Genomic DNA, 72,089 nt, shown 5'->3' with positions numbered 1-72,089 from the left:
CAAAATATACTCCCATTCTGATTGTATGTAACTTCATCAGACAACTAAAACAACTTAAAAACACATTCTATCAAATTTTTATGGTAGGTACTATATGAACAACTTCTCTTCTGATTTGATTTGCTTTAAGGCTTTTAACAGCGCTTGTAACACTTTTAGAGAAGCTGATGGGTTTATCAGTGTATCTATCTACCCTTTCAAACATCAAAGAAAAATTAATAAGACAAAGGTAAAGTCCCAAGAACACGAGTAAATCTGAAGAGCAATGCATCATTGTGTTTTGTCAGACAAAAGCAATGTCGCCAGCTAAAGGGATACACAAATTATTATAAATCAGCAAATGGATTACAGTGCACTAGACACTTTTAGATCATTTCAGTACCAGGGTAAAAGAAGCTGATGGGTTTATTGGTTTATCTACCCTTTCAAACATCAAAGAAAAATTAATAAGACAAAGGTAAAGACCTAAGAACGCGAGTAAATCCGAAGAGAAATGCATCATTGTGTTTTGTCAGACAAAGGCAATGTCGCCACCTAAAGGGATACACAAATTATTATAAATCAGCAAATGGATTACAGTGCACTAGAGATGATTCAATTTACAAGATGGAGGAAAAAAACATTATTTCCAGGATATAATGCATACATCCAACTTCAGAAAAATGACAGACAGTCACGTGGAAGAGACAAAAAAATATAAGACGATAGCAATAGCAGAGATAGTGAGAGTGAAAAAGCCTGGCTTGGCCCCTTGGATATCCTGTTTCTGTTTTATGGTACTTGAAACACATTGAGGCCATTTTAGTGCCAATAAAAAAGAATAAAACGAGTCAGTGAAGAAATTCTAGAATTACAAGTAAAGGTGCCCAAGAAAAAGTAAGATAAAGGGGACTGGTTCAAATAGGGAACAGATTCCAAGAGCACACTATCAGTGTACCTAGATTGCGATCACTTAAAAGTCTTATCCAGACACAAGCACAGGATCCCACTAAGAGGAATACACTCAAATGTTTATAGAATATATCCAAAACAGGAAACATGACTAACAATACATAACAGAGAGATGATTTACAAGGGGGGGAAAAAATCATCTCCCAAAGCTAAAACTAAACATTTGGCTGTTCCCCTCTCAGCTAAGGACTCTGCAAGGCCAGGATAAAACGAAATTATTCCATTCCCGGAGAAAGACAGAAAGCAACTCGGAAAAAAAGATATAAGAAGATAGCAGGCACAGCAAGTGACCTCCTGCCCACCATAGGAGGTCAAAGGACCCCTATCTTGTTTCTGAATGCTTAAATTTCTCAAAAGTTTTCAATAAATCATGGCATGGAACAGAAAGCACATGGTGGTTGGTACCATATTTTTAAAAAATTTAAACTTGTTTTAACGCTCTTGGTTGTAAGCCAAAGATAAAATGACAAAAATATTCTGTAATCAAAAGTAAAAGTGAACATATCTGATCATTGACCAAAAGTTGGACAAATGCAATCAAACCAAACAAGAAAAGAAAAAAAAATGCTATAAATGAGAAGAAATTAATTATCAAAGTATATTTAGTAAGCATTTTTTAAAATCAGCATTATCTAGAGTTAAACAAAGTAAATAATAATTTTTAAAATTCACAATGCTGAAAGAGGAATTTCAAAAGTAAAGTGGTTGAGCACAAAGCAATACTGAAAGACTCCCTCCAATTAGAAAGAATGTCACCTTTACTGCATCCACTTATTCAATTTTCAGCATTTATTATTATAGACATGGCTAAGAATTATGTACACAAGCGTGGGAAATAAATACTATAAGACTCGATATTGGTAAAAGTTTGAGAGCATCCAGCTGAAGTTCCAGTTGAGAATAACGGACAGGACAAATATCAGGATCACACCAGTCACTGGAAACAAAAATGTCCTTGTGTTCTTCAAGAATGGCAAGGCTGTTGAAAAAAATAAAACAAAAACAAAGAAAAGTGAGGATACATATTCAAACAAAATCATTCATATAATCAAAATACAGAGCGATAACATAAGCATTTTTAACAAAACAAAGTTAAAATTTTCAAAATTAAAGATGATTGTAGCGCTTTTCATTCTATTTTTTTTTAGCAGCAATCTCCTATCATTTTGACAAATACATCACCCTGAACACATGAATAGACCGTGATTTCTTGTCAATGCATTCCAATCTCAATTGGACTTGAGATAACGTTCCAAAGTTCAAACTCTTATTGGTGAGAACTTGGAAAAGACTTTTCAAACATAATTCCCCATCCAATCTGAGCAGCTACTTGGGTCACCCAAAACATCAAATGGTTAGGTCAGTCAGAAGAAATAAATATTCTAAGCTGCTAAGGATTTGGTAATGAAAACCATAGGCACAATAAAATTGCATTACCCTTCATATTTTCCAAAGATTAAAGGATATAACACTTACCACTGTAGCCTAGAAACGTGATATATATGTAGTAGCAAATAGCGAGGAGCCAAAATGTGTTGCCAAATAGTCTGGAGAAGAACATGTCCCTGTTGATGACATCTGGAGATAAATAAAAATTATATATTTACCAACTCCATATCATGCACTGAGGCATCTACAGTTTGTTGATGCATATTCATAAAACGGCTAAAAAGTTAACAAAATTACAACCACGGGTATTCTGATGGGAGGTGAAAGGTAGCACTGACTACTTTAAGCGAATATAAACCCAATGACAAGAAATAAGGGACATAGAGAAGAAAAAGAAAGATAGATGTAAGAAATAAGAAAATTAGCAGTGAGGTTTGACAAGTTAACATTCATTGGATACTCACGGTGCAAAAATGGTAGTTGAAAGAAGTGTAGAATCATAAGGAGTGGGTAGAAAGCATTTAGGTGAACATCGAATGCATAGCCCCATTCAACATCTTGACCCCGAGGTGGATTTATTATCATGTATCGATTGGCTATAAACCTGCAATGAAAAACAATAATATTCAGAAATACTTGCATATATAAAGAGATAAGATTAAAATGGCAGTCTCTTTAGGGAGTAAAATATGAAAAACAAAATTATTTTTTTTAAAACTAATAAAAAGCATTTAAAAGTGAAAAACTACATTACGCATGGAAACATAAATTCATTACTAATAATTTGTTTTCAGTCTATTAAGTTCATACTTTGAACAAATATGTTCCAATTGTCCATTAATAAGGGGCTGCCCGGCACAGAAGTATAGTTAGTTTTTTTAAATACTCAAAAGTACCGAGTTTGACTCTCTGGTGCACAGTAAGGCCTAAAGCAAGTCACCTCACCCTAGCTGACTTTGTGGCACTGCATTGTGGCTGATGCCTGGGTTATTCCAGCTTCCCTTGGAATAGACCCAAAAGACAAATTCCCTTTGGGAAAGAATAAAGGGAATCATACTCTATTTTTTAAAATTCAGTATTAATTACTATCAAAAGAAGTTGTGATGAGAATATGGCATTAGACCGGCACATAAAATATCTTTCTCAATGCCTAAATTTCCAACTGAAAAGAATTGGTAAAATTAGAAACTACATAAATACAGATGTGACAAAAACCTTGATTACATCATTGGTTCTTTCAAAATTTCTATTGTAACTCTCTCTTTTTGAACCTCACCAGCGAGAGAATACTCAGGCTGCAAAGAATTCAAAACAATGCTGCAAGATTAGTCCTTAAGCGCAGCAAGAAACATCATGCATCACCTCCCCTAAAAGAGCTTCATTGGCTTCCTGTTAAGGAGCGAATATTGTACAAAGTTCTGATATTGTGTATTAAATGCCTTAACACATATTAACCAACTTATTATTTTGATAAATTGGAGTTATATAAACCAACCCTTCACTTGTCATCCGATGGAAAATTGCTCGTCACTCAAGGAAAGAACTCTCAAGAGTCATGTGAAGGACGATACTTTTCTAGAAACATTCCAACCTTCCGGAACAAACTTACAAAAGAAATACGACATTCTTCATCGGAAGACATGTTTAAAAAGCATCTTAAGACCTCATTAATTTCCAAATTGAATTGTTGATGCCGCTGTAAAGCGCTCTGAGCACTTCCTCGTGATATGGGAGAGCGCTCAACAAATATAATATATCATCATCATTATTATTATTATCATTTTTGAGAAGGCTCACCAAAACAGAGTGGCAATGAGAAGGCCAACTCCAATACAATCCACAAATATGACCCAAAGTAAAAACTTGATAAAACCAACAAATCCGAGATTCAACACAAGAGCAAAACCAAGTGAAGAGGCTGAAAATGAAAAAAAAAAAGGAAAGAATATAAGTGTCATGTGCCGAAAAAAAAAGATACTGAGAATTTCAGATGACTGGTGTGTAGCACTCAAGGGTATATGATTGCGCAGCACATTGTCCCCTGGATAATTCTAGATATTTTGATTATCACAAGCTTTTATGAAAATTCTTAAAGCCCAGGCTGTTTTATTGTGCATGAATACAAAATTTGTTGATCATAACATTGAAGCCCTAAAATTACAAGCATTGGAGGACTGGAATTCTTTTATTTTTTTTTTTTTTCCTTTTATTTTGAAATTATGAAATTCTTATTACTAGTAATAGATTATTTCCCTAAAAGTTAAACATGCCACCAAAATGGGGAGGCTGAGGTAAGGAATTGGTAATATACGTTAATATTGAATGAGATTTCATGAGAAATATTGATCAATTTAAAGGCCCTATACAATACCACTGTTGGAAATCTTAGCAAAATGAAAACAAATAATACTCACCCAAAAGCCAAAATGTTAAAAGAACTAAAAAGGCAGGGTCATCTCGTGCCCATTGATCTTTGGTATCTGGATGAAGAAAAAGAGAAAATAAACGTTCACAACTTCTAAAATCATTTCAGGAAAAAGCAATGCAAATAGGACATGAAAAATATGTTCATTGTTAAAATGGCAAACAGAAATTACAAAGAAACATTTTTTTTTGGGTTTACTTACGTTTTCTGTACTGAAAATTTCTGTATCTGTAAATGGAAAAAAAAAATAAATTATGAAAACTAGATATATACATTATTTTCTCCTGGGAATCAAAACCAGAGAGACATCCCACTGCCCTATCTTTCATTTCACTTCATACCTTTTAACAATCGGCATTTTAGAGGAAGGACTATCTTTTTGTTTATCTACTGCTTTATATTAGTTTAGTCAAGGTTTAATGAAATAGTCATAACTTGATAGAAGAATTTATAAAATGTCTATCGAGAGTGAATCGACAAACTATAAATTTACATTAGCCATTTTTGTTTGTTTTATGTTGCTCAGATTCACAAGAACAACTCTACTTTTTCAAAAGCAGACATTTTTCCCATATATCCTCGGATTTATAATTTTGCAATTAACTTTTCCTTAACCTTACATTATTTAGAATGGCCATACATTTTCATCAGAGCTTCTTGGTCATTTGATTTTTAATGGTATAAAATGCTTTTTAAAAAAGTAATAGCTAATTGAGTGTCTATTGAACAAAATTGGGCTTATAAATTGTACACATAAGAATGACTCATGGATCATTCATTGGTCCTTGATATTCTAAAAATCAAGTGGGTTTGCTAGAATTGCTAGAATAATTATTAACCCTTACAACAGGCTGAAAAGAAAAAGAATTTTTAAAACATGGAAAATCTTGTCTGTTTTTATTGCATATCAAATTCATTTTTAATTAGGGAACTCATTTTTGTTTAACATGCTCCTGAACAAATAATATTTAAAAACTTTCAAACTAATTAAAACAAAAAGGAAATCAGGCCGAAACAATTGTCAGTAATAGTTAATACAATGCTCAGTACATTATATAAGAGTTATGTGAAACAATAAGTAAATCCTAACATAAACTAAATAATCGAATTTGCGTTCTATTTTGATATTGAACAATAACGTACACTTTTTGTGGTGATATGAATAGATAGATCATTTGCCAGAATGCATATTCAAAGTCCATCTGCCGAAATTTCAAAAGCCTCCTGAAGTACTTCTGTCTTTTGGCAGTAGCGGTCAGATGAGTGTCCCATTTTTGGCTATTTGATGAGCCATTACTGTTGGCAGAGTTCAAGAACGGTGAATAAGCTCCAGAACCACCAGGGGTAGGAGACACAGGAGGAGACATCTTTGTAAACTTTGACATGTAGATGAGATTTACACTGAAATGAAAATGCAAAAATTTGATCAAAAGGGCATTTAAAAGCAGAAGTACAAAAAGATTACATAACGTCTGATAAGCGCATCAGTATCACAACTAATTACTAAGCCTATTTCTCAATTGACCCCATCACTCAACTTTCACTATTTCACGACAACAGCTGTGGGTGAGCAAAGCAAGGTGGCAACAGCAATCATGGGTTCTGGTGTAAAAACCAGAGTTGTTTGGTCTGCTAGCCAATGTCCTCAGATAAGAATCTTACACAGGGAGTGCCGTTATACACGTAATTATGTGCACACCAAACACAATTTTTTAAATATATGCACTCAATCACTATGAAAGTCCATGAAGGCTACAGCCCTGGCAATTGAGCAGGATTGACCTGGCCCGGCAGTTTCATGCATTTTAAAAATGAAAAACTATGCATCAGGATTAAGTAAATCATATGCATGCAATACACAGCAAAATATTCAAATTACTAATTTTAAGATTGCAACAACAACAAAAAATCACACACAAATTCAACCAAAAGTTGAATGGTGGTGGTTGTAGTAGTGGTGGTAGGAATAATGATAATGATGTGGTGGTGGTATTTGTAGTAATGGTGGTAGGGATGATGATATTGTGGTGGTTGTAGTAGTAGTAGTTTTAGTAGTAGTGGTAGTAGTAGTTTTAGTAGTAGTGGTAGTAGTAGTAATAGTAGTAGTGGTAGTAGTAGTAGTAGTAGTAGTAGTAGTAGTAGTAGTAGTGGTAGTAGTAGTAGTAGTAGTAGTAGTAGTAGTAGTAGTAGTAGTAGTAGTAGTAGTAGTAGTAGTAGCAGCAGCAGCAGGAGTAGAAGTAGTAGTATTACTATTATTATCATTATTTTATTTTTATTATTATCATCCTCATCATAACCATCATTATCACCATCATCATCAGAGGTAGTAGTAGTAGTGGTAGTAGTAGTACAGTAGTAGAAGTAGTAGTAGTAGTAGTAGTAGTAGTAGTAGTAGTAGTAGTAGTAGTAGTAGTAGTAGTAGTAGTAGTAGTGGGAGGAATGATTGCGTGGTAATGGTGGCAGCTGTAGTAGAGGTGGAAGGGATGATACTGTGACAGTGGTGGTTGTGGTGGTGGCAGAAGGAATGATGATGTTGTGGCAGTCATATATTAGTGGCCGGAGCAATGATGTTATGGTCGTTGAATTTTAGCATTCATAGTTAATGTTAGGCTTTGGCTAATGTTTCTTCTCTTACGCATGCAGAAACACAAAAATGCAAAAATAGGTGATGGAGGGTAACATTTGGATGATCGTGTATTTCTATTTCTAGAGGGCTGGAGTGATCATCAAAATCAACCCCTTTGTAGAGAGAGAGAGAGAGAGAGAGAGAGAGAGAGAGAGAGAGAGAGAGAGAGTGAGAGAGAGGGAGAGAGTGAGAGAGAGTGGAGAGAGGGAGAGAGAGAGAGAGAGAGAGAGAGAGAGAGAGAGAGAGAGAGAGAGAGAGAGAGAGAGAAATAGCTGCCAACCGTTCCGTTAAAAACGGATTTGTTCCGTATTTGACTTCCTGAGTCCGTAAGTCCTTATTTTTAGTTCAAAATCCGTATTTTTTAATTTTTGACTAATTTGTGGTAAACAACCTAATGAATTATTATTATTGATCCATTATTATTACTATTACTACTACTATTATTGTTATTATTATTATTGTTATTATTATTATTATTGTTATTATTGATGTCCAATGAGAGAGGATGAGCAGGGTTTAAATCAGCACAGCATAATCTCCATTCCTGTGTAGCTCTTTAATTTGAATTATGCCTCTATCATAAATGATTTTCAACTATTAAAAAAATTCCAGTTGTTTATATGACGCCTGTTTTTTACTAAAACCTTTCATAATGTATTGGAGATTTGCATAGAATATGGATGTTAGCCTCGATATACTCTTAATATTCTAAAAAAGTATTGATACTTTTACTATTTGTTACAAATATTATTTTAATTAAAAATAAAATTAAATCCACATCTTTGATTGGAAGGTATTCAATCAGAAAATCAATTGCTTAAATAGATTAAACATGACAATGATTATTTCCCTTGAATGATTTACGAAATATAAATTTAATCCCTTTAAAAAGACATCTTCATTTGATTTTTACTTTTTATTTTTCAAGCAAGCTTTTGTAACGGTTTAGGTTCAAGAAAAATAAGTATACTCCATTTTTAGGTGTGTTTATCTTGTCAAAGTAAAGAAGCGGGAATTCTCCAATATTTAGAGGTGCATTTTACTATAAGTACTATTATTGTGTACTAATTAAAGACCATTATGTTGCATGAAAGAAAATCGCCTACTTTTTAGCCGAACTCACCTATTTTTTAAACCCAAAACGGTTGGCAGTTATGCATTTCTAACCATCCTAAGTTATTTCATTTATTTTACAACTGTGCTTCTTGTGTATTGGTTCTTATCAAAGTTGAGGCAGTTGAATTCTTTCTTTATATTGTCTGTTCTGAAATCTTGATCTCATTGTGGAAAGTGTCATTGTAACGATTCAAATGTGCTGGTACTAAACCCGATAATTTAGCAACATTTGGACTAGCCTCTGTATCTCAAACTTGTTAGTGTTAGTTATAGTAATTAAAAAGGCTGGCTTTTATATGTTGCGATTCGATGAAGGGGGGGGGGGGGCACACGTCGTCCCCTCATCCCCGGCCAAGTGAGCGTTCCTTATTTTATTTTTGAAAAGTTGGCAGCTATGGAGAGAGAGAGAGAGAGAGAGAGAGAGAGAGAGAGAGAGAGAGAGAGAGAGAAAGTAATCTGAAGTTCTGAAGGCAGAACATTATTATAAATCCGGTATATTTGAAACACTGATTTTGAACTGGAAGTTCAAGTTGTACACGCCGACGGGAGCAGCAGACTTGTCTCATTTTCCCTTCAACTTCAATGGTCTAGAGCAAAAAAAAAAATATTGAAGACAAATTGGTCACTCAATTCCTTACTTGTTACTTTCAAATGACAAATAAAAATGTTTATTAGTTTATACACTAGAACCGTATAGAAAGAAGCAGATGGGTGGTTTTTGATTTTGTTTGTTTTTTTTGCATAACTCACAATTGACTCAGCTACTGTCGTCACCGTCCAGCAGACGTTGAACAAAAAATTATCTAGACTATTATGGTCGGGACATTGATGCAAATAAACGTATCTGTTAGATGTGAATATTGACTTACCTTGTCTAAGCGGAAATATGTTTCACATATTATCAAACTCTATTTTCAATTAAAACAAGCAGTCTATTTTCAACATTGAAGTGATACAGTCACTGTGTTTGTAGTTTATGCCAACAAACTGAAACGGATATTGGGTGGCAATGTTTATTGCGATTGCGCATGCGGAAAATAGAAAGAGAGCAATAACTGTAATTTTGTTACCGCATACGAATTTTTCTTTGTTATCTCCCTTACCTCATACCTACCTGGATACCTCTGTATAGAGCTTATTAGACTTGTAGTCTCCTTCGCTCCTCCTCATCTATTAATGATTGGACCAATTTTTATAATTGAACTTGTTTCCTAGGGTGTTGCTTATCTCCAACTCTGCTTTGAATTTATTCAAATTTTTTGCTGATACTGTGGTTTCTTGCAGTTTATTCCAGTTATTTACAATTCTAGATGAAAAAAAGTTCCTTCTTTCATTTGTTTTAAAACGTTCTTTTTTCAGTTTCTTGCTGTTTCCTCGTGTCTGAATGTTCTTGTTTGGTTTAAGGAATCCTGCCTCTACCCTGTCTATTCCCTTTACTATTTTATATGTTTGGATCATATCTCCCCTTCTTCTCCTGTAATCTAAGGTCGGGAGATTTAATTCTTTCAATCTCTCACAGTAGGTTTTGTCTTTCAGGTGTGTGATAAGTTTTGTTGCTCTCCTTTGCACTCTTTCCAAACAGTCTTTGTCTCCCTCAAACTTCGGATACCATATGCAGTTAGCATATTCCAGCTTTGATCTAACCATAGTCTTGTAGATAGTAGTCATGTGTTTTGTTTTCAGATTCTTGAAATTTCTTTTCACTATTCCGAGTGTTTTACTAGCCTTCGATTGAACATCTTGAATTTGCTTCTTGAAGTTTAGCTTCCTATCAATAAATACTCCTAGGTCTTTTCCCCCATTGGATTTTTGCAGGGGTTTTTCTTTCATTATATAGTTTGCTTCTCTGTTGTTTTTTCCTAGGTGAAGAACTGCACATTTATCTACATTGAACTCCATCTGCCATATTTCGGACCACTCTTCAAGCTTTTTCAAATCTTGTTGTAAGGTGTTTCTTTCTTCTTCTGTATTAGCTACTCCATAGAGCTTAGTATCATCGGCAAAGATTTTACATTTAGATGATAGATTGTCTGGCAAGTCATTGATATAAATCAGGAAGAGAACTGGTCCCAGTACACTTCCTTGTGGAACTCCACTTGTTACCAGTCTTTCCGTTGATGCTGTTCCATTCACTATCACTTTTTGTCTTCTATCTTTGAGGAAATCTCGGACCCATTTGACTGTCTGATCATTAATTTGATACTGTTCCAATTTCCTGATTAGGCGCCAGTGTGGAACTTTGTCAAATGCCTTTCTGAAGTCGAGGTATATGACATCTAAATTGTTGCCTAATTCCAGGTCTCTCGTCCAGTCATCCATTGTTTCAAGTATGTTTGTTACTGTAGACCTTCCCGCCATGAAACCATGTTGATCTTTGCTGAATAGTTTGTTCTTGGTCATATGATCAACCATTTCTTCTCTAATCAGCTGCTCCATGAGCTTGCAGACGACAGATGTCAGGCTCACTGGTCTGTAGTTTTCTGGATTTTTTCTGTCTCCCTTCTTGAATATGGCTGTGACGTTAGCTTCTTTCCATTCCCTTGGTAGTCTTCCTTCTTTCATCGACTGGTTAAATATCTTGGTTAGGGGTTCTACTAGCTGCTCTGCTAAGTTTTTTAGGATGTAAGGATGAAGTTTGTCAGGTCCAGGTGATTTACTCTCCTTTAGGTTTTGTAGTCTCTTCATTACTCTCTCTTCAGTAATCGGCCATTGTGTAGTATCTATATTACTTCTTTTAGCAATATCTGGCAAGTTTTTCTGGTTCTCCACTGTAAAGACACTTGCAAAGAAGAGATTTAGCACCTCTGCCTTGTCTTCATCTTCAGATGCCCAAGTGCCATCTTCTTTTTTTATGTCACAGGTTCCCTGTCTTGTCTTCATTTTACTGTTTACATAACTCCAGAATACTTTAGGATTTTCTTTCGTTTCCTCTGCTATCTTGTTCTCATAGTTTTGATGCGCTTGTCGGACTATTTTAGTAGTTGCGTTTCTCACTCTTTTGTATTTGTCCCAATCCTCTTCCTTTTTGCTTCTAGAGTATCTTCTATTTACTGCCTTCTTCTTCCGTAATGCCTCTCTCACTTCCTGCGTCATCCAAGGTTGATTTCTTCTCCCAACCCGGTTCCCTCTGCTTTTCGGGATGATTTTCTCGAAGCATTGGTTAAGTACTCTGGTAAATCTACTCCAGTTGTTTCCTACGGTGTCCTCGATTAGTATTTCCTCCCATTTGATATGCCCCAGTTCCTCTTTCATACTCTCTAGATCAGCCTTCCTATATCTGAGTGTCAGTTTTTCATCTACAGTCTCTGATGTCGCCCTCAGTTTTAGGAATATGGTCGCATGGTCGCTTTTTCCCAGTGGGTGGCTCAGTCTTAGGTCGATTATGTCATTTTCTTCCTCCATCAATATCAAGTCCAATACGTTGGGCTTCTGGTTTTTTCTCTGTCTTGTGGGTTCTTTTATTATCTGTTGTAGGTAGCAATCTTCAATGGTTTCTATGAAACTTTCCTCCAGGCTTCCCTCTTTTGGTTCGTCCATCCCTTTCCACTCCAGTACCGGCATGTTGAAGTCTCCCATAATAATTATCTCTGAATGCTTTTTTTTTTTGTGATGCTCTCCTTATCATCTCCAACATTCTCTCATTATTTTCTCCTGTGCTATTTGGGCTCCGATAAATCACTCCTACTAGTATCTGACTTTGTCCAGTTACTCCAATCGAGCACCAAGCGCTCTCCCTAAAGTCGTGATCTGTGAGTTCCTCTATGGGGTTAACCTTGAGGTTCTCCCTCACCAATAAGTATACTCCTCTGCCGGAAGTTTCAAAATCTCTGCTAGCTATTATAGTGTATCCCTCAATACCTAACTCTGCTATGGTTGGGTGTGTTGTTGCATTCTTTGGCTTAGCTTCTGTTATTGCTATCACATCTGGATCTTCTTCTTCTGCCATAGCCTTTAGCTCCTCTCTCTTATTCATCACACTGTCTGCGTTCGTGTACATGAACTTCAGAGTATTTTTCATATTCACGTGCTGCCCCTCCTTATCATTTACTGGTACTTCTCTTTTTTGAATTTTCTTGTTGTCTTCGAGTCCTTGCTCAGAAACATTTTGGGCAATTGGACTGACACGTTTCCAATATAGTCATTCCTCATCCTCATAAAATTTTGAGAGAGAGAGAGAGAGAGAGAGAGAGAGAGAGAGAGAGAGAGAGAGAGAGAGAGAGAGGTTAGGGGTTTCGCGGCGCTTGTTACACTTATGAATGTTTTATTGATAAAGGGGGAACGCGAAAGGTCCACATTTGTCTTTTTGATTTAATTGAAGTCTGGAATAAACCAGGCGTCCGCCGCAGTGCAGCGCCTCAAAATGAAAGATTCTAAATCTAGATTCTTATCCTCAAGCACTCTAGAGAAGAAAAAAAAAACACAACAACAACAAATAATAAATAAAAACCCCACAGCGGGACTCGAACAAGTTACCTATATACTATACGATTCTTTCATCTCTTTGTATTTATTAAACGAGTTATTTTTATCGTGCCCAATAACACACCGAGCTTGCGAGTATATTGTTATTATTGCACGATAAAAATATAACGGATTTTATAAATACAAAGAAATGAAAAAATACGGTAGGCACTGGGTCAATTGTGTCTTCTATCCCCTTTATCTGTTTTCCCTTTCCATGTTACTCACTGACTTTGTTTCGGATTGAGGTTACTCGGGGTTTTTCCTGGTCCTAGAGGGTATCCTTAGTTTGGAGGGAGAAGTCAAGTCTATCTAGTACAAACGTGCACTTATTTGCAGGTCTGATAATCCAATTCCTTATTGGCTCATTGTTGTGATGGAAATCTAAAAAATAAAAATAAAAAATGACACAAAATATTGTCCATTACAACAATATTAAAGTAGGCCCATAATTGGGTTTGGTTGTCAGACCTGCATATATATGTACACGTCGTACATTTTATGAGATATTATTTTTTCCTCGTGTAAATCATCTCTCCGCCATTTATATATTATTATCATTGTCATCATCATTACTTTTATCATTGTTATTCTTTTCATCATTATTATTTATTATTATTATTATTATTATTATTATTATTATTATTATTATTATTATTATTATTATCATTATTATTATTATTATTATTATTATTATTATTATTATTATTATTATTATTATTATTATTATTATTATTATTATTATTAGTTTTTTTTTAAAAATGTATATTGTATATTGCACTTAGTAAATATTTTCGTGTATCCTTCATAGTGAGTTCCTTTGCTGTGCCTAGATGGGACTTTTAGGTGATATTAAAATATCATCATCATCATTACTTTTATTATTATCATTATTTTTATCATCATTATTATTATTATTATTATTATTATTGTTATTATTATTATCATTATTATTATTATTATTATTATGATGATGATGATGGTGATTATTATTATCATTAGTTGTTTTTTAAATGTATATTGTATATTGCACTTAGTAAACATTTTTGTGTAGTCTACATTGTGAGTTCCTTTGCTTGTGCCGAGATGGGACTTTTAGATGACATTAGAATAGGCCCGATGATGGATTGACCATGGAACCTTATGTTCTCTAGTCGAGAACCAATCCCCTTTGTTTTCCTTCTTCTTCGTTTATTTTAACTTTATATCTACCATTTTCCTCTATCATCTTTCTTTTTACTGACACTGAAATGACCTGATAGCGTCGCAAGCGCTGTAAAACCTCTATAAACAGACAAAAACAAAACCCACTTAAAACCATAACCCAGACCCAAACCAAGATTCCCACCAACAGTCTTACTATAACATCTAGTTATAAAAATAGGTTGATTTTTATAAGTCATATAGATAGAACGAAGTTGACGTCACTCGAGTCTTTGTTATTGTTTTGTTTTTTTTTTTGCCATCCACGTATATGAGTCATTCTCACTTAACTGTATTATCCAGACTATAAAAGTTCATGGTTACACAGAGTTTTGTGTGTTGGTCCGTTATCCTTCCTGATGCCAATGTTGTGAGCTTCTTGGCCAAGCGCATAGTATCTAATAGAAAGGAGAATTTATAGAAGAAAAAAAATTGATGTCACTCATCTCATTGTTATGATTTTAGACAGCCTGTCAGTGATTTAATCTCACTAAATTGATTACATCAATCAGACGACCAACGTTAAAGGTTACACACAGTTTTGTGTGTTAGTACTTATATCTGACTGGTGGATGTTGTGAGTATTTACATAAACGCACAACATCAATAGGATTAACAAAGTAGGCACAACAAAAAGGTGGACCGATTTTGCATCCATTGCCCAATGAGTCTGATGTTCCCTGTCACAAAGGGAAATACCACCCGTTGCGTAATTTGAAATTCAGGCTTGTCATGTGACTGTGAACGACATCAGCAGGTCTAAAGACAAATACAAATAATCTTTTTTTGTTTGTTTGTTGCTTTAGGTCTCTTCCAACACAATTGAGGTTATATGAGAGACCGCTGAAACAAAAAAACAAGCAATCTAACAAAAATAGTACAAATGTCAATCAAAATCATAACCTAAAGATATCATAAACTAAATTATAAATAACCAAGAACAAACAGGCAGAGGATTTACAGGAAAAAAAATATCCCCTGTCAAAAATACAATCACAAACCAAAGAAGCAGGATAGGCTAGTAAAGAGAAGAAGAAACGACATCACTATCGGATCGTACACCCATGCGAACATCATAGGTATATGATTCAAGGGTGATGCTCCCATCCAACCACCCGCACAAATAATCTCATTTTTATATGAGAAAACAAAGACACATAGAAAGTGTTTCTTTTTTTTTTTTTAAAAAAAAAAAAAAAAAAAAAAAAAAAAGGTTTTTTACGACGCTTGCTACACATCAAGGCCGTAAAAAAAGTTCTCGATTAAACAAAGAAAAAGGGAAATGGTTCAAATTGGAAACTGAAGTAGATTCAAAGAGCATACCATATTTTAGCACAGAATCCCACTAAGAGGAACATACTCAAATGTTTACAAGATATGTTCGAAACAAAAATATAACTAACAGCACACAACAGACAGATGATTTACGAGGGGAAAAAATATCACCTCCCAAAATTATTAACACTGTACATTTGAATGTTTCCCTCTCAGCCAAGGGCTCCGGCAAGGGCCAGGACAAAACCAAGTTAGCCCGTTTCAAGACAAAGACAGAAAGAAACTCTGAAAACAGATCAAGGGAGATAGAAGACACTGAAAGCGACCTCCTGACCAAAAGAGCCCACCCAGCCACACAGAGAAGGAAATGATGTAGAGAAAAAAAAAAAAAAAAGACAACAAATATGGAACGATAAAGCTGTTTTCTGCCATGAGAGGATAACCAACACCCTTCTTGTAATTTGAACTTCAGCCTTACCGTTAAAGGGTTTTGAAAAAAATATGTTAAACAAAAATATATAAATTAAAAATAAAATAAAGACATCAAACTTTTATTATTGTCATTCAGTTTTATTAACATTTGTCAAGTTAAAAACTCAACAATTTAATAAGGTCATAATGAATAAGAGGCATGATAAATTAAATGTCATGCCAGAACATAGTTAAAGTTAAAGACAATGATGAAATGAAAGCTTCAGTTGAATCAACAGAGACAAATCAATGATATGAACGTTTTGTATTTCCCATTAATCAACACTTTGGACAGGCGATGAATTAGACATATGAAATCTGGTGAGTGTGAGATGATCAAAATGGTTGTTACATCGATCTTTATAAACAATATATCATAAAATTGTATGTATAAATAATTGGTTGACAAAGGGAAATACACACATCAACATCATCAACTTTTTGTTGATTAAACTGAAACTTGCATTCAATTTCATCATTAACCAGTCTATTGCCGTATTCTGAAAAAAAAACTAGTATTTAAAAATTTTGGCCAGAAAACTCGTCCTTCAAATATCGATCAATTTAAATTTAAATGACCCTTTTTTTTTTTTTTTTTGTTTGTTTGTTTGTTTGTTGCTTTAGGTCTCTTCCAACACAATTGAGGTTATATGAGAGACCGCTGAAACAAAAAAACAAGCAATCTAACAAAGATAGTACAAATGTAAATCAAAATCATAACCTAAAGATATCATAAGCTAAATTATAAATAACCAAGAACAAACAGGCAGAAGATTTACAGAAAAAAAAAAATCCCCTGTCAAAAATACAATCACAAACCAAAGAAGCAGGATATGCTAGTAAAGAGAAGAAGAAACGACATCACTATCGGATCGTACACCCATGCGAACATCATAGGTATATGATTCAAGGGTGATGCTCCCATCCAACCACCCGCTTAAATGACCCTCATCCTGGCAAAAACTCTCAAACCTGGGACTTCACGAAGTACGGCAGTAAACTGGTTAAAAAGTAAAAAACTATTCCTTGTTTCAAGCAGAAACATTTTCATGCCAAAACACGAATAGCGAGCATTGAATTACTTTTGTTCTTCAAATCGCTCACCACACACATTTGGTCCTATGTCAGTTTCTCTTTCTTTAACATTCATTCTTCATTGGTTCCCATTACCATAAATAATAGAGGTGCTACTATTGTTTAAATAGACATAAATATACGCGTATTGATTTTGGACAATAAAATATCAGCCTAGAACACAAAGAATGATAAGCGAAAAGATGAAAAAGTAAATATAATATATATTTAAAATTAAAAAGGGGAAAAAAAAGAATCAATAATAATACAAACAGACAAAAACAAAACAAAAGAAACAAAAATTAGCTTTATAAAACAATTCTAGTGTAATTTCCATTTTTCTGAGTGCCAAAAGTTAATATGCTAAGAAGTTACAAAAGAAGAAGAAGAAGAAGTAGATAAATCGGTATTTGTTTTTGAATTAAAACTTTAGCGAGATATAATGAAACAGTAGGCGGCTTTAAATACATCTCAATGTCAATCTAAATTTGTTAAGTCTCTCTTTCTTCCTTTTTCTCCCCAATAAGTAATGAGCAAGTACTGATTAAAACATCAAATGTACACAAGATTTGACCTAACCAATTCATTTTTATTTTGATGGTTTTTATTTCCTGTGAGTTTGATAGTCATAACTAAATAAATGATGTCAAACGTAATGGCCTGGAAACAAGAAAAATGATTAAAACTAAAATCAAAACAGAATTTGTATTTTACTCATTTAAATCGATACTGGCACATCTAATCACAATGAGTATTATTGCCAAAGCATATTGGAGAATAAAGGGGGAAAAAAAAAAAAAAAATTTTTACAAATAGAAAAAAAAGTAAAGCATATAATTTGAGCTAAAACATCACAGCTTGACCCAGGCTAACGGTGAACAAGAAAAAGTAAATTAATAATTCATATTAATTAATTTCACGTCCATACATAACAAAATCAAAATATATAATCGTTGGACGTTTAAAAATAATCAAAATCACATAACATCCAAAAGGGAGAGAATAATCTCACAAAAAGCTGCATAGCAATACTGACATACACTGAAAAAATGCATTTATCCAATTTGGCCAGAAATCTTAAAATTCATAAATAACCATGAATAAAGATTATCCACAACTTGTCAAAATTTAAAAAAAGAATTATTCTAACAATATTTGACAAACTCATCACACAAATAAGGGTTATCTAGAGGTAATCCTAGTTTCTCGAACCAAGCTATAAAATAATAATCTGGAAAAAAAAAAAAAAAGAAAGGCCAAAAGTGCCTCCTCAGGTTGATCAAACGTTGAACTGAGACTAACAAAAGTCATGCAATCGTCAGAAGCCTGTCTGTACATACATATCTATGCATATGCATATCTCATAAAAAATTCTGCTTCATGTTAAAAGTGCTAGATATTTCCATCAATATAGAAACTTGTGGACGTGACAATAATTTTTGCTTCAGTGGTATATCAGAAACAAAGGAAAATAACATGTTATACTCTGATTAAAACACTAAACAAAATCATAAAATGGTGAATCTTTGTTACATTTTGGACCGCAAATAATCACAAAACAGTGAAAGAATTTAATGCCAGAAGACTTAAAATTTTTTTTTTTTTTTTTTTTTGCAGAATGTACAATAGCAGCAATTGTGATGTTTATTTTTTGTTTTGTTTTTAAGGGTTTTATGGCACTAGCAACACATTTAGGTCATTTCAGCGCCAGTAAAAAGGAGGAAAATGGGATATAAAAAAAATAATTTAGATTCACAATTAAAAGCACACAAGAAAAGTAAGACAAAGGTGAATGGTATAAATAGGGAAAAGATGTAGATTCCAAGAGCATACTATCATTGTGCATAGTTTGAGATCATCCAGAGACAAGCACAGGATCCCACTAAGAGGAACACTCTTAAATGCTCAAATAATATATTCAAAACAACATATACGTAACAGAGAGATAGTTTACAAGGAAAAAAATATCATCTCCCAAAACTCTAATTATACATTTGACTATTTCCCTCCCGGTCAAGGACTCCGATAAGGGAAAGGACAAAAACCAAGTAATCTCATTCCGAGACAAAGACAAAAAGCAAGTTGGAAAAAGATATAGGGGTATAGAAGACACAGTAAGCGACCTCCCTGCCCACAATGGGAGGTCAGAAACCCGAATTTTGATGTCAAAGAACATTCAAAAACAAAACAAACCAAAACTAAAGTAAAGAAAAAAAAAAAAAAAGGAAAAAGGAAAGAATTAAAGAAACTTCCAAATTATTTTTTCCCCGGTAAACAATCTACACAACTTATAAATCATTTCAATTCAAGTAAAATAATGTCAAAATGTACAGATAGACCTGAACTCACGACAAACAAGAAAAAAGTTTGATACAGTTTAAACAGGGAACAGAAACATTCATATGTAACTAAGAATGATTATATATTTACGAGAGATGATTTGCATGAAAATAATCATTTCTTACAGCTGGCTGTCATATTCTCGGTAAAAGTCCCATTAAAATCCTGGATAAATCCTTACAGTCTCATTCTATAAAAAGAAAAAAAAAGTTGGGGGGTCTCCAAATAGCTCAGTTGGTAGACCACTAGCTTCGCATGCAAAGGGACCGAGATCGATCCCAGGTGGAGTCGAAATCACAGCAGATCTCTACCCGCTGCTAGAAAGAAAAAAAATTGAAACTTTTTCAAAATGTATGAAGAAAACCGAGAGAAACATGGCCATTCATATCACTCCTAAAGTCAAAATTGTTTCTGTTTTAATAACAGATTGAAATTATTGAAATGATTCATTAAATATGTTTATTACGACCTTGTAAAAAAAAAAAAAAAGAACAGATATATTACTTCTATCTACCGTTTTTTTTTTATTAATGCAAAGAAAAGACGATCAAGATGAATACAATAAATCAAATATCAAATAATCATGCAATGAATTAAGAGACTCGCTCTCGACTTATAATATACAACAATATGGATGCAAACACCCATTTACACGTTAGATTCAAAATCTAATGCCCATTCTTACGGATGGCATTGTGACATATTATCATCATCCATCGCTTATCAAGTCATAAATATGCACCCAATCTCAATATCCTATGGCATTCATAATTACTCAATATTGGGTGAAAATTAGATTACATTATAACACATTAGTAAAATACACAATAGGCACATTCACATAGCAAATCTTAAATCATGCAACAACAAACAACCCCCCCCCCCCCTAAATAAAAAAAAAAAAAAATAGACTGACTAGCATCCCGCCTTACATAGTATTTAACATTTAAAACCCATGCTTATGCATCAGTACTAACATTTTTGGTAAGTGAGAGATTCTTGGTCTGTATTATCAAAAAAGAACTTAAAATATAATATCTATACAAATGATCTACATTTCATCACTAACCGTATACTTTTCTTTTTTAAAATTATGTTTAATAACAGAATTTAGAAGATAGGATTATATTTACTGTGAATCTCCAATAATAATACTAAATAACATTAACATAATTGAATGATGCTGGTGATATTTACAAGTCCAATCAGCTGCAGTGAAAAGAAGACGACTGGACAATTAATTTGTTGCTGGCACTGGGAATAATTTAGCTTTACAAGTTAAACAGCGCTTGCAACACTTCTAGGCCAGTTCATGTCAGGGCCTAAAGAACAATGAGATGAATTTAGAGTTCCTTGCCTGCGAGATTTGTGGGCTAAAAAAGCACCTTAGAAAAAAGAAAACAAAGGGAAATAGTGGAACCTAGTTATAATCTAACTCTAAACTCAACCACCTCTAAACCAAAAGAAACCCCGTCCAAAAGTAGACCTTGGAAGGTCTCTCATAGAGATGATTAAAATATATATATCATCTCTAAAATCCCCCCCCCCCCCCCCCCCCAAAAAAAAAAAAAATTATTAAAAAAAAAACATGTTTACATCTCCCCCATGGTATAAGGCTCCAAAAAAAAAACCCCCCATCTTATATCAGGATGAGAGAGAGAGAGAGAGCGAGAGAGAGAGAGAGAGAGAGAGAGAGAGAGAGAGAGAGAGAGAGAGACAGACAGAGAGACGAGAGAGTCAAAAGTCAAAGAGTAAGGAACAAAAGATAAGTTGTTTGTTTTTGTTTGTTTTTAAGGGTTTTACGGCGCTTGCAACACATTTAGGTTATATCAGCGCCAGTAAAAAGGAAGAAAATGGGACAGTAAAAAGTTCTAGAATTACAATTAAAGCACCCAAGAAAAAGTAAGACAAAGGGGAACTGGGAACAAATAGGGATCAGATGTAGATTCCAAGAGCATACCACCAATGTACTTAGTTTGAGATCACCAATAAGTATCATCCAGACACAAGCACAAAATCCAACAAAGAGGAATACACTCAAATGCCTACATTATACATTAAAATAACAATAATACATTACAGAGAGATGATTTACAAGGAAAAAAATATCATCTCCCAAAACAATAACTATGCATTTGACCGTTTCCCTCCCAGCCAGGACTCCGGCCAGGGCCAGGACAAAACCAAGTAATCCCATGCCAAGACAAAGACAGAAAGCAAGTTGGAAAAGAGATATAATGGGATAGAAGACACAGTATGTACCTCCCTGCCCGCTATGAGAGGTCAGGATCCCCACCCAGAAAGATAAGTTGGACAGAAGACTATACCAGTTGCCCCCGATAATATCCTGTGCACTGGGGATTAAACTTGTGAAGGCTTTTTGTTCAAGTCATCTTGCTCCAGTTTTTTTAGAGTGTCATTATTATTATTATTATTATTATTACTTGATATAGTGCCAGTAACCATAAATAGTGCTCAGAGGTGCTTTACAATAGTATTCATTCTGCCACAGGTGGATATATCTTGGTAAGCGTGAATTAATCTAAGACAAGGTATCACCAGTATAAAGGAAACTAGGGGAGAATAACACAGAATGATTCAAGAATTTAAAAAATCATATGAATAAATTAAAAATTGATAAAACATAATATGACAAATTTTTATAGACCCAACATGCGGAATGGTCAATGAAAGAAAGACAATAACAAATTAAACAATTGACTACAGTATACATATTACACAAAGTTAAAATGTAAATGCAATTATACTTTATTAGAGATAAATAGATAGGTAAGGTAGATAGATAGATTGAGAGAGAGAGAGAGAGAGAGAGAGAGAGAGAGAGAGAGAGAGAGAGAGAGAGAGAGAGAGAGAGAGTATGTAGGGAAGAGGAGCTAACAAACTTAGGTACATTATTTTACAATAGTAACAGCATTTCACAACTCGCTACATGTTTACACAGTTGTGAGAAGTGTTGTTAACTTATTTATTTTAAACAGAGACATATATTATGAACCAGAATCCTATGATCATGGGGAAATTGTCAATACTGTTTAGGGTCAAGAAAATTTCAACAGAACTCTTTTTAACAAGTTAAGCACAATTGCCAGTTGTCAGAACCTTAAATTACTAACTTAATTTTTACTTAATGCTTACATCTTCATGCTTAACACAGGAAACCTCAAGGCGGAGTATACACAATCTGCAGATACATACAAATCTAGCCGTCTGAAAACTTTCCAGTCAAACAAACAAAATCACAAGTGGAAATATAACGAAATTTACACGACACACTGTGCATTTCACAGGGCCAGATTCTAATTCATCAAACTGCATCACAATTCAGCTGCGTATAATAAAATACATATCACATCCGACGACCTTATATTTTTGGTTTCCATTCCATTCTAAAAAGAAAATACAAAACAAAAAAAAACATGTATTCATAACAATCAAAGCTTATTTACAAAATAGATAACATCTTTACTATTATTATCATCTTAGAGTATAGCACCAACATCAGCAGGTTTCAAAAACTTTATTTTCCAGAATAAGAACAACAACAATAAAAAATAAAAATAACATAATAAGACAAATAAATTCCTTGTATCACGACTTTATAAACAATTTAGTAATACAGCAAGAAAATAAATAGAAACACAAAGTGAGCAAAGATGCAAATGGACAACACAGACGAGTGTTTCTTCCAACGTCAATTCAAGTTTTAAAGAAGAAAAAAAAATGACGTTAGTGTCATGCTTGTAAATCATACTCTCTTCAAATTAAGAAGTAAATTTTATTTGAAAATAGAGGGAAAGAGAAATAAAGAGAGAAAAAGAGAGAGAGAGAGAGAGAGAGAGAGAGAAAGAGAGAGAGAGAGAGAGAGAGAGAGAGAAGAGAGAGAAAGAGAGATAAAACAACGTCAAGTGTAGAATTTGACTAGAAAACTCTGTTTCTTTTAAATTGATGAAGTTGTATGGCATTCGCAACGCTTTTACCTTTAGGCCAAATGATTGACTAGGAAAAAGAAGATGGTATTAGTGTGTACGACAATTAGATTTAGACTTCAGTACCTGCAACTCTTTTAGGTCACAAGTGGTTTGCCAATTGAAAATATTATCATACAAATAGATGGTTCAACCTGAAGCCACCCAAAGTCTCTAATATGTCCTAACATGGGATCTCCAAGAAATGAAAGATATCAAGTTAGTTTCCTATGCGCTAAGAGAGATAACTTACTAGAAATAATATCTGAAAGAGAAATATTTGACTGCCTATGCCGCAAAAAAGGACTCCAGGCAGGGTCCTGGAAGAAACCAATTCTTCTTATTCCAACAGAGATCCAAATGACAACAGATAAAAGAGATAGGAGACCCTATCAACTACCCACCGTTCAACAAAAGATGAAAAAATTTGCTTGATGGCAATGGTCAAGAAACAGCTTTGACACAACAGAACTTTAAAGTATTCACTTTGAATTAAATGAATGGCAGCTGAGAGTTGTTCCCTTAATAAGGTTTCAATGTATATCTTAGTGTGAATTTGTTCAGATAACAACAGTCAACATCATATAAAAGCCTCTTCTTGCTTATCCATAAACTCATGACATTCGCCAGCCGGGAAATACGTACCAGCCCACAAAACAATGTGTAACATTGAACGTTTATAGTCTGATTAACACAGTTCGGTGAGAACTACTCATAAAAATGCCTGGCTAAAAACAATAACAAAGATCTGAATGATGTCAACTTCATTCTATCTAAAATACTTCTTTTTCCTTTACAAAATCTTTCAGAATATACTATATTTTGATTGGTCAACTTTGTTCTATCAATAAATGCTTCTGGTTTCTCTGTTCATCTTTACAAAATCTTTCAGAATATACTATATTCTGATAGGTTGACAAAACCACAACAAGCAAAACTGTTTGAAATTAATTAATCTTTTAAGACCCACTCTTACAATCAGCATGCAAATATACCCCCCCCCCCCCCACATTAGATTGTGGTCAGGGCCGATGGAAGAAACGTCTTAAAGAGTTCTTATCAAATGATTCTTGGTCAGGAATATTACGACAACTGTCAACAGTGCAATAACTTCAATTTGGCACTATCAATACTATCATTGTGATGACTATGTATGATAGGATATGTTTTCTATTTAGGTGTTCTAAATGACATTAGTCCCCATTCTTCCCCCCCCCTCCCCCCAAACCTGCCATGAGATATATGAGAAATAATAAAAGACCCTTCCAATAAGCTAGTAAGGCAAAATGGTGGTGGTTTATAATGTAGTAAAACAGAGACTTGCAAGCAACTCTTTTAATTCATTCAATTATAGCCTTCAAAATTATTGTTAGTTCTTACAATTGTAAGCATTTTTTAACGAAAAAAAAACAAACACTCAAAATTACTTTAAACGATTCAGCGCACAAAATGTTCTATTCTAAAACGCATTAGAAATTTGAAAATTGTTCATTTTAAAGAAATTTAGTCTAGTAAATAAAAATGTACTTAAAAGTGCAGTTATAGTATCCTACTAAGCATCTGTTCGCCATTTTCAGATTAGCACAAATGAGTATGATCTATTTCTCATGGAAAATGTAGACATTTATTGCAAACACATTTTGTCTTTGAATGCAGATAGGTGATTTTAATAATCACTCAGTCATTGTTTGCATTAAACGCAGGTCACTACATATCAAAACATTTCAGGGCTAGGGTTAGGTGAGCTAACCAACCATACATGTCTCTTATACAAGTGAGCTGATTTGAGAGTCCAACACGAAATGTACATTTTTGACAAAGTGAATCACTGGAGATATCTATTGGGGCCTTTCAATCCCTTGACTGTGATATAAAATTCTTTCAGATCTGAAGTATTTGGCAGAGTGAGAATCAACAATGGAACAAGCTTCCTTTTAGGTTAAATATTGGTTTACCTTTGAACAAATTGGACTTAAGTTCAAATGTTTGTAAAGCACTTTGGCAAATAATTTTTGATACTAAAATGTGGTCTATGCAATTTGCCAAATGGTACGTACCTTTTGTACTGGACTGAGATAAAATAAATTAATAGAACTGCTTCATGCAACTCTTACTCAGCAAAAAATCTTTATATTGCACCCCAAAAATATCAGTTTCAAGAAAAAAAAAATCTGTATCAATAAAAATTAATTAAAAAAAAATTAAAAAAAAACCCCAACAACACACGATTTCCACCCCTATATTCATGAAAAGTCATTTTTAAATGTTTTAGATTAGGTGTTGTGTGGTTTAGTTTGGTCCCACATAAAAGTTCCATCCACTTTGTGAGCAGCAGAGTGGCAGTGGCTAAGCCTAAACCTATGAAGCTCTGCAGTGATATACCTGTGGTCACAATATGTACATGGTCAATGCTGTTCTAAAATGCAAGATGTGAAATACAATCCCTAAAATAAAGTTCGGGGGAGAAAGACGGAAACAGGGAATCTTGATGACGATAACCGGTGGGGAAGACTGGTCCATCCATTGGCAACAGCAGGTCCAGAAGAGACTGAAAGGCTTCATAAATGATGGATGTTGTTCATACCTAATCTCTTACATGGCAGCGTGATCGATTTGTACATAAAGCTGTCGTACACCAATCTGTAAAAGATTAATAATAATGATGATGACAATAATGATAAAAGTAAAAGTAATAATGATAATAGTAATAATAATAATAATAATAATAATAATAATAATAATAATAATAATAATGATAATAATCACTAAACACAGAAAAGGCTGATTCCAAATTTTTATGAATGTCTGGAATACAAATTTTAAAAACGGTGTACTCAACTACCAACATCTAAATGGGGAAACTGCTTGTCGATAATAATCATAATAATAATAATAATATTAATAATAATAATAATAATAATAATAATAATATAATAAGGATAACAATAATATCTATAAAAATGATAATATGCTGGTAATGATGATGATGATGATGATGATGGACATAATTATTTTTTAATGACAAAAATTGATAATCATTTTCATGCAAATATATGCATGTTTTTTTTTTCTTTGCCATTAATAAGCAATATTATTTTGAAACAAAAATTCAAATTTTGCTTCACCTGTGTAAATATATTATGGGTTTGACTCTGGATGTAACGAGTATCAGCATTTTTGCCCACTTCAAGCTTGATGGTTCCCACATATACATCAGTACACAAAGTCCAGAAATGAGGTTCATGGACACTGTATACACCCTCTAGTTGACTAACCTGAGAAAACATTTAAAAACTTATATGAATATTGTACGAATGGTCAATATCAATTGCCTTTAATCTTATGTACAAATAAATATTGATAACTGGTGCTGAAATGACTGAAGAGCTGTAAGTGCCAAAACACTTCTAAATAATGAAACAATTATTATTGATAACAAAAGAAAATCTTAATATTTTCAAAGCTCGACACTTTTGACACAATTTATTCAATTTATAGTGCGATAATAAAATAATCTATTCTCACATGTTCCGTTACAAAGAAAAGAGAACATTTGTGCAGAATTGTTAGGTGTAATTTTTAGTTATACTTAAACATTGCTAGGAAAAAATGAAAGGATCCTCGGATGGTGAAAATACACATCCTTCAAGAATATTTTTAATATCTAATATATAAATTTAAAAAATACATTATATGAATACTTCCTGTAAAGTTTTATTATTTGATACCAAAAAAAAAAAAAAAAAAAAAAGCACTGAAGACATATTCGATCTAACCCTTAAATGATTAAATTTTCTTCTCCTTAAAAACAAACCGACTCAATCAGACTCCATACATCATTATAAATCACAGGATCAAAGATCTAATACATAGTCATGGATCCTTCTGCTCAGCAACCATTTCTGGACTGTATGCAAGTATCATCATCTACATCAAAACTATGTAAATAATGAAATAGTTTACCCTCTGGTAACATCCAGGCAACTGGTGATCAAGGGCAGGTGGTGTACGTTGCATCAAAACACCTAATGAATCTCTTAACAGGGGTAGCACACTGGAGGAAAGAATTAACATAGGATATAAAAGCGAATAAATATATTTTAAAAAAAATATATATATAAATAAAATAATATTAAGCAGAATAAATTAACAACATCAAATATGAAAATATTTTAACACAGGGTTGCCAATCCAGGAGGCAAATATTTACTGAACTTTTACACAAAACACATTGACCAAGCTCTTTCCAGGCGCTGAACTCCAGTAAAAAGATATATAAAAAGGGTTTATAACATACTGAATTCCGCAAATATACGGATAATTGCCAACCTTGTTTATAACACAATTGTGCAGATATGTGATCTTGTGGTATGACACTCCTTTTTGGATCGGAAGGTCCTGGGTTCGAGTCTCGCTCGGTGCATAGTTGAGTCCTTGGAAAAGACTCGTTACTCACATTCTCTCACCGTACTCGGGTGTAAAATGAGTACCTGGTCGTTAACAATTGCCTAACAGGGGTCGTGTCTCGTTCTATATGTTAAGTTTGCTGTTGTCTACGGACCCCTTGTAAAAGTGCTTTGAACACATTTGGTGGATATTGGGCCATATTACGTAAATCTCAAGTTATCATTAGTTATTATTATTACAAGTCTACAGTTCCAACACGTTAAATGTGCTTCACAATGCATCATCTATTCCTATAGCTGGCCATGTCTCATCCTTCAGGGCCATTAGTCCCATGGAACCTTAGTTTATCCCAGTTCCAGTTTTTACAGCATGAAATGGACAACAGCAACCATTTGCTGTCCTATTCTATCGTAAAGTACTTTCTGCCAGATCTAACAGACCCAGCTACTCAATCACTGCGGAGTGGACAGGGCGGTTAGAAAAATATCTTGACTGCACCCATATTACGCTTTCTGCCATGGCATCATCAGATACCATTGCCAAGGCATTCCATGAAGGAATGTAGAAAATCCATCAAACAAGATGCCTGATGTCAACAGAAATCACCTATGTTGTCCAAAGCGAGCAAAATGGGGTTGATAATCTTGCCCAAGCAAAAAAAAAAAAAAAAATAAAAATAAAAACAACCCAAAAATGCCTGAAGCAAGGCTCAAACCTGGGACCATCCCGGTCACAGTGCAATGCCTTAACCACTCAGCCACTTTGTCTTCCACAAGATAAAAGAAACTCAATATAATCAAAATCAGTAGGGGGGGGGGGGGGGGGGGGGTGAGAACATTACCTGATTGCAATCAGTGTGGCAATGAACATTGAGCACACCGGGTCGGCTATCATCCAACCAAAGTAGTAAATGAGAATTGATGAAATGATCACACCTACACTTCCTAAAGTGTCAGCAAGGATATGAAGAAACACACCTAAGAAAAAAAAAGAAGAAAAAAGGGGAAAATGTAAACAAGGAGAGGAATCAACAAATTTTTATCATATTTTAAAATTACTAAAGATAGTTTGGTTACACCTCATATGAAATGCAATCTACGTTATGAAATGAAATGATAATTTATTAGAACTTCTGATAAAGATAAAAACAGTACATCGGATATAGATGTTGAGAAATGGAAATGCATATTAATCTTCATAAAAAGGTTATTTGCAAGTGTTTTTTAAAGGGACACTTTTTACTGTTAAAAGAAGCATATACTGCATTATAAGACTGCTTCATATTGACAACTAATTCGATAAACACTCCATTCTGATAAAGAACAGACACAGATCTGACCTTGAAGGAAGGAAAAACAAAAAACAAAAAAAACAAAAAAACTCTGAAAACAGCCATACTTATAATAGTAAGTAATAATAGTAAAAGCAATACATCAAAAATATGCATAGAATTTAACTGAGTCGGTCAATTTGTATGAAGTAAAGAATTAAACTGTAAACTAAGATTCACAATTCAAAAAGAAAATTTTCTCACCCTGCATAATTTTAGCTTGAGCTACTTTATTAGTGTTTTTGGCTTTCTCTTCACCACCATGAGAATGACCTTGACCCCCACCATGCGAGTGGCCATGACCTCCTCCATGTGAGTGGCCATGACCCGCATCATGTGAATGCCCATGGTTATCTTGACCTCCATGAGAATGGCCGTGGTCATCATGACCACCATGACTGTGACCGTGTCCACTGTCCGATTCTTCTAATCCCAAACCTGCAAATAAGAAATGATATCAGGATATTATGATTATTTGTCTTTTTGTCTCTTCTTCTCTTTCTCAGCCAACAATATAATTCTGCATTTTGATAAATTATATCATTTTTCAAAAGCTGTTCCACTGCTGGTGCCAAAAATATTTAATTTGGCAAAGCATTCCAATTCCTTATCGTTTTGGGAAAGAAACATTTTGTCTGTGTTTTGTGTGTGATTGTCCAATGTCTTAGACAGAAGCATGACCTATGCGATTGCATTGTCCGATTGATTTTTTAAGGTTGTGACTTCGAGTGGCTTAGTATTTTACCAGGCTTGCAGTCTGATGAATTCATACTGCTTACTAACATATCCAGCAGATCAAATAATTACTTTCTACAGTTTAACCTCATTCAGTGAGATAGTGACACAGCTGAGTTGACAAAGTACAATGTCTAACACCTGGATACAAAAGGTTCAAGCCCAATGTAGAAACAAAGCAAAAAGCATTTTTTAAAAGTCAGCATATATTATACCAAAAAAGGTCTAAATTTCCATAAATCAAATCAGTCCAAAATATATGATTTCAACAGTTATTTATGTGCACTGTCATTTAACAAAGTTTTAAACCAAATGAAGTCTAGTCCAATGCAAACACACATCCATTTCCGAGTAAATTAACAATATTTTCCCCAACTTTGGACAAGTTCTAACCCTAAAAAATAAAAATAATTTTAATATAAAAGTTTATACATAATCAACATATTCCCCCTAACGATGTATTTCGTTTTTTACTTTTTAAAGTCTACAGCTTCTAGCAGCTTAGTACCACCATGCTGAAGTAACAGCATCTCATCGTGATGGAATGTGGAAGGGAGACACTTTAAATTCTTATTCAGATCTAAGGGTGAAATAGTAGAGTGGGTATGGATTTAAGGTCATTAAGCCTTTCATATTTTCAGTGGGCAAAATTGTTTACTTGACTTCTTGATACACGCTTAACGATCAATGAGCTGTCTTAACTTTGATTGTAACAAACTGCTCAGAAATACTCCTACTTCCCCAATCAACTTACCTACATGACTGTGTCCCCCACCAAATCCATGAGAATGTCCATGATCTGAAAAGTAATAAATAGAACAATAAATTTCAATTAGAGTTATAAAAAAAAAAAGCCAATAAAACTAAAAATATGATGAATGTAACTTCGTAAAATTATACAATGGCTTCTCTTTGTTGATGACCTTTGCTAATAAAAAGAGGTTTAAAGTAGTGGATTTAAAAATATTCCACAGAAAGTTAACCAAGATTCCTTGTTCAACTTTAATCTTTGGTGGCCAATAAAATGTAATTAATTTAAAAAATCAACATTCTACCTTGGTAAAAAATTAAAGAAGGACTAAGTGCCAACCAATGGCTCTATCTAACTATTCAGAAGTTACTATTACTGTGATTAAAATTCTCAAATATAATTTATGTTGTCTTGCTATAAATATTCAAGTTGAATGAGTTCAAATCCTGTCACAGTTAATTGTATCACAGTGTTTAAATTTAATGACTGATTCTTATAAACACGGACATCATTCCTTCCTTCTGAAACATTTTTCTTTTTTTGATTACTCATGCAACAAATAATTTATGCAGGGCTATACAATGTATATTGTATCTATGTATTTGATTTAGAGAAAGATTTACTCTTATGAATCAAAATAAGAATTATAAAACTATTCCATGTGAAACAAAGTAGTAAGTTCAATAAAGAAGATACATAAAAAAAAATTCATGCCAACCTCCTCCGCCATGTGAGTGTCCATGTTGGAAAGCAAAGATACCGACTAAATTCACAAGGAAACCCAAAACGGACACAACAAACAGACGTTCGTGTTTGACCTCTGGAGGTTCTACAGCTCTCTGGAGATTGGGAAAATCAGAGAAAAACGTTCATTGCATTTCAGCAAACAAAACCTGAAGAACAAAATGACATGTTTCTACTTCAACATCATATTAATATTTAAATAAAGAGAAAAGTTTCCTAGTGTTGTGAAAGAAAATCAATATGAATTGTAATGTTTTGTAATCTCAGTGTAAAAGTAATCCTTCAGAGCCATAAGGCCCAAGGAGCCGGGATTTATCCCTGTTTCTATAGCGTAAAACAGGCAATTGCTTCCTACCCTGTGGATAGTACTTTCCACCAAATTAGTATGGCAGATGAGCTTGTATAAGAAGTCACATCGAAGGCACATCAGAGATTTCTATGCAAATAAATTTTTTTTTTTTAAAAGGGTTGGGGAAACAAGAGGTGATGACTTACCTCAACAGCCTCAGAGAAGATGAAGAATGCGATAAATAAAAGGAAAAGTCCATTCACAAATCCTGCCAAGATTTCAGCGCGGACATATCTGATGAAAAATAAAATAATGACCATAAATAACCTTTGTAAATATAATTTACATTGCTCTCATTGAGAAAATTTGACCATCAATAAAAAATGGTAGATAATTTGATGATGATTCGATTTGATGACATGTTGGATAAGTAAGCAAAATAACAATAGTATCTATTTATTCCTCTGGTTTTTATGTCTTTAGTCGGAATTGGAAAATGATAGCAATGTGGACCATAGACATTAAATATATTATAAGAACAATAATCTGACAAAACATGTGGGATGTCACACATAATTTTTTGAGATATAAGCCAGAAAAAACCTGTAACTTTGTCTCTAATCGGAATATTTTGGAAACTTTAACCTATATTTTACTCAAGAAGGATTTCTCTGTATATTTGCACTAACCTCAGGGATAAGATTTTTTTTTTTCACCTTGCGGCACATATTTTTTTCAGGCCACCACACATATATCTAAAATTTCAAACACACACACATATATTCAACCATACCCGTATGAGAAAGATTCAGTGGCCCTCCATCTGGAAATCACTGAGGCGACCAGTCCAGCAAGCAGAGCGGTGCAATCAAAGAACATATGGAAGGAGTCTGAAATGAGACCCAAGCTATTTGTCCACACGCCATACAGCAACTCCACAAAGGCAAATGATAAGTTCAACACAAGAAAGCCTAACAGTCGACGCGACGTTGTCTCAGCAAATATCAGTCTGAAAAAAAAAAAAAAAGGAATAAAAAGTATTGAAAGATGATATTGTTGCAATGTCACAATTTACATCACTTGCATTTGATGAACTTACCAACAACTCAGCCACTTCACCCAAAGGGCAATATAACAATAAAATAAAATAATGGTAATAATAATAAGGATGATGATGATGATGATGATGATGATGATGATGATGATGAAAATAATAAAAATAATAATGTATTTTTGTATAGTTTTTCAGACTCCTCAAATATAAGACTCAGAACTTAAAATATGATGACTTATAATTTACACATTCATAAAAATAAAAATCTCCCCTCCCATAGTCTATATTGAATTTCCCTGACAATTATCATGACGGACGGAAGAAAAAAAAAAATCCAATTATCTCTGATTGAATTAATAAGCCTTGTCATTATCATTACATTTACAATTCACCTCAATCATTTTAAAGGAAAACAAGAGTTGAAACACAATATTTCCAGGTCTTTATCAACAATAATCAGAAGCTTATTTTTTAAAAATATTCCCTATCCATCACAATTGTGGATGAGACCCATTGAAGACAAAATTGAAATGAGAGATTTAATACTTATAAGTATTTCAAACATCATTATTGGTCAGTAGTCCAAGTTACCATTTCATCTATCTCAATGCACTTCAGTTCTGCAATATGGTCCTGAGGTATGACACCCGCTTTCGAATTGTAAGTTCCTGGGTTCGAGCCTTGCTCAGTGCATAGTTGAGTCCTTGGAAAAGACTCTTTACTCACATTCTCTCACTATACTCAGGTGTAAAATGAGTACCTGGTCGTTAAAAGCGTTGTCTCTGTCGAAAAAATTTGTAATATCGCCTAACAGGCATCATGACTCGTTCTACACGTTACATGTTGTTGTTGGTTAGGGACACTTTGTAAAGTGCTTTGAGCATGTTTAGTGGATATTGCGCTATACAAAACCATAAGTTTTAAAAGAGTTTGAGCACTGAACACAATGCTGGAAAAAAATTTGAATTTTCAGTGTCTTTAAAAACAATTTAAATAATTTTAGCGTAGCCAGTACTTTTCTTTTCTCCCTTTTTTCCATTGATAGACGAAGCACATTGGGATGGGGGTTGGGTGTGTATGTGTGTAGGGGGGTGATTGTGGTGACACGCAAAGTGACGTAGCCCACAGGCCTCACTTAGCTGCTTCATTTAGCAAGACGGGAATGGAATGTGAAATCGCCATTTCAATATCATGCCAAACATGAACACACATAGGCTAGGGCCTAAAGCTCCTACTACTAGGACTTCAATATTTCCTGCAATCTTGACTACTACAAGACGACCAAATCCAAAGAACATCAGTGACCTCCTTTAGCTACCTAAAGCTTGATGAAAATGAAGTAAAACAATGAAATCCGATCATGTGACTACCAAAAAAAAAATCTCCCAGTCTTGGTCTTGTAGGCTAGCCAACAAAAGAAAACATCATTTGGGAACATTCCAATTTTCTACTATTCACAACACAGGTTGGGAATGGGTAAATTCTACTGTTCCCAACACCGGTTGGGAATAGACACTGTACTACTGTTCTATGTAGTTTGGGACCCCTGACTGTCTAATCTTCTGTATTCTGTATAACTGCTCTAATTGATTGATATTGGTTTTAAAAAATATGTACTCCATCAAATCATGCAAGACAAAATTGACAAAAAGTTAGAAAGTATTATTACTAGAAATAGAATAAAGCCTCCGGTCCAGTCAGTAACTCTGCTGCTGCTGTGTATCCCATGAATGAATGCAACGTATTATTTATTTCAGGAAGTTTGCAAAACACTGGCCCACTGAACAATAACATTAAGTAATTTTCAGCCATCAGTATATATACTAGTTATCGGTTTACACATGATTACATGGCCAACTTTCGTTTCGCACGAAATTGATGCATTTCATGTCATGCAAATTGAATGCAAATGCAATTGCAATACAAACAAGCCGGTCTCATGACCCGTTTTCTTAGTTGCTATTTTTGTAGCAGAAGACGAACGCTTACCTGAACCAACCGAATAGCTTCTCTTTGATCTTCGAAGTCCTGTGATATTTATCATCTTTGTGAAGAGGTAACATTTTATAAGTCTCAAAAGAATATAGAAGCAAGCATGCCACAGCTGGGTAAAACGTATTTTATGAATTGACACGATAAATAACTTCTACCACAGCTGTCGTATTGTCGTGGCTAAATCATTCAAAGCTAGGCATGAAAAGATGTTGTCAGTTGCTTTCGAAGCTATGGAATATCGAATTTTACATATTCATTCACATTGATACTGACATCAGATATAAAAATTATCTTTCGCTCAACTTGATCAACTACATATTGTGTTGTAAAAATATTATTAATTTCGTAACTAAACTTAGCCTAACACCCCACACAAACTTCCTGTTTTCAATCAAGATGGCTGCCCTCATAGAAAACAAAAGTAGAATTAACTGAGACTTCTAATTCCAGACTATGTGATCCCTTTCATAAATATCAGATTTAGGTCGAAACATATTTTAAATATGAGAAGTCCATTATTGCTTAGGGCTGTTGTTAATTCAAATACTAACAGGGATACGTTAAGCAGAAATGGCTCTATGTTTGCAGCCAACACAATATTTGCGGGTAACAAAGTCAAAGCTGGGAGTTCCATCAGGGAATTGAACAATCCATTGAAATTTGGACAAATAAGATGCAGGTGTAGTTATATACAGGATGTTGGAAGAGTTAAAAGTAATGGGAAAGGATTGAGTCAAGGGGAAAATGAGAAACATCCAGTTTTTCAACCTAGAAGAGCAGCTATTCTTACCAAAATGACCCGTTACGAATACGAACGTCGGTTATGTGAACGAATGTCTGATCTTGATTTCAGAAACTATGTGAGTATTAGAAGTACACACAATAAAACATAGGTAGAAATCTCTGAGACGGGTTGGGGGAGCGAGTTACCACTAATCACTAAGGCATTTCATGATTTTGTTCATCTGACATGTCATACTCATACTTGGTCTGAAATAATGAAATTGAGTTTGAGGGTGACATTTCCTTTATTATTATTATGTAGCGTCAATTGCCAAGGACCTTGACAATAGTCAAATCGTCAATTGCCAAGGCCAAGGACCGTGTCAGCTCATCAACTACGCTACATGTGTACTTTTAACCGCCACGGAGTGCCTTTAGTGTCACGGAGTGATGTATTGCCAAAGAGTGATTAGGCAGTTTAGTGAGCAGCAGCAGTGGCAGTCAAATTTTGACCCAACTCGCCCATAGGAAAGTTGTGACTGGAAATTGCCGTTCGCGTTTTGGGGGGTTCAATTAAAGATGCAGAACTTCGTTATAAAGAGGAATATCGCAGATATTTTGGTATCATTATTTTCGTCTTTCAATTTCCTTTTAAATGGTGCCAATTAAGGAAAAATCCATTAATTATTCCAGAAGTTATATGAAGTTAAAATTTGTCAATTTTCAAATGCATTTATATTTTTATTTACCGCGTGTGTTTTTAAAATTTAAACGCTTGTTTTTAGAATAACATCTAAACTGTATTCATGCCAAATTTCAGGGCTCTATATCAATGCGCAGACACCTTTTAACTCTGCGCCGAAATGCCTTGTTTACATTATCTTCTCATCATGGCTGCCGGGCGATATCGATATTCATATCGATATTTTAAATTTAGTTATGTATTATGTTAAATTTAGTCCATAATATTTTCAGTACTATTATTTACTATGTTTTTATTTTGAATACATACTTTCCAACTTTATTTATAGGCATTTTATAGTTTTTGTTTTAAAAGTTTGTATAGAGCAGTATAATTAGGTGCCCCAAACATAAACAATAACAAGTTGCTAGTGATTTTCGTTAGGGGCCGGAAAAATTTACGCACAATATAGGTCTCCCAATTTTGTAGTTTGAGTTGTAGGCAATACACTTTCAGTATTGAAAATATGTTTACATAAAATCTAACAGTTGCAGAAATAATAATATAAGACTAAATTATTCTGAAAATCAGGCTCCGAATAATTCTCGTTTTGTTCACACCAGCGCAATAATTTGCTCTGGTCTAAAAATAGATAGACTGTAACTTTTGATAAATTTTACCTTTTGTTCCATAAAATATCCATATCTAGACATTATTTGATGCATGATCGAGTATTTATGGATATGTGTTTCTTTTGCCACCTAACAGCCAAATTTTAAAGGTTATTTTTTTCTATAATTTACATTGGAACTTGAGCTGTCAAGACAGGAACATGTGGTTTGCCATGTGCTTCTAGACCTTTGTTTACGTTTGGGGCACCTAATTATACTGCTCTATATTTCTTCTCTTTGTGAAATCCGATATTAATAATATCGATATTTTAAAAATACCAATTGCTTTAATTTAATTTTATTTTACTTTGCCATCAAGTTTCTTTCCCATAGATATGTTTATCATTTGTATCCATATTCTAAAGGCCTTAGCCTTAATAATTATTATGGTAAGAAGTTCTATTAGTTTTGACACCCCCATACATTGAGAGAGAAGGGGGGGGGGGGGGATAAAATTATATTAATTGTCAGTTCAAATCATGTAATAGCAATAAACCCAAAGTGTTTAGCAGAATTTTTTAAAGTATTAAAAGCCAGAACTTTCCTTCTAATTATAATAGGGAATCTGTTTCAATTTATTTGAACTTTTTCAATCTACCATTTTATTTATATGCAATTAAATTGCCATAGGTAAAAATAAACTCATTATGTCATTACACAACATGTTTATATCTTTTCATTTAAATAGTCTCAAACCCTTTTTTATTCTCTCTATGTATTAATTAAAAGAGGGATATTATTTGCAATTGTTTCAGTGAGATATTGGGGATAAATCCAAAAGTGATAGAGCAAATTGTTTCTTACGTCTAGCCGAGTTTTTGATTATGTAACATTTGCGACATATTATGTAATAATGTGTTTATTTGAAATGTTTATCTTCCTCTTTATTAATGTAAATGCATTGTCCTCGATAAGACGAACATTTTGGTATACAATATATGATAAGAACTCCATATTGACTGTTTTAACCATTTTTTATTAACATCACGCGATTTCGGTCACAACTTTGCAATGGTAATTTTGGGGTAAAAATCGGTCTGAAATTTCAGACTTTGAACTGCCGTAACTACATTTCTAATCAAGATAGAAACAAAATTCAAACTGTTTTGTAATCTGTGTTGCCAGCTCTTTCATATGACATTGGTTTCAAGTGTGTGAGGTACATTTAGAATTTCTATTAAACTCCCTAGAGTGATGTTAATGTTATTGATATTAATATTAATTAATACTCTCTTTTACTCTTCTCTCTCTCTCTCTCTCTCTCTCTCTCTCTCTCTCTCTCTCTCTCTCTCTCTCTCTCTCTCTCTTCTCTGTTATTTTCGCTTTGTTTCTCTCTCACTCTCACACACTCTCTTTCTGTATGTCATTTTCTCTTTTCCCTCCCTGTGCTATTTTTTCCTCTGTGTGTGTATTTCTCTGTCATTTCTCCTCTCTCTCTCTCTCTCTCTCTCTCTCTCTCTCTCTCTCTCTCTCTTTCTCTCTCTCATATTTCCTCCTTTTGTCACGGACCTTGCCAGTTGGTAAATCGCCAACTATTTACTATCAACTGCCACAGATTGATCTTGTTGCACAAATGTTTTACGTTAATTGTTCCTTATTAAGATGATGTGCAGTATATTTCCTTTAAAATAAAGGAAATCTTACTTTTCTTTTTTAATCTAGGACTTGGCAGGGATTTGCCACTTCGTACTTCTGGTTTTTTTTCCTTCTGTTGAATTCGAAATCAACAGCAATTTTTGTTTTGATATTATTTTAACATGTCTTGGAATTCATGAAAAGACATAAAAATTAAAAACAAATTCCATCAAGTTTTGACTCGATCCTTTCCACAGCGATTGACAAGGAATGAGAGAATGGAAGAAAGTAGAAAGGGACGTGATTCGAGATTCGTATGCGTGCAAATCGAGGCGCAACTGAAATCACCACATGCAGCTGACTCACTCCTTGGCAATTGACACTTCCTTTCCTTTAAAATGAGTAAAATTAGGAATTCCTTGCTTAACATGCATGGAGGACAACTGCTGTGTTCAAAATGATTATTATTTTACTACTTCTTCTACAACTGCCACCACATCGTCATCCCCCTGCCACCACCACTACTACAACCACCACCATATCATCATTCTTACCACCACAACTGCTACAAACATTACCACATCATCATCCCTATCACCAACACCACTACTACAACTACTACATCATCATCCCCATCACCACTACTACAATTACTACCACATCCACATCCCTACTACCATCACTCCATCAACTACCACATCATACCTACCACCACCACTGCTACAACCACCACCACATCATCATCCCTAGCACTACAACTACTTGAACTACCACCACCATTGCTACAACTACTACACCATCATCCATACCACCACCACCACATCATCATCATCCCTACCACCACCACAACTACAACCACCGACATCACCATCTCTACAACCACCGGAACCACTACTACAACCACCACCACCACCACTATTACTATTACTAAAACTAAAGCATCATCCACATCATCATCATCCTTACCATCACCACTACTACAACAAGACCAGATCATCTCTACCACTACCACCACTTCTACTACAACCACTACAACAGCATCCTACCTATAATGATTACTACAACTACCACAACACCATTATCTCTACCACTAGCACCATAACCACTACTACATCCTACCTACCGACAAATCATATGAGTATTTTTAAAAGTGAAAATGGGAGTGGGTGAGGGTGGTGGCTTTTGACATTGTTTGATCACATGGTAATATTCTATAAATAGATAAGATTTTATATGTTGCTATTGGTCTTTACACTTTTGAAATTCCTCTGAGTGGTGTCAAAAATTGCTGCGAGACACATTTACATTTACATCTCAGTAAATTTTAATGAAATTCAAATTTCTAGATTATAGTTGCATGCATTGATGAGTCATGATCTATGCTCTGAGTATGAAAAATTTTCTCCTTTTTTGTGACTAGTCATTTTTGACCTCTCTGCTCTTACTTTGTGTTTAGGTTAGATCTATTTTAAGTAGGAATGTCTTGTTGATATGTCGAGTTTTACCAGCTCTTGTCTACAGACAAAAATGGTGAATGTGTGTTATTCTCTGTTTGCAAACAACTCCTTACTTCTAGCATCCTATCCAAAAAGGTAGCAAACAATGTGGACTCTCCATTTCTTCTTCTAGGTTCCATGCCTGGTCCAGGCTTCGGATACTGCATGAATTATCTCTCTCCATTCCTCCCTGTCTCTTGCTTTTTCAAACAGCTCTTGGGTTGTTAGGTTGGTGAAGCCCTTCAGTTGGTCTATGAGTGTTTTTCTTTGTCTCCCCCGGGCGCGTTTACCAGGTATTTTTCCTCCATTTAATGCTGCAAAAACGGGATAAACTCTGGCTTCATGGACCTTTTGTTCTCAGAACTTTTTTTTTTTTTTTTACTTCTTCCCTTGCCATTATTATTTTCCTCCATTTATTTTTCTGAAATAAGAGAGAACCCATTTCGAAAATTACTAGATGGACGGAAAGTAAATTTCGAGTGCTTATAATAGGGATTTTATGGTACTTTGACTTTAAAAGTTCCCTCTTAATCTTTGTAATGAAGATATAAAAGTTGGGTTTTTTTTTTCCAGATTTTCAGAAAATATGTCTCTTTACTTTGATTTTCATAAATTTTTTTTCACTCTTTTCATCAGCTGGAGTCCAAAGATTCAGACTATTACGGTTTACTAGAACGACACAAGAATCATTACAATGCTTTGGATGTTGTAAGAAAAGAGCTTTTGTAAGTGCCTTTTGGTAAATTGAAGAAAAATTGCATCTTTTAAAAATATTCTTCGTTTTATTTTTGTTTTCCTAAACGAATTTATCAATGTTGTTAATGCCCAGTGAACTATAAAATAAAAGGACTGAGTTTTTAAACTATGTCTTTTTTTTTTTTAGAAAGTTCAGCATTCATTAAGTAACTCTAATGGCCAACTTAGACTTTTATCACAACACTTGTATTCGCACCTGCTGTTAAAAGATACATCAATTTGTAGGATCTAAGTACAACTTAAAGTTCTCTTTAAATTAAATGAGTTTTCATAAATTGATTCATGTCATTATGTCTGAATTAGATTTAGATTTGTGATTTCGATATATATTTTTTTTATCAAACATCTATTGGAAAATTTATTCCCTTTTTTTTCTCTATTTTTTATGTTTATGCACACTAGTCCATTTCTGTTCTATTTTAGGAAAGCCAATATTGAGGTGCGAGTAGTTTCTCGTTTTGGTTTGGATCAGCTTGTTTTAGACTGGGCTGATGTCGTTTTCACCACAGGTGGAGATGGTACCTACTTATTGGCTGCCAACAAGTTTATCAATACAAGCAAACCTCTGATTGGTCTCAACACTGACCCTGAGAGGTAAAGAGATTTTCCATTTCCTAGATAAACTGTTATAAAGTGTCATTTTTAATCGCACTGCTTGATTTGATAATAACTGAACCATAATGTCAGAGAAACATTATTTCTGATCCTTATTTTCAGCACTTTATTTCTCGGTTTTAAGTAATCTAAAAATGAAATGAAAAAAAAAAAAGAAATTCCTTGTATTCATCCCAAGGGGAAATTTGTTTTTAGAGTCTGTCTCGAAAAAAAAGTTCAGGATAAATCGTGTGTCAGTCGTAGTGCAGTGTCACAAAGTGAGCAGTCGGGGCTAAATTTCTAGCTCATGAAAAAAATAAGATGTCAACAGCAGGGCTAGAATTCAGAACCTCCGGGTGTTAATGCAATGCCTTATCCACTTGGCCATCTCCTTCCCCAGTTTTAGACACTTTTGCTCAGTAAAAGTTTGTTAAACCGATATTCAAGGAACTTTATTTGCTTTAAGCATAATGACTAGGAATAAGATGTTTTAAAATAAAGGGATGGTCTTTTCATGAATACTATAGGTGTTTGCATCATTGAGTTGTCTGTACATCTTATATTCAGAAAGATCACAGCTTGTGCTTGGATAGCAATACACAATGAGCATGGCACCAAATTCAGTTGTCTGAGCAGTGTTTTTAGTCAAGAATAAGAGAATCAGACTGTTGAAAAATAGAATTTAAAAAATTGAGCTTTTTTATATAGCGCACTATCCACTAAAAGTGCTCAAAGAGCTTTACAAGGGGTCCCTGGCCAACAGCAACATGCAACATGTAAGACGGAACATGACGCCTGTTAGGCGATATTACAATTTTTTCGGACAGAGACAACGCTGTCAACGGCCAGGTACTCATTTTACACCTGAGTACGGTTAGAGAATGTGAGTAAAGCGCCTTTTCCAAAGACTCAACTATGTGCCGAGCGAGGCTCGATCCCAGGACCTTCCGATCCGAAAGTGAGTGTCATACCACTAGACCACATAACCGCAGAAAAGCAAGAAACAATTTTTTTTGGTTTAACCATCGTATAATGACTAATACTATTAGGTTATTGAAAAGATATTTGCTCTGATGATATAATGAATGATAACATATTTACATTACATCTTTTGCTTCTTCATTTTCATTATAGTAGCCTCTTAAATAGAGGGTCAAGGCTACAGTTCTCATTTATGAATTTCAAGAAATACACACACACAGACAAATACACATTTCAAGATAAATGCTGCAATAGTTTCTTTATTTGGTATTTTTTCCACGTTTCTTTAAATTTTGCAAATTCTGTATTATTAAAATTTTCATTCAATTCTTGAGGGAGCTCATTCCATAAACTTATGACAGAGGGAAAGAAAGAGTGTAGGCAGGTGTCATTCTTGATATTTGAATTGGCAGTTTGTTATCATCCTTTTGCTAGTCTGGGTTTTTTTGGTGTTTTTTTTCCGGTTGGTTTTATGTAATTTGTAATTAGGGAGTTTTATGGTGGTGTTATATGTATTAATTTTCCCCCCATATTTCTAAAGACTTTCCCTTAAATTGTATTATTGATCTTACTCTTTGATTTTGGGCAATTCTTTGAGTTTATCATTATTGGTTTATTTATTTAAACTTTTTTTTCCACCTATAGAACACGAGAGCTATAATTCTTTATCTTCCACAGATCAGAGGGTAATTTGTGTTTACCAAAGTCTGACTATACGGCCTCAAAATTTGGTGCTGCATTGAAAAGATTGCTTGCTGGAGAGTTTGAGTAATACAGTTTGTAACATATACCTCAATGTTGTAGTGTGTACAATTTATTCAGTTATTATTGAAGACTGGATCTAGCCAGTAGTTATGGAGGGTCAAAATATTAATATTTCTTTACATTGTTTTCAATGTTTTTTAATGGATTTTTTGGGGAAGGGGGTGTGTATGTGTTTGGCTCATATATGGACCTCACATGTTTTAAATTGTTTGTCCTATACCAGTGCGTGGTCCTTACTTTTCACTTTCATGCTTCATACAAAACTTATTCTTTGTCTCTCTCCCCCCCCCCCCCCACCCTCCCTCTCTCTCTCTCTCTCTCTCTCTCTCTCTCTCTCTCTCTCTCTCTCTCTCTCTCTCCCTCTCTCTCTCTCTCTCTCTCTCTCTCTCCCTCTCCCTCTCTCTCTCTCTCTCTCTCTGTGTGTGTGTGTGTGTGTGTGTGTAAATGTGATATAAGTATAAGGGTATGTATATATTATCAGTATGTACTTATTGTCAAATAAATGAGTTAAGGGCTCTTATTTAACATCCATCGGTAGAATGATCTTTTTTTAAAGGCTAGAATTGTTGAATTTATATTCTTAAAGAATGTTTTGTTCTCTGTTTATAGGTAGGGGCTTCATTATATTTAAAGGTGTCCCACCAAATTCAGCAACATTCATGTTTCACACTTACATTTAAAAAAAATCTTTTTCTTGTTATTGTTGTTGGGTTGTTTTTTTTGATACCATAAAATATTGAAAAAAAAAAAAAAAAAAAGAATTAAAAATAACAAAATGTTAGTCTTTTGAAAATTATGGAACTACTTTTTTTCTTTTGAACAGAAAGCAAATGGATTTCACTTAGTTTTCATTAAATAATTTCTTCTCCTTATCTTAAGGAGGTAGCAGGTCTTTATATTATTATTATTGTTATTATTATTATTATTATTATTATTATTATTATTATTATTATTATTATTATTATTATTATTATTATTATTTTCATTATTATTATTATTATTAGTTATTATTTATTATTATTATTATTATTTTATTATTATTATTATTATTATTATTATTATTATTATTATTATTATTATTATTATTATTATTATTATTATTATTATTATTATTATTATTATTATTATTATTATATTATTATTATTATTATTATTATTATTATTTATTATATTATTATTATTATATTATTTTCATTATAGTAATTTTTTTATAATTTCATCACTCTTTCTTTCTTATAATTTTTTGTACTCATCTCAGTTGGAAATGGCTCCAAAGAATCAAGGTGACCATGTCTGGCAAACACAGCAACGACGATCCTGTTGAGCTCCACGACCAGACCCTGATTTTTCCAGAGCACAGATTTACAGAGCATATAGCAGAAGACGAGGAGGTTAGGATTTTGAGGCAGAATGGCAAAAGTGAACACATACATCCCATTAGAACATTGCCGTGTTTGGCCCTTAATGAGGTCTTTGTTGGAGAGTCGTTGTCATCAAGGTAAGAAGTTGTTAGCTTTTGTTTGAATGCTTCTCTCATCTTATCTGTGTGGTTATGCGGTCTAGTGGTATGGCTTTGGATTGGAAGGTTTAAGTCTTGCTCTGAGCGGTGCATAGTTGAGTCCTTGGAAAACGCTCTTTACCAACATTCTCTCACTGTACTCAGGTGTAAAATGAGTATCTGGCCATTAACAGCATTGTCTCTGTCTGAAAATAAAAATGCAATATCACCTAACAGGCATCGTATCTCATCCTACAAGGTAGTATTTCTGTTGGCTTGGGACCCCTGTAAAGCGCTTTGAACACATTAAGTGGATATTGCGCAATATAAAAGCTCATGTTTATTAGAGAAAAATACTGTATTGAAAATTTTCCATATGTTTCTCCTTCCTTTGAATTGATTTTCAAATAATTTACAAAAATTTGAATGCACATTTGTATGGCACATCTCCCCAGTTTCACCATTCTCAATGCTCTTTGAAATGCTTGATTCCTCATCCTAGCAATATGAAAGGACTAGTACGTTTTCATATTCATTTTTAAACTCTCACATTCACTTCCTGTTACTTTTTATTTTTTTAAAAAACAAAAAAAGGCACAAAGTCAGTTTTTCATGTCAAACTGATTAATCCTGAAAAGAAAATGAACGACCTTAATTCACAAGAGGCCTAATGCTTTTATAAACAGCATCCAAATGTCTTTGTCCATCCATTTTTATGATTCAGGATAGCCCAGTAGCCCTTAAAACACAAACCGTATAAAGACCCAAATTCATTTCAATTATTGCTAATGTCAGTCACACTTCATTCACTTGAGTCTGCCATAGGTAATTGTATCTATGTATTAGACCTGATGGTTTTCATTGATCAACGGAAATCCGTGATTTTGGAGTCAAAGGAGGAATTTCCTCGTTTAAAAAATATTACATCCCCCCTCTCCTCCCCCCACCCCCTTTATAGGCAATTTTTAAAAAATGTTCCTCCTTTTTCACTTTTTGTCACCATCATCACTGATGTAAAGTGCTTTACCCACAGACACAAGGCCAGGTCACAGTTGTTGTTTTTTTGGGGGTTTTTTATTGTCAAGTTCAACATTGCTTGACTTTGTTAGAGGCAAAAATTGATGCTATCAAATTAAGAAATCAAGGAGCAGGCATCCGTGTTAGATAAAGATCTGAACCAGTGTGTATGAAAGGTGCCAAAGCAAGAAAGAAAAATAGAAGAAAAAAAAAACATCCCAAAAAATCAGTCTACCTAGAAGTAGACTGATTTTTTGGGATGGTTTTTTTCTTCTATTTTTCTTTCTTTCTTTGTCTGGCACCTTTCATACACACTTATTCAGATCTTTATCAAAACTTGATGCTGCTCAGTCATAGTCAAAACAGTTCTTGCCTTTGGTGTTTTTAAAAAAAAAATTCTATATATTTTTCAATTCTTGTTTCAGGGTGTCCTACTACGAATTTTCCACGGATACTTTGGCCAAAGAAAAGCAGAAGAGTTCTGGTGTGACTATATGTACGGGGACAGGATCCAGCTCTTGGCATTTTCATATCAATCATCTGTGTTTGCATTCTGTGAAAAAGATTCTCAGAATAGGTAGTTCTCATTTCTGTTTACATCATATCCTTTTTTAAAAATTTTCCCACGTTTTTCATACTAAAATCTTACTATATTACATCTTTTTGAGCCCTAATACTAATTATTCTTTATACCGTTATGTCTTATTGTTAGTTTATCAATATACAGTAGAATTACTTTAAACCGAAATTTTGGGGACCTTCTATACCATTTCGGTTTAAAGACATTTTGGTTTAAAGCAAGTTCCCGTTTTGCAATGTTTTTCAGGGGTAGTAACTATTTAAGGAATTTGCTCATTTAATCGTATCATGGGTTTCCCCTTAAATGGAGTTGTTGAATAATTGCCATCTTCGTAACCTTTTTCAAAATGATTTTTATTTTAACCCATTGCCGCCCAAATCGCCCGTAATCGCCCGCTCAAAAAACATCTCAAACAGTCCAAATCACCCGATATGGGATGAACTCATGTCTGATAACATGTCACTGGACGAATGGGTTGATGTTGTCACGTCTTATATTCATTTCTGTTGTGATTTGTGTGTGGACACTAAAAGGATTAAAATATTTAACAACAACAAACCTTGGGTCAACAAACGAGTTAAGTTATTTATAAATATGAAGAAAATCGCTCATATGAGTGGGGACAAAAACAAGCAGCACGAGGCAGAAAAACAATTAAAGAGGGTAATTTATGAAGAAAAACGTAAATATAAAGATAAAATGGAAACAAACCTTAAAAATTCAAATGCATCGCAGGCGTGGAGGATGATTAAAGAAATGGGTGGCGTTAACAACAAAAAGACAGATTTTAACAATGACACACATATGAATATCGAGGAATTAAATAAGTTTTACTGTCGATTCGACACCATTGACAACGTACTTTCAAAAATTAATATCATAACAAAAAATACGTCTCCTCCGCCAGAAATCGAAGAAGAGGCGGTCATCAATGTTCTTAAATTATGTAAAAAGAAAAAAGCACCAGGTCCAGATGGACTTAGTGGGGAACTCATTTCAAACTGTAACAACCAACTAGCTGTCCCTTTCTTGCCTATTTTCCAACGTTCAATAGATGAACAGAAAATCCCAATTATATGGAAAACATCGACTATAATTCCAGTACCCAAAAAGAATCCACCAACTCAGCTGAATGATTATAGACCTGTTGCTTTAACATCAATTATTATGAAATGTCTGGAAAAAATTCTGAAAAGAGAGCTGTTGCAATTTATATATGACCAACACATACTTGATCCATATCAGTTTGCCTACCAACAAAATCTTAGTGTGGAAGACGCACTCCTCACAGTGATGCATTCAATATCAAATCACTTGGATGTTTCACCCGCCAACTACTGCCGAATCCTATACGTCGATTTTTCGTCTGCCTTTAATGCCATGAAAACCAACATATTAATCAGTAAACTGCATGCTCTAAACCTTCCCCATTACCTCATCAACTGGTATAACAACTTTCTCATCGATCGCCCCCAACATGTCAGAGTAGGCTCAAATATATCATCAGTAAAAACTCTTTCAAACGGATGCCCACAAGGGTGTGTAAGCTCACCTCTACTTTACATCCTCTATACAAACGATTGTGTGGCTAGCTTTGATAACTGCCAACTCATCAAGTATGCTGATGACACCGCAATACTCGGCCTGCTCAATGATTCCGTCTCCGAATTTAAATACACTGAGCAAGTTAGTAAATTCAGCAAATGGTGTGCCGATAACTGTCTAGAGCTCAATGTAACAAAAACAAAGGAACAACTGTTTGATCACAGAAAAATAGGAAAAAGAGCAAGACAAATAACAAAAATTAACAATCAGGCGGTTGAAACTGTTGAAACGTTTAAATACCTTGGTGTAATTATAGATAACAGTCTAAGATTTGAATCGCACACCAACAATGTCATCAAAAAATGTAACCAGCGCTTGTATATACTCAGAAAATTAAGGTCTTTCAATGTGAACAGAAAGACCATGATACAAATCTACAAGTCATTAATATTGAGTATCGTTTCGTTTGGCATCACAACGTGGTATGGAAGCTGTGGAACAAAAGAAAAATCCAAACTACATAGAACCCTCAGAGAGGCTTCAAAAATAATTAACACAGACCTTAGAAGCCTTGACACAACTTATATTAATGCAGTTGAGAAGAAATCTTTTAACATTATCAACGAAAAGAGGCATCCGCTGAACGAAAAATTCCAACTTCTGCGCTCCGGAAGACGGTATCTAGAAGCAAAATGTCGGACAAATCGACATAAGACAACCTTCATTCCAACCGCCATAAAATTAATTAACAAATCTTCTGTGGAAAAATGAGACAACCAATGAAAATAACGAGAAGCAGTGTCGTGAATCATCATCATCGACATTGCCGCCGTCGTTATCATCATCATCATCATCATCATCATCATCATCATCATCATCATCATCATCATCATCATCATCATTATCGTAGTCATCATCATCATCATCATCATCATCATCATCATCATCATCATCATCATCACAATTATTGCCATCTTCTTCTTAATATAAGACACTATATTTATAATATGGTTATCTGCTGTCCCAGCAAATATATCGTATCGTTCTATCTGTCTGTGTGTGTGTCTGTGTGTATGTATAATGTATGTATGTATGTATGTATGTATGTATGTATGTATGTATGTATCTATGTATGTATGAATGTAGGCATGCATATACGATGATATGCTGGTTTGTATGTATGTCTGCATGTATGTATGTATGTATGTATATGTGTTTGTATGTACGCTCATTTCTTTTGTATACATGTGTAGAAACAATGTGCAAGCGTGTATGTTCGTGTATGGCTGTGTCTGTATTTGTAAATGTGTTGATGTTCATACCATGAACCAAACTGAGCATTGTTTACCTCACATGAATTGCCTTTAATTTGGACAATAAAGATTATTATTATTATTATTATATCGCCCGCCAGGTACCCAGCATCTTTGACCCCGTAAACTAAAAACGTGTGTAGAACCACTTCTTTTTATTTAGAAAACGAAAGTAGAGAAAGAGTGAAAGTGAAACTAGAAATTTCCCGATCGTTTTTATCTCAATTCGTTTGTCTGCTGTGATTTTTTGAAGTTTGTCGACCAAATCGGTTGTGGTAACGTCTTTTTTTTTTTTTTTTTGCTTGAATGGCGTTTGAATTCCTCAATTCTCGGGCGTGATCAACGTTTTTTAATGGATAGTGATGATGATAGTACTCATTCAGACACTGAATCAGACATTGAGGTTGAGTTGGATGCGCATTTTGATGACATTGACAATGGGTTTCATGTGTTTTAATATTATTACATATTTTTCAACTTTAACATTTTTTTTTCAAATCAAAATATGAATCAATAGTCCAAAACAATACATCAAATTAAAGGCTATTTATTCTTCTTTCCAAAACAGCTTTTATTTGTTTCTAGCATGCCTCACATTCTTGCAATTAATTTTTTAATGAAGTGTACTATGACATTTGGAAGAGTTATCTCCCCTCGCATGGTCTGTGAGAGACATTTTTTCAGATTATGCCCGGGCAGCAATGGGTTAATTGTTTGTTGTTTTGTTTTTTTTGGTGTATTTTAAAAATATTTTTCGGGGTTTTCATTTTTCATTCAAAATTGTTGAAAGAGTTGAGTTCGGGATGCCGTGTTTTTTTACATATCTCCGTCTTGATCAACTTTTCTTTCATTGGCTTCACATAGTATTTTGATTTTAAACTCACACGTGTAAGCACATTGCTTTCTTTTAGACATCTTTTAGTAAAATGTAAAGCTAAAATAAGATCGAAAGTTCTTGTGCGATAATTGATAATGAATGATGCGCAGCTACTCAGAAGTTGAAGTGAAATGGAAATGGAGTGTCAATGCTAACCTGTCTACTACACACCCCTCTTTTGTTGAAAAGCCATTAGGTTCAAAGGCCCAATTACATAGAACCTCCCCCTCCCCTTTAGCCCATCACATACACACATTTAAACTAAGTGGAAATGAAATGGCATGTCCCCCCCCATATTGTCATGTTGAAAATTTGTCAGTTCCAAAGCATCAACACATAAGTGAGAACATCTCGCTTACGTGATACTACACCCCAACTCTCTCTCTTTCATAATTTTTCGCCTGCCAGGCACCCGTTGTCTTCCTTTTCCAGTCTGCGCGATTGTGGTGTTGGCCAAGCCCAAATGCAGCGATTGAAGTGTTTGCCTACCCCCCCCCCCCCCCTCCCCCATTGCACCCTTCACCCTCATCTTATACTTATGCTCTTTGTTTAATATCGCCGGGCATTATTGCGTGTGGCCACCTTCCCGAATTTTTGAAGAAAAATAGAGAAAGAGAAAATGAAAAAGGGAAGGTGCTCTCAAGTTGTTTCAGTTTAAAGAAAGTCCTGCTTAGAAGTATTTCGGTTCATCGTAAGAATTAGTACAAAGATAATGAAGAAACTAGTACAATTTATTAAATTCTTTGCGGTTTAAGGTATTTTTCGGTTTAGCTTCTTTCGGTTTAAAGTAATTTTACTGTACTTTAATAATTTGAATGCCCATAGTTTGTTATCAGATGGAGCCAATACAAGGTGTAGTAAAGGAGGAGGTGGGGGAAGACTTATGAAATATTTTATCAAAATTGAGGATTAGTAAAATACTAGTTCATTTATACACAATTCAGAGTGTATGGGTTTTTTTTTTTGTTTTTCAGGTAGTATCAGTCCAGCCTGATTTTTCTCTATCTCTCTAATAGCTTTAATTGTATAACTGTTTTTTAAAAACAAAACAAAACAAAGATGTTAAGCCCTCTCGCATTCACCTGAATGGGCAATCAAACACATTTTTTCAATTTTAATTCATGTTTAACACAAGAGTTTTAAGATCAGAGAGTAATTTTTTTTTAATGGAGCTTTTATATCGCAATATCCACTAAATATGCTCAAATTGCTTTACAAAGGGTCCCTGACCAACAGCAACACATAACATGTAGAACGAGACATGATGCCTGTTAGTGTAAGGCGTTATTACATATTTTTTTCAGACAGAGGCAACACAGTTGACGGCCAGGTACTCATTTTACACCTGAGTACTGTGAGAGAATGTGAGTAAGGATGTCTTTTCCAAGGACTCAATTATGCGCTGAGTGAGGCTCGAACCCAGGACCTTCCGAACCGAAAGCGAGTGTTATACCACAAGACCACATAGCGCACAATAATGTAATAGCAGTTTATCTTTGATCTAGATGCACTATATTTTGGATGTATCGAGTATGTTTTCTTCTGTCTTATAATTATTTTCTACACAGCAAATGATGTGTCCGGTTGTGATTATCCTGTCAATGATAATGTGATGGCTCAGAAAATCAGGGACACTTTCAATAGTAGTCTTCGCTTCGATCCCAGTGAACATTGCATGGCGTACACCATTCGTGATCCTATTCAAAATGGTGAGTTGCTCATTGATCAGTTTGTTGTAGATAAGTCATCATACCTGGTAACTTTCTTTGGTTTACAATTCATTTTGATTGTTTCATATATGTCAACTGTGCAAATTTCAATACTAATTGCATTTATTGTTGAATATTTTTGAATATTATCTAAGAGTGTTGAATATCTTTGTAGTTTTATATCAAATGTAACAATAACAACCTTTGTCAACATCTCAAATGGAGAGATTCCATATTGCTTCTGTCAGTGAAAAAGTTATCTGAAACTAATGTGGTAAATAAATATGTAGATTTCTTGTGATTCTTCACCTCAAAAAGTAATAATGTCAGAAAGTTGTATCTATAGCCGAAAATATAAAACTTAGGTTGAATCGATGTGCCTAGTGAGGACAATAAATGATAATAATAATGTAAATCATTTATACTGTGCCTATTCCATATACAAACAGCTCTAAGCGCCTTTTCAATACAAACATCAAAGCTAACAGGTCATAGGTACACAAAACATGCATAGACGTTCATATCATGAAAAATAATCCATAAACGGAAACTGGTTTTAATACTTATTTTTAAAACAATTTTTACATCCTCAGCTGTCTTTTGTGTAAGTCGAACAAGAGGATTTGCAAAGAAGTGAGTAAAACATGAATATTATACATGTATTGTTTGTAGACTCGAATAAGTAAATCTCATTATCCCATCTCCATAGGGTTATTCCATCTGACATGTGTAGTCAACAATAATCCTTTAAAACATTTTTTTTTTTTAATTGAGCTTTATATAGCGCAATATCCACTAAATGTGCTCAAAGCGCTTTACAAGAGGTCCCTGGAAAACAGCAACATTTAACATGTAGGACGGGACATGCTGCCTGTTAGGCAATATTACAATTTTTCGGACTAAGACAACGCTGTTAACGGTCAGGTACTCATTTTTACACCTGAGTACAGTGAGAGAATGTGAGTAAAGAGCCTTTTCCAAGGACTAAACTATGCGCCGAGCACGAGGCTCGAACCCAGGACCTTCCGATCCGAAAGCGAGTGTCATACCACAAGACCACATAGCCGCAATTACTAGAATCCAATTGTGCTGAGATCCAATGCTCATGGCAGGTAATGACTCATTATATAGATAAAATTCAGTCACCCAGCTCCAGCATGCCGTATGCAGAGTGTGCTGGAATTTTGTTTACTTTATAACATTATGCATATTTTTCTAATTATGTAATCTACCTCAGTGCAATAGAAATTTTTCATTAAAACAAAAAAATTTGAGCTTTTTTTCATGTTGCGCAGTATCCACTAAACATGCTCAAAGCGCTTTACAAGGGCTCCCTGGCTAACAGCAACACTTAACATTGAGGACGGGACATGATGCCTGTTAGACGGTATTACAATTTCTTTGGACAGAGACAACACTTTTACATCTGAGTACAGTGAGAGAATGTGAGTAAAGAGCCTTTTCCAAGGACTCAACTATGCGCCGAGCAAGGCTCGAACCCAGGACCTTCCAATCCAAAAGCGAGTGTCATACCACAAGACCACAGAGCCACACAGAATTGTATTATTTTGACAAAAGGAATGACATAATTAAAAATGATATTAAATTTAATTTTTTTCTTCAGGATAACTCTACGATCCCGGATGTGGGATGCGTGCCTGGTCATTGACGGGGGGATGTCTTTCAAATTTAACGATGGAGCTGTGGCTACATTTGAAATAGCGGAAAACAACGCACTTCGGACTGTCACATTTGGCTGATGGCTGGAATCTCTATGTTTTCTTGAACAATACATACATACATACTCCCTGAACCTCATAGAAGCGAGGTTTCCGATATTTGTGATAAGCTTTTATTATTATGATTTGCATTTAATGATTGCACTTTTTTTTTTGGTGTTGTTGTTGATGTCAGTGTATTTTTAAAAAATACAATTATCCAGACTTGAGTTGAAGACGCTTGAACTGATTGAAGCTGTCTCTATTTATGAATCAAATGTTTTGTTTTTTTTCCAAGTTATTATGAACCATTTTTCTATGTTGCCCAAAAAGTGTAAAATCTGTTTCAATGTCTTATTGATATATCCTTAGTGGAAGAGATATTTTGTACAAGAGGTCACCAAGAAAAAGGAGGTAGATAGTACGAGTCACCAAGGAAAACAAAATTCCGTGCAGCCTGCTATAACATTTATGGTGATAGCTTCAGGAAATTGTCGACATAAAATGGTGTTGACTTTATCTGTTTTGAAAGGAAATATTCTATAGATAAACTGGATTTTGTTTCCTCTTTTCAGAGAGAGTTTATTCTTACAGTATTCAGGCTTTTCTGCAGAGTGATAAAGATGAAGACGGTTATATCGACATTGCGATCTCTCAATATCAGCAACCAATTGGTCTTTAAAAAGAAAAATGCAATTTATAATTGGCTCACAGTATCCTGCAGTGAGGTAAAACACAACAGCCACTGAAAATGCAGGTATCTTGCTATGAGGAAAAATAATAGCCAATGAAAATGCTTGATTATTGTCCAATGACATCATCCCGTGAATCATCACTGATCAGAACCTTGAGAAGATCAGCGGTGAAATCAAGTCCCAGCATTTTCTGGTTCCTGTATTGGTATTGTGAATTCCCAATATTATTTGGCTTTCAACAAATGGGCAAAAGGGGGAAACAAACACTCACCCACTATGGGCAAGACTGTCTACCTGTCTTTGCAAGCTGTCTGGCCAATCCCTTGGCCTCGGCCTAGATCCAAGCCCGGGTGTTGGTAAATGAGACTGAAACTTTTTATTCCCGTTCTTTCTCTATTCCTCTCATTAGCAGAACTGATGATCAGCCTCTTGGTCTCAAGAAGTTATTGGTAATGTCAGTACCACTATTGCTGATATTCAATCTCGATACTGTGCGACATTAGTTAAAGTCTCATTTGGCACCATTGTTGCCCATGTGACCATATGTCCTTATAAGTAATAATAATAATAATAATAATAATGGTATAGATTTATAGTGCGCCAAACATCCCTTTTTCAGGAGGGCTCTGGGCGCATAACATAGATTAAGCCCTAATACAGTACGAACAACGCTAATTATACACATAATCAAAAGAAAGCCTGTCGGAATAAGAATGTCTTCAATCGACGCTTGAATTCCTCTAGTGAAGACGAAGAACGTATCTCTAGTGGTATCAAATAGTCAGATGAGGAGGATAACGCACCATCAGTATCAGTTTCTTTCTTATTTAATTTGATGTCATCGTCATTGTTGAGGGCAGGGTTTTTAAAATGATGTCTGGCCTTCAGAAATGGACCACAATTACTGACTTTTTAAAGTCAAATAAAATGAAACGTCATCAATTTCAAGATCGGCCACCAAATTATCCAGATTGATTCCCCTTGTTATTATCTCACATTTTCCATTCATTTTTTGTTAAGGACTAACATATCGACCTGGAGCTTAAATCAATAATTTACCATGATCCTGATGATGTTGATATATCCAGACTCAACAGTATATTCTATATATCAACCGTGCTCAATCCGCTTTACAATGTTTATAAGTCCCCTGGTAGACCATATGAAGTCTAATTTTCATTTCATTCAGTACACTATATGAGTCCATAATAATAATAATAGTTATTATTATTACAAGCCTTCAGGTTTTGTACTAGCACTCTTACTCATACAAATCTTTTTTTTACATTTGAATCAAGTGAAATAACAATGTGAAACATCTCAACCAGGACACAACACTGGTGCCAGTGTTTTACAATCATTGTCACTTATCCAGTCAGTAACCATGCTCAATATTGCTGACTTTGTTACATGATTACACCCCTTACCTGATCATGTGACAGTAGCATATCGTCATTGTATATCAACAAATGAAACATAGGTTGATTTGACTCTTTTATAATCTGATTCTGTCTTGCCATAACTATCACTGCTTTTTGACTGAATAAAAAAAAAAGTTTTTTTTTTAAATTGAGCTTTTATGTAGCGCATTATCCACTGAACATGCTCAGAGCGCTTTACAAGGGTTCCCTGGCCAACAGCAACACTTAACATGAAGGACAGGACATGACACCTGTTATGGATATTACAATATTACAATTTGTTTTCAGACAGAAACAGCGCTGTTAATGGCCAGGTACTCATTTTACACATGAGTACAGTGAGAGAATGTGCGTAAAGAGCCTTTTTCAAGGACTCAACTATACACTCACAAGGCTCGAACCCAGGACCTTCTGATTCGAAAGCGAGTGTCATACCACAAGACCACACAGTCGCACAATAAAGAAATGAAGCAGATTTCAATTCATTCCAAGATTAAGTAGTCCCTTAAAGCCATAAGGCTCGTGAAATTCTATATTGTTAAATGAATAATAACATTTGCTTGAGAGAATGTGCGTAAAGAACCTTTTTCAAGGACTCAACTATGCGCTCACAAGGCTCGGATCCGGGACCTTCTGATCCGAAAGCACACTTTTTGGATAGGATGCGAGTCTATTGCAAAGATTCAAAATCCATTGGATTAAGAGGTCCAGCTACCCAGTCACTGCTAATGGAGAGAGAGTTCAGATATCAAGATTTATGAATGTATGCATTTGAATATTCTCAGCTGTAAGGTAATTTCATGAGAAGTTATGGAACGCAGACATTCGACATGCAGTTTAGTCATGAAAGTAGTTGTAGAGAATTGACAGGAATTACAGTCATGAACGATTTGTAAGAATGGTACACAGTTTCAAGTTAGAATTGAAATGTCAACAATTGAATAAGAATGTATCATTGAAGAGTACAGTATTAATTTGAATGATAAACATTTGAGATTTGAATATACAATATAAGATTGGTTAATGAGTAACATGAAAGTCATTAATGAATTTATAATTTGTTTAGCTTTAAAAGGAATTATTTGAGCTTTAATGTATAAAAATCGATTTAAACATGTTTTTTCTTCAAATCAATGCTAACTTTTCTTTTATTTCAAATATCTGCCCGTTAATCTTGCTTAAGTGTTTTACAATTTTCACATCATACTTATTTGCCTTTTTTTTTTTAAATCATTTTTTTTTTTTAGATAATTGCTTTTTAGTAATATTCAAAATCAGTCCATTTGTTAAAAAGAGATTAGAGAGGCGCAATCCCCTTTTGTTACTTATCCAAAATGTTTATTGATCAACCCAATAGAAATTGAAGAGGGATGATGATAATTCGATCATTTTGATCTTTTTCTCTGTAAAGTGTTCTTCCAAAATATAAATGTCTACTTACTGTTATCTGTTGAACTCATCCCATTATCTCACTTTTATTTCTTAGTTGCATGAAAGCTAGATTTTCATGCTTCTGGTGAATTAACACAAACTTAGCTGTTTCACATATAACTACACGTTTACTCTTAGTCAACAATATACACTCTATAACTATCTGTACTTAGATGAAATAGTTTTGCTTGGGTTTTACTTTTCTTTGAGTTTATTGGGTTTTTTGTTTTTTTTGTTTCTTCTTTACTGAAAATGAAACAAGATGACAGTGACCATCTTCCATGTAGTGCATTGTGGGACAAAACTCTCAAGGTCAGCTGTTATCTAGATGAGACTGAGTACTTTTGTATACCCAAGCAGGCCAGCAGAAAATCCTGAGTTGGGGAATCACAGCACGTTTCGGAGCATGGCCACTGTTATCATGCAATTTTTAATGGAGCTGATTTTTTTCCCCTTGTAAATCATTTCTCGGTTATGTGTCTTATGTCAACATATAATTTATATTATGTTTGAATCAGATCTTGTATAGTATGTGTTAAGTATTTGATACAAGAAATAAATAGTTAGTAGTAGTAGTATTAGGTATATATTTATATTCATTATCGACAAAGTTCCAGGCGATGCTTTGATCTTTTTGTCTAAGACTGGATACAGAAGTACATTTCTTCTATCATCTACTTCTGATCTAAGTCTGTAGTTTACTTTTCCTTACGCTTAAATGGCCCATGTGTGTTGCAGTTGCCGTTATACCTCTAAAACAAAGTTAGATTTTAATCCTTTGACTACTCTTCCTTTTTATTGACCCTGAAATGATGCCAAAGTGATAAAAGTGTCATAAAACTACTAGAAAAACCCAAACAAAACAGTACTTCCAAAATTCAAATGTTGACAAGCTAAATATCATTTTAACCTTTACTTGCTTAAACTTACACTATTTGTCACCTGGAGACTTACGTAAAATTAAGGAAGTCCCCCTGGGTTGGGTTCTTGACCTCCCATAGTGGGCAGGGAGGTACTTGTGTCTTCTATTACTTCTATCCCCCTGTATCTGTTTTCCAACATGCTTTCTGTTTTTATCTTGGAATGGGATAACTTGATTTTGTCCTGTGTGCTTGGCCGGAGTCATTGGCTGGGAGGGAAATAGTCAAATATATAGTTATAGTTTTGGGAGATTATTTTCTTTTTCCTTGTAAATCATCTATTTCTGTTATGTACTGTTTCAGTTTTCTTTGAATGGATAATGGTTTGTAAACATATGAGTATAATCCTTCACGTGGGATCCTTGCTTTTGTCTGGATGAGACTTTCAGGTGATCTCAAACTTAAGTACACTATGGTGTGCTCTTGGAATCTACATCAGTTCCCTTATTACTAATTGATCCATTCCCCTGTCATATTTTTTTCTAGTGTGCTTTCAATTGTAAATTTAGATTTTTTTTACTATCCTGTTTCTACCTTTTTACTGGCGTTGAAATGACCCAAATGTCTTGGTAAAGAAACCCTTAAAAACAAAAATATTTAAAATGTTACTACATACATCTTTAAAATAAGATTTATATTATGTGTAATCCAATGTGTCAAAGAATGGTTCCATTAGCAAAATAAAGAGGTTTTAGTTTATATTTATAGGATTTGCTCATAAAGTCAAGCCAAATTCCAAAGTTAATGTGATAATTATTTTAATGTATGATTAGATTTGATTTAAGCTCTTTGTTTTTTTGAAAACAAAAACAAGCAAATGGCACTCAAATCCCTTTATTTATTGTTTCGCGGATCATTAGGTCAAAAAGAATGATGATGAGTAAAAAAACCCAAACAATTAGAGCTATGATTTTATTTCTTTTTATGTTTGTTTGAGATAACACAAACTGGTCCAAAAAAGCATTAAGCAAGCGTATATAAGAGTTTCATTGGAAAAGGCATACCCAATATTTATTGAGTTTGGGCAATTTATTAAACAAATAATTATGTAATATTTTTATTTCAATATAAACTTTGACCTGTCGAATCTTGGGACCAATCCAGACTGAATGGCAAATTAACTTTTAAGTTTAAGTCAGTCAAGGGTTACTTCCTCCTGGATTTGTCATTTCTATAATAATATTTATTCATTGTGTTTTAATTTATTATTCCGAAGATTAACATGTTCTGAAAATGTTTCACTGACAATGTATATAATCAAAACTTTACCGAAGAGTTGTCTACCCTAACTCATCCCTGTGACATACCTACCAAGTCGTGTGGCCATCTTGATTTGCTTCCACTTCCACCCAGGATTGAAGGAGGAAAAAATAAGTTGATTTAAATAAAAGAATAGTTACAAACTCATGAGTTTCTATTTGATTCATCATTAATGCAAAATGCTGTCATCCATCCCCTCTAATCTGTTCTTTTTTCCTTTGCTTTCTGTCCTTTCTTTGGGATCAGGGGGTGCCAGAGTGGTTACGCCAATGCACTTTAAAAAAAAGTTAATCTTCATTTCATTTATTTCTGTAAATTCATATTTTTACATTGAAACGACCCCGAAATAATTTCGTTTTGAAGCACTAGGTCCTATATTTCCATTCATAGAATGCCCGGTTAGAATTAGAATGCCTGGTGACAGCACAATTTAAATTTGTTTTTCTGTCTCTTCTTTTCTTGGAATGAGATGACTTGGTTTTGCCCACATACCTTGTTAGAGTAATTTTTTGTGAGAGACAGGTTGGTTTGTTTGAGCATTATATTCTGTGATGATGTTAGATTTTTTTCACAGTAAATTGTACAGGTGTATGTAACAACACGGGCATGCTACAGACAAAACCAGCCACATCCAGCTGTACTTAGTTACTTAGCATTTCATTCATGCCTACCAACCATCTGCCTTCTCACTTTTCACCAGTGAAAATTCTACAGATAGTTGAGTAGCTACTGCGATTATGCACTTTTTTTTAGGCTAAAAGAGACACTAAGGGATTAATGTGAGCAAAACAAACGATGAAATGTGAATGAGAACTTTTGTGTCACTTTGTGGGTAACATTTCTCTGGCCTAAAAAAAACCTTGTTGAATGCGACAATTTGAGTTAAGATTTCTGAATCCTCGTTGAATCTGACTTCTCACTGAATGCGACCTTGTTGAACCTGGACCAATTGCACTGATTTTTTTTTCTTCTAAATTATCTCCTTCTTGCTCTCGTCAATTTTGGTTATTTATTGTCACATTTATTAGGTAACCTTTGAGGGATCCAGATACCTTGTCAGACCAGGGCTCGGGTGATCTCAAACTTGTCACATGAATGGATTGCTTATGGAATCTAATTCTGTTCCTTGCTTAAACTACCATCCTTTGTCTTAATTTTTTTTCTATGTCATGTACAAGTGCAGATTGACAATCTGTTATTGCAGGTTTTTACAGTTAAAATTGTCCAGTTGTCAAATAACTCAAAATGATGCGGCTATGTGGTCTTGTGGTATGGCACTTGCTTTCGGATCAGAAGGTCCTGGGTTCGAGCCTCACTCAGCGCACAGTTGAGTCCTTGGAGAAGGCTCTTTATTCACATTCTCTCACCGTTCTCAGGTGTAAAATGAGTGCCTGGCTGTTAACAGCGTCGCCTCTGTCCGAAAAAATTGTAATATCGCCTAAAAGGCGTCCTGTCTCGACCTACAGGGACCCCTTGTAAAGCAATTTGAGCATGTTTAGTGGATATTGCCTATACAAAAGCTCAATAAATAGAAAAAGTTTTTTTTTTTTTTTTTTTATTGAATATTTATTAAATTCTTTTACTATCAGCTTGTATTTGTGCAAAGCAAAGATTTCACATGGTCATTGAGAGCAAACAATTCCAACATTTTTTCTTCCAACGGATGCATGTGACCAGGGATAACCAGGGAGTGAAGGGGAGGGCCTACATCCACTGACGTCATTTCCTTCAGGGTTGCTGTTACAATCTTCTGGTCTGATGCACCGACTCTCGCCACTGCCACAACCAGGGACTCGGGTGTTAAATCTGAAAGTTGATACCAAAGTATAATTATAGGGCATTTCCAAAGATTACAACAATGCTCAATGCACTTCACTTCACAAATGTTTCATTTTATCGGTATCAGCCAGGCAGGCCATATGGAATCAAGTTAAATTTCTTACAGTACAAATTGCCTGTTAGGCACATTTTTAATATTAAGGTACTCATTGATGCCAGAGTCAAGTAAGGTAATATGAGTTGAGAGTTTTTCTTAAGGAAACAATGCTAAGATCAGTCTTGCATTCATTGTCATCTATGCAGTCATGGATTTCCAAAAGCTTGATCTTTGTTAAAAAAAAAAAAAAAAAAGAAAAACAGAGGACATCGTACAACAGAGACATCAATGCCACAAAAATATTCTTTAAATAGATCATTAAGATAACATCTTAAATTTACCTCTTCATAAATGCATCATTTCCTTCCAGAATGACCACGACATTTCAACAAATAATTATTTTTCTTTAAAAAATGTACCTCAGTATTTACTTGATTATTTCTAAGTTCTTCTATTTTATGTCATATCACAGTTTTAAGACATTTCAAAGTGACATTTTTAGTTCAACAAACTTTTCAACTAAAATATTAAGAGACAGATCACTATACCAGACCTGTCTACTACTGCTATGAAAAATTCGTAAAATTACGAAATTTCGACTCCAATTTTAAAACTTCATGAGCATCTCTAAGTCATTAAAACTTATTGAAAATGAAAATTGATGCCAGAGTACATCATTTTAAGGATTTTGAAGTGTTATTTAATCATTATGATAGTAAATTGTTGTTCTATAAAGCTAACTATAGCAATTTCTATTTTATCTCCTAAAAATTACGAATTTTTAAGTTTTCAAGTAGACAACTCTGCAATACAGTTGTTAAAACTCAAGGACACCTTTTGACATTTTGTTCTGACTGACATAAGCAACAGCAACATTTAACATGTAGGACGGGACATGACGCCTGTTAGGCGATATTACAATTTTTCGAACAAAGACAACGCTGTTAACGGCCAGGTACTCATTTTACACCTGAATATGGTGAGAGAATGTGAGTAAAGAGCCTTTTTCAAGGACTCAACTATGCGCCGAGCACGAGGCTCGACCCCAGGACCTTCCGATCTGAAAGCGAGTGTCATACCACTAGACCATATAGCCGCACATTGGACATCACATCTTCCTCTGTTCCTGTTAAAAACTCATTAGAAGTGTGTAACCAGTCCTTAGTAGAACTAACAATAAACAGGTTACATATTGAATAATAAGATGGTATAAATATTTTAGTAGCAGAATGTACAGGCAGATTCTTATGATTACGGGGTGTAAAAGAGCGAGGATGGATGATTTTTATTGACGACCGGTATTTATTTGGGCTAGAAAATAAGACACCATCACTCTGAAAGCAGAATATCAATTACACATGGTATGCATCCAATCCTCCCGTGAACTGGTTTCACACTTCCAAGTAGATTGGAACCAGTATTATGATATCACACTATTGTTCCCTATTAAGTAATAGTTTTAACTTACAGTCATACATTATAAATAAAACGATTGACTTAACAAACCTGCTGTATTTGTATCACTTTTTTCTCTCTTTTCTACAATGGTGAGCAACTGTTGGGAAGCCTGACTTGCGCTTAAGAATCGCGGGGGTTCGTAAATAGGCCTGCCCCTGAAATATTGAAGGTTATGTTAAAACGAATTTACGGCATACTATTACAACAGATCCTTTGCTACAGAATCGTTTGAAAACAACAAAACAAACTTAAATGCTCAATATCTATCGTAAGCTCTTGATCTTGTTCGAATGGAATATTTCTAATGATAACAGATCTTTACTGTCCATAGACGGCAATTTGTCATTTAGTTACTCTTGCTATAGAATTACATGATAACAATAAGATATGCATAGACGAAATACAGCATACACATATTCCTCACCTTCCTGATCTCTCTCTCTCTTTCCCTCCCTCCCACCCCCCCCCCCCCCCCCCCCCCCCGCCTTCTCTCTATCCCTCTCTCTCTTTCTTTCTCTATCTAACTATATCTTTCTTTCTCAATCTATCTCTCTCTATCCCTCTCTCTTTCTTTCTCTATCTATGACTCTCTCCATCCCTCTCTTTCTCTCATGCGTGCGCACACAACACCGCATTCAAATGTCTGACAATAAATACACACCTACCTCATCATGTTTTCAATTGTTTGTTCCTTCATTTTAATATCTGCAGGGATTATCAAAGGAAAAGAAAAATAGTCGTATTTAATCAAGATTATGGTAAAAAATTTTTTTTTAAAGTGTTCCAATTAAACACAACAAAGTTTGCATACGAAAAGAAAGCAAAATATTGAAATCTGGGGCGTGAACTAACTTAGCCAACTATCCATCTGTAAGGCATTTCAAATATAATAAAGATTTTTATGAATAAAATTATTTTCTTTTTACAAAGACTCAGATTTGCCGTAACTTTGCTTTACGGCAGCTAAAGATCCAAACAAGTGTGTATGAAATGTGCAAGACAAAGCAAGAAAGAAAAATAGAAGAAAAAAAAACATCCAAAAAAATCAGTTTACCTCGACTGGGGATCGAACCTCAGACCTTCTGAGGTTCAATCCCCCGACAAGGTAGACTGATTTTTGGGGATGGTATTTTCCTTCTATTTTTCTTTCTTGCTTTGTCTGCCACATTTCATACACACTTGCTAAGATCTTTATCTTACACCGGTGCCTACTCCTTAATTTCTTAATTTGATATTTACGGCAGCTATAACTATAAAGTAAAAGTCACAAATTATCATAATGATCACACTGGGAGTACGAATCAATACTTCAATACTACATGGGGTACAAACCTAATAGGCATAATGTATGCATTCCTTTCTCTCTGTTTGATAAAATCTTGTCATAGAAACTTTCAGGCTGCCAGTTCTCTTCCCAGAAGACAATGGACACAGTTTCTCCATAGTTGTACAGCTGTCAAGTTTTAATACAATGACATAATAATCAACAAAGAATGTTAAACTTATGCCTCATAGAGAAACTTGAAATACTTTTACTGAACAACAAACACCAAAATATCTCAAACAAGAGATCAGAACTAATGACAATGAACAGACATTTAAACACAAAAGAAACAAAATAAATGCCATCCCCCCTCCCTTTTTTCCCCCCACAATTCTCTCCATCCTAACCCTATCCCCCCCTCCTCCTTTCCATGCATACATTACATATACACATATTATACTCTTTTTCTGTTTATGCTTCTTGGACCTGAATTTTACATCTGCCCCCAACAGGATGAGGAAATAGTGTGTATAAACAGTAACAGGCTCTCTGCCAGAGTATCCAAACAGGGCTTCAAACCCATCCAAACAGGGCTTCAAACCCATCCAAACAGGGCTTCAAACCCATCCAAACAGGGCTTCAAACCCATCCAAACAGGGCTTCAAACCCATCCAAACAGGGCTTCAAACCCATCCAAACAGGGCTTCAAACCCATCCAAACAGGACTTCAAACCCATCCAAACAGGGCTTCAAACCCATCCAAACAGGACTTCAAACCCATCCAAACAGGGCTTCAAACCCATCCAAACAGGACTTCAAACCCATCCAAACAGGGCTTCAAACCCAATGTCTTTGTCCAAGGATCAAAGCCAAAACGAGTCATACACATTATTCCTACACCACAGCAACATATACCATTTCCTCAAATCTATCTTCTTTCTAAGTTCTTATTCCATCTACACATACAATTACTTATCTCTTTGCATGTAAAAAAAAAAAAGAAGAAAGAAAACAACAAATAACAAACAAAGAAACAAAAAACAATACTGAATTCACAACATCCTTTGAGAGACCAATGCAGAAATGTAGTCTGGAATAATGAAATTGTGAGACCAACGCAATAGGGAATAAAACAATTATTTTTCTTGGACATTCCCCAACCTACCTGAAGTCCACAGCATCCAATGGCATTCATGATGGAAGCATTATGGATGACGTTGTATTGTATGCCTTTCTCTACAGCTCGAAGAATCAGGTCAGTGTGAGTTGTTGCTCTTGAAATAGAAAGAAAAGCAGATACCATTATTATCTTGTGTCTGAAGGAGTCTTTTTAAAAATAAAACAGGCACCTATAAAGAATACAAAATGAACAAAAAAAATAAATAAATAAATAAAATAAATAATAATCGTTTTAAAAATTGAAATGATAGGGTGGGTTAAAAATAATAATGCAATATCCTTTTGTAAGCGGACATGGGTTCACTCCTCTCTGTTAGTAACTTTAATCAAAGGGAATTTATAAGCTCTTAGATGCTCATGATTGAAAAGATAAAATCTACTACAAAACATTCAGAATTGTTGAAAATAAATTAAAAATGTTTGTTGTTGCATCGATTTAAGTAGAACAACAATACTTATTGAATTGCCATAAAATCAAATAAAACCATTGTTTCATTTACCCAAGAGGATCTCCAACGACGAGAAATGCAACATCCTCCTTTTCAGCATCAAGAAGTAATTCATCTGTCAAAAGCAAGAGGAAAAATATTCGTTTAAACTCTTTTTTCATCACTTACTTACACACTTTTTTTTAATTAAAAAAAAAAACACAAAAAAACCTTACCTATTATACAGTACAATATCTACTAAATGTGCTCAAAGCGCTTTACAAGGGGTCTCTGACCAACAGCAACACTAAACTGTAGGACCCTGATTCGAGTCCCGATGTGTGCAGTGCAAGGTTAAGTCCTTTACTCACATTCTTTCAGTGCACTTGGGTTCAGAATGTATACCTGGTTGGTGATGGCATTGTCTGTTTAGAAATAAATTGTAAGAACACATAACAGGCGAGATATCTCATCCACTAAGTTAAATCTTGGTGTTGATTTGAGACCACCACTTGTAAAGCACTCTGAGCATGGTGTTAAGTTAATATTGTACTATACATTATTGAAAAAAAGCTAAACTTTTTTACTGATTAAAAAAAAAGATTGACCACATTAACAGCATAAATAGATTTTAAAACCACTCATGGAAAAACAAACAAACAGGATGATAACATGAAATCACCATAAAGATCTGACAAGCATTTTGACACATTCAGGATTTACTTTAATTGAGCAATACATTAAAATCAATGAATACCTGAATCTTTCTCAACCATGTCACGATCAGCTAATATTACTTCACGGCCATAATACTCTTCCTGTTAAAAAAAAAAAGATAATTGGACAAACAATAAGAAGAATTAATCATACTACTAATCATCTACTTATTATATATTTGGCAAATTGGATTTTTGTAACATTAAGGCTCTTAAACTACTGGGCTATTCGTCACAAAATTTGCATGGTATGTAATATACAATACACTTCAACCGTCATGACATCACTTCCCTTGTAATGACGCATGGTAACTTAGTAACTGTTTCTAAACTATCGGAACAATAGCAGACACAATTACGAAATATTTCTCAGACGAGCATAAAAGTGTAACCTAGGAGAAAAACATAATTAATATGATCATGTTTTGACTTTTATACATTCTGATCACATGCTGGCATGAAAAGTTCTTGCCAGCATGAAGAATAAAAAGTACCCATTTTCTTTGTTTAGAATCAGGCTGCTCGCAATTGCTGGGCGATGTGACATCAGACTAGTGAATCCAATTGGAATGAAGATGAATTGCGATAATTTTATCGAAAAAATCTAATTTGTTTAGTTCAATCCCAAAGAAATCAGACGCTAACATTTTTGCACTTGGGTTGTGTGTCAACCTTCCGGTAGCGAGTAGTGCGGGGCGGTCCTTGGCAAGCTTAAGGACCACGGTCCTACGGTCCTTGGGAAATGAAGACCGCAAGGACCGGTCCTTTTCGACATTGAACATTCCTGAGAGACTGTTGGAAATTCGAACCGGTTTGACCTTTGAGAGCGTGGGATCGTTCATTCTTGAACCGTTAAAGACCGCTACACGATGAAAACCGTGGCCTACAGGAGTAAAACACACGGAGTAGTCACACTCATTTCAAATTGTAACCTAATTAGAGAAGAGGGGTGATGCCTTCTTTATTTGCTCACCGTACTTCATTGTTACTTCGATAATTTAAAAAAATTTGAAATTTTACCCCCTTAACGTGGAAAAGGGCCGCCCCCAAGGGGGTGATCGAGTTGTTCGTGGCGTTGATACACACACGCAACTCCTCCCCCCCCCCCCCCCCCCCCCACACACACACACACATTAGAGGGCAGCGAGCATTGAAGAGTAAGAGAGAGACGTGAAGTTATAATAAGAAGGGGTGGATGAGGTGATAAGAGGGGTCGATGGTGACTTTTCGCCAGATCTAACAAACTCAGCTACCCATTCATTGCTGAGTAGACAGGGATTCAGAAAAAAATCGACTGCACCCGGGATCGATCTCTGGCCCTTTGCGTATAAAGAGAGTGCTCTATCAACTGAGCTATCGGGGTCCCCAAATATTCTATTGGACTTTTTTAAAATTCAGACGTTATAACTGGTTTTTTGGAAGGAAGAAACTAATGAAACTCATATTATTTGATTAGTAAAAACACCAAACGAAATTTTAATATTATTGTATTGTTTTAAATGACAACACTGCGATAGAAAGGAGTGGTGACAAGAGATGGACAAAAAAAACAAAAAATCGGATTTGCTACTTGCTAGGTTCGACACACACACACACACACACACACACAAACACACACATCTTTTGTAGTCACATACATTTCAAACAATAACCCATTAGAGAAGAGGGGTCATGCCTTCACCATAGATCATTGTCATTGCGATCATTATGGTGTAGTAAATTTTGAAATTTACCCCGTATAATGGAATCGTCCAAGGCGTGCGCCTCCTGTTCCCCCCATCTCACACACGAAAGGGCGGTTTGCGGAGTGGAGGTTGGTGGTCGTCTGCCTGTATGGTCGTCTGTGTCGTTTAGTGTATGGCAAAGGGGGGTGGGTGCGATTAATTAAGTGGGATGGGTGGTGATTGGTGGAAGATAGGCAACCGAAGCAACGAATCGCTGGGGAAGTAGTAGGCTATGGCGCGAGACCGTAGGACCGTGGTCCTTGCAAGGACCGCCCCGCACTAGTTGAAAGGTGATAAGAAGTGAGGACCGCCGCCGGTCTTCCCCTCTGGGACCGATCTTCGGTTCACAGCTAAAAGACCGTCGGACCGCGGTCCAGGCCGGTCTTCAGCGCGGCACTAGTAGCGAGTATGACAATGATGTGGGAGTACTTGCATTGAATCGATACCAGTTAGTGGTTCCTCTCATTATTTGAATTCAATCAGTTTCTTCAAATTTATATAAAACCATTTACCACTCTTATCAATGGGAATTAATTCTATAAGATGCAGAAAATATCTCTCCATGCTCAAATAAAAAGCTCCGTGGAGTTCTCTTTCAAAGTTTATTGTCTATTAGAGCAATAGAAATTGAGTTCAAATTTTATTCAACATAAAGCTTGAGTGATCTTCATTTTCATTGAATAATAATAATAATAATAATAATAATAATAATAATAATAATAATAATAATAATAATAATAATAATAAAGTAATAATAATGATAATAATGATGATAATGATAATAATAATTACAATTTATAATAATAATAATAATAATAATAATAATAATAATAATAATAATAATAATAATAATAAAAAATAATAAATAATATTTCCATTAATTAATTAATTAATTAATTAATAATAATAAATATAATAAAATATGATAATAACAATAAATAATATTTCCATTAATTAATTAATTAATAATAATAATATGACAACAATAATAATATAACAACAATAATAATTATAATTATAATTATAATAATGTCATTGTCATCATGATCAGACTAAAAAAATGAAAGTGAAAGTAGAAAAATTGTTACTAATGCTTCTTTGCCGACTGTAAGAATTGATGTATATGCCTCTAAATAAACCCGCTTTGACTTTCTTATTGCATCAAGACCTTTGACAGTGACATCTTTTGCGTCTCCAAGGCCTAGCCCAATTAAATAAAACATGTTATTTAAAAAATAGTCTTTACAGCCACGACTCAGAAGGTGGGGACTTGAACATTGATTGTTGTTTTTTTTTTTGTAAACCTCTTTCACAATGAAGTTAATAAAATGAATGTAAACACAAATTTGTCTGGGTGGGCGACAGTTTGTTAATATCGAGTCGCGATTACTTTGTTTTTCTAACTACGATGATCGTCTTTCGGTCAAAGAATTTAGGACGCATGTGTGTCATTTTTATTTTTATTTTTATTTCCTTCCCTTTTTTGGCAATGTGGGTTCAGTTCATTTATAAATCGATACACCTTTTTCTGCCATTCAGATTTTGGCACATGCGGTGACGTTTGTTCCTGGTCAGACATTAATCTGTTTTTCATATTATCAATGAGACCATAACTTTACGTTTGGCTCACATTCAAAATCGGCAAGCTCACAATTAATATAAGCCTATAAGTAAGCGCAAACAACGAAACATCTAAAATCAATCATTGAAATAAAATTAAAACATCCTGACACACTCAAACACAAAACCCCCATCCCTCAAAGGCCTACCCAGCACACACAACTTAATAACATATCACACATTCACACATGCTCACACACACACACACACACAAACGTACACATGCACACACACATATCAATAAATTAATGCGTAAAATGCCAGCGTTGCACTTGTAGTGGATTCTTGGAAAACCTGCAAGCAACTTTGCGAATGCTTACCACATACCATAATGCTGCCGGTCCTGGCTTTTTAAGCATCCTGGTGATGAAAGTATGAAATAGCCGATTAGGTACCGAGCATTAACATCTTTAATAGATGATAATGGTACCTAGTGATGGAACGTAAGACCAGAGAACGGCCCTCCTCCAGCAAGAGGAGGCACTGGGTGGCACAGCGAATCGGCTTCGGTCGAGAACCTGCCTAACGGCAAAATCGCTTCATCAGTGGGGACTTTCCACCTGTCCAACGTGTACCCGATGTAATAGTAATAGTAAAATAGTAAATAATGAATTTATATAGCGCCTAAACATCCACGTTAATCGTGCTCTGCGGAGCTTTACATAATAAAAATGTGGCTATGCGGTCTAGTGGTATGACACTCGCTTTCGGATCGGAAGGTCCTGGGTTCGAGCCTCGCGCTCGGCGCATAGTTGAGTCCTTGGAAAAGACTCTTTACTCACACGAGTACCTGGCCTTAACAGCATTGTCTTAGTCCGAAAAATTGTAATATCGCCTAACAGGCGGCATGTCCCGTCCTACATGTTAAATGTTGTTGTTGACCAGGGACCCCTTGTAAAGCGCTTTGAGCACATTTAGTGGATATTGCGCTATATAAAGCTCAATTTTAAAAAAAACAATTTTTTAAATAAAAATGTTTAAAAACAACAAAATTAAAAATCACGACACTACATGATACTTAATAAGCATGCATACAAAAAACAGAATCAAAGCAACATCTATTTTATGAAAAATAAGCCTCGCGGAACAACTCAGTCTTCAGACATTTCCTGAAAGATGATGTGAGGAAAAACCCGAAACCGCAGAGCATCTAGTTGAACATACAGATACAGACAGAACGGTGTGTTGTGAAGAAGCTTCCGGGTGGGTTTGCGACGGTACACGAGATTGGGCCGATCGACATAACATAGTTGTGTGAGCACCATAGCCCTACTATAGTCGGCCATGGTGAGCACCATTAGAAGCTGCTGCCATTATCTGTTTTTTTCGGATTCGTCATTAAAATTAATGGGTTTTTTTTTATGTTAAACCTTTTAAAGAATTTGTAGACTAGGCACTTGAAGGCCTTGGGTAAGCAGTGCTCACTGCTCTTCTTTTCTTCCATCCATACCACCCTGTATCCCACCTCTTACGTAAACCAGTCCATCACCCCCCCCCCCCCCCACCCACCCTCCCTTACACTATCTATCTATCTATTTATCTATTACATTTTTATATGTCTATCTATCTATCTATCTATCTGTCTATCTATCTATCTATCTATCTATCTATCTATCTATCTATCTATCTATCTATCTATCTATCTATCTATCTATCTATCTATCTATCTATCTGTGTATTCTCTCTCTCTCTCTATCTATCTATCTGTGTATTCTCTCTCTCTCTCTCTCTCTCTCTTTCTTCTCTGATGACCCCTCTTGCCCCCCCCCCCCCCTTTTAAAACAAACAAAAAAAAAACAAAAACAAAAAACAAAAAAAAACAACAACAACAACAAAAAAAAAAGGGGGGGGGGGGGGGGGGGGTAGGGGTCACAGCGTGGCCTTCGTTATACTAGAGTTCACGAAGGCCACGGTCACAGGCACTATATAAAAAACCATATTATTATTATTATTATTATTATTATTATTATTATTATTATTATTATTATTATTATTATTATTATTATTATTATTATTATTATTGTTACTATTATTTTACTAACATACATTTCTGACACGTCAATGATTCTATAACTATCATCATGATTACTCACGAGCTCACCTACTCTATATCTACTCTAACTCTATTATGTTTCCATATAATCTACATAATAATAATGATAATAATAATAATAATAATAATAATAAATAATAATAATAATAGTAATAATAATAATAATAATAATAATAATAATAATAATATGATGATGATGATGATAATGATAATAATAATAATAATATTAATAATAATAATATTAATAATAATAGTAATAACAACAACATTGATGATGATAATATTCTTCTTCTTCTTCTTCTTCTTCTTCTTCTTCTTCTTCTTCTTCTTCTTCTTCTTCTATTTTTTTCTTTTTATTTTTCTTATTATTATTATTATTATTATTATATTATTATTATTATTATTATTATTATTATTATTATTATTATTATTATTATTATTATTATTATTATTATTATTATTATTATTATTATTATTATTATTATTATTATTATTATTAATAATAATAATAATTTAAAAAAAAAATAATAATAATAATAATAATAATTTTTAAAATGATGTTGATGACGACGACGACGACGATGATGATGATGATGATGATGATGATGATGATGATGATGATGATGATGATGATGATGATGATGATGATGATGATAATGATGACAAATACATTTTGAAAATAATCAATAAATAAATAAGTAAATAAATAAATAAATATTTTTGAGCGTCATCCTTTCAAACGACAATTAATTGTTTTGGAAAACGTCCAAAGACAAACAACCAAATATTTACCAAGTTTTAACGAAATGTCATATGAAAATGATCGAAAAAATCGCCAACAAACTATCATCTCTTAATTACAGAGGAAAAAGAGGCGATTTGATACACATATGTCAAATTGCCCATTTAATTTTCTTCACAT

General features: G+C 34.4%; 4 protein-coding genes across 5 annotated transcripts in view; 1 reads left to right on the top strand and 3 right to left on the bottom strand.

Moving 5' to 3' along the window:
- LOC144963385 (protein unc-50 homolog) overlaps positions 1-9,527 on the bottom strand; it is a 12,583-nt gene extending 3,056 nt beyond the window's left edge. Inside the window, exons 1-8 of the mRNA XM_078897358.1 lie at positions 9,377-9,527; positions 5,909-6,166; positions 4,968-4,993; positions 4,755-4,820; positions 4,138-4,258; positions 2,805-2,944; positions 2,428-2,529; positions 1-1,930 (exon numbers count right to left, since the gene is read on the bottom strand). The exon at positions 1-1,930 is cut by the window's left edge and continues 3,056 nt beyond it. Of these exons, the coding sequence (XP_078753484.1) occupies positions 1,794-1,930; positions 2,428-2,529; positions 2,805-2,944; positions 4,138-4,258; positions 4,755-4,820; positions 4,968-4,993; positions 5,909-6,150 (834 nt within the window). The 5' untranslated portion in view covers positions 6,151-6,166; positions 9,377-9,527 and the 3' untranslated portion in view covers positions 1-1,793. The remainder of the gene's footprint in view (positions 1,931-2,427; positions 2,530-2,804; positions 2,945-4,137; positions 4,259-4,754; positions 4,821-4,967; positions 4,994-5,908; positions 6,167-9,376) is intronic.
- Positions 9,528-21,101: 11,574 nt separating this feature from the next.
- Positions 21,102-34,967, bottom strand: LOC144963387 (zinc transporter 7-like). Its single transcript, XM_078897360.1, has 10 exons — positions 34,617-34,967; positions 32,367-32,582; positions 31,780-31,867; positions 31,259-31,379; positions 30,544-30,588; positions 29,259-29,492; positions 28,566-28,701; positions 27,281-27,371; positions 26,443-26,592; positions 21,102-25,957 (listed from the first exon to the last, which is right to left on the bottom strand). Exons 1-10 carry the CDS (start codon positions 34,688-34,690, stop codon positions 25,910-25,912), a joined length of 1,203 nt encoding a protein of 400 aa, XP_078753486.1. The 5' UTR covers positions 34,691-34,967; the 3' UTR covers positions 21,102-25,909.
- Positions 34,968-35,002: 35 nt separating this feature from the next.
- On the top strand, positions 35,003-58,992 carry LOC144963384 (NAD kinase 2, mitochondrial-like). Its single transcript, XM_078897357.1, has 9 exons — positions 35,003-35,482; positions 40,406-40,494; positions 40,949-41,119; positions 42,779-42,868; positions 44,124-44,363; positions 45,806-45,957; positions 51,264-51,404; positions 51,998-52,037; positions 53,029-58,992. Exons 1-9 carry the CDS (start codon positions 35,126-35,128, stop codon positions 53,162-53,164), a joined length of 1,416 nt encoding a protein of 471 aa, XP_078753483.1. The 5' UTR covers positions 35,003-35,125; the 3' UTR covers positions 53,165-58,992.
- Positions 58,993-60,387: 1,395 nt separating this feature from the next.
- LOC144965690 (diphthine methyl ester synthase-like) lies at positions 60,388-68,799 on the bottom strand. 2 transcript variants are annotated; one of them, XM_078901287.1, is made up of 8 exons: positions 68,583-68,799; positions 65,812-65,872; positions 65,127-65,190; positions 64,613-64,721; positions 63,516-63,636; positions 62,849-62,888; positions 62,232-62,338; positions 60,388-60,655 (listed from the first exon to the last, which is right to left on the bottom strand). In XM_078901287.1, exons 1-8 carry the CDS (start codon positions 68,715-68,717, stop codon positions 60,435-60,437), a joined length of 858 nt encoding a protein of 285 aa, XP_078757413.1. In that variant the 5' UTR covers positions 68,718-68,799; the 3' UTR covers positions 60,388-60,434. The 2 variants fall into 2 exon arrangements, with proteins under 2 accessions (XP_078757413.1, XP_078757421.1); XM_078901295.1 differs by having other exon boundaries at positions 60,403-60,655; positions 68,663-68,775.
- Between the last annotated feature and the right edge of the window lie 3,290 nt (positions 68,800-72,089).

The sequence above is a fragment of the Berghia stephanieae genome, chromosome 1 (assembly GCF_034508935.2).
Source record: "Berghia stephanieae isolate SIO BIC M18660-M18661 chromosome 1, UCSD_Bste_1.3, whole genome shotgun sequence".
Lineage (NCBI taxonomy): Eukaryota > Metazoa > Mollusca > Gastropoda > Nudibranchia > Aeolidiidae > Berghia > Berghia stephanieae.
Note: the sequence above shows the minus strand (reverse complement) of the source record. Positions and strands in the feature narration are given on the sequence as shown.

Excerpts from the sequence above, each read along its gene's own strand:
- LOC144963384 (XM_078897357.1), top strand. The coding sequence starts at position 35,126 with ATGAGAAGTCCATTATTGCTTAGGGCTGTTGTTAATTCAAATACTAAC. Across the intron at positions 44,364-45,805 it reads GGAGAGTCGTTGTCATCAAG|GGTGTCCTACTACGAATTTT; the intron begins GTAAGAAGTTGT and ends TTCTTGTTTCAG. Across the intron at positions 45,958-51,263 it reads GAAAAAGATTCTCAGAATAG|CAAATGATGTGTCCGGTTGT; the intron begins GTAGTTCTCATT and ends TTTTCTACACAG.
- LOC144963387 (XM_078897360.1), bottom strand. The coding sequence starts at position 34,690 with ATGTTACCTCTTCACAAAGATGATAAATATCACAGGACTTCGAAGATC. Across the intron at positions 31,380-31,779 it reads TCTTCTCTGAGGCTGTTGAG|AGAGCTGTAGAACCTCCAGA; the intron begins GTAAGTCATCAC and ends CCCAATCTCCAG. Across the intron at positions 27,372-28,565 it reads GCCACACTGATTGCAATCAG|TGTGCTACCCCTGTTAAGAG; the intron begins GTAATGTTCTCA and ends TCTTTCCTCCAG.
- LOC144965690 (XM_078901287.1), bottom strand. The coding sequence starts at position 68,717 with ATGTTTTATTTAATTGGGCTAGGCCTTGGAGACGCAAAAGATGTCACT. Across the intron at positions 65,873-68,582 it reads CAGTCGGCAAAGAAGCATTA|GAAGAGTATTATGGCCGTGA; the intron begins GTAACAATTTTT and ends TTTTTTTAACAG. Across the intron at positions 62,339-62,848 it reads ACAATTGAAAACATGATGAG|GGGCAGGCCTATTTACGAAC; the intron begins GTAGGTGTGTAT and ends TCAATATTTCAG.